Below are 68,888 nucleotides of genomic sequence, written 5' to 3' on the forward strand. Positions count from 1 at the left end.
AGTGGGGATAACAGTAATGCCTGCCTGAAAGACTGGCGAGGGTAACTGAATTGATACAGATAGCACTTAGAACAGTCCCTGGCACGCTGTGAATGATGATATATCATATACGCTGATATATTATTATTGCTTAAGCTGGAGCCTGTGTGGATGACCTCACCAGCCACCTCAACGCCCTCATCAGCAAAACCCACCCTTGCACAAATCCCACAATCTTCCTTCACTAGGCTTAGAACCAGGCCTCTGCACCCCAGCAAGAAACGAAATAGAAGCCACAAAAATTCCACGATCCTGTAGGTTGGTGCCACTAGACATTCCTGCCCTTCAGCCTCCACTGGGCTCCAGGCTCACTTGAAAATCCTTGACCTGTCCTTAGCCTGACCCCTCTTCTCTATCTGCAGTGACCATTCCACATTCTTTACCACATTCCCCGAGTACATGCTGTGAAGTTCAAAAGGTACAAACGGCGAACATTTGATTGTGGTAAGCTGATAAACGTGGCCACGATATTTTGTAACTGTTCCCCCTGGCATGTGATGATCCCTCATCTCCCACGCTCTGATTCTCCTAACCCTGCACATTCCCTGCTCTGTTCCCATCTCCTAAAACCCTTCCCCTGGTCCCTCTAGAGCTCACTGCTCCCCATCAGCAAGCTCCCTCTGGACATAGCCCCTGTGAAGGGTCCCTCTGCCCTGCCACCTCTCCCTGAGGACACTGCTCTCTCTCCTTCAGCTCATGTGTCACCAGGCCAAAAGGTCGGCAGGTGTCTTCCTTGCTCTTCAGTGCTGCTTTCAGACCCTAAAGTCCCTCAGCTTTGAATCTCCTCTCGACAGACTATACCACCTGCTATGCCTCCCTTTTCTACTCATCTACACTCCCTGGGTTATTTCCTCTCATTTCTTGAAGGCTTTGGCTCCTGGCTCGCGGTCATCCCCTCTGATCCTAATTCTGTCCTAATGCTTAGAGATTTCAGTGTCCACATAGAGAGTTCCATGATCTCTTCTCCTCCAATGACCTGGCCCGACCCTATCTGAATTACCCACTCCGTGGTCATTTTCTGGTCTTCGTCATTACCGGTGACTGCTACCCCTCTGTATTAGTGTCCCAGGGCTGCTGTAACAAAGTACCACCGACTGGGTGGCTTGAAAAGCAGAAGTGTATTGCCTCACAGTTCTGGAGGCTGGAAGTCTGAGATCAAGGTGCCCTCAGGCTTTGGTTTCTTCTTCTTCTTCTTCTTCTTTTTTTAAAGCTTAAACTTTTTTTTCTTATGTTTATTTATTTTTGACAGATACAGGGACAGAGCATGAGTGGGGGAGGGGCAGAGAGAGAGGGAGACACAGAATCTGAAACAGGCTCCAGGCTCTGAGCTGTCAGCACAGAGCCCGACGCGGGGCTCGAACTCACGGACCGCGAGATCATGACCTGAGCCAAAGTTGGACACTCAACTGACTGAGCCACCCAGGCACCCCTTGGTTTCTCCTTGAGGACTGTGAGGGAGCATCTGTTCCCTTCAGACCCCTCTCCTAACTTCTGGTGGTTTGCTGCCAGTCTCTGGCCTTCCTTGGCCTGTGGGTGCACCATCATGACCTCTGCCTGCATCTTCACATGGCCTCTCCCCGTGTGCTACCTGTCCTTGTGTCTGACTTTCCACTTTTTATAAGGACACCAGTCATATTGGATTAGGGGTCACCCAAATGACTTCAATTTAACTTGATTATCTCTGTAAAGTCTCTATCTCCAAGTAAGGTCACATTCTGAGGTACCAAGGGTTAGGACGTCAACATTTTTTGAGGGGGTCACAATTCAACCCATAACAACTCCTATCATCTCAATCTCATGCTTTCCACCCTCTGATCATCACCTCATTTCTTCCCAACTCATTCCTCTAGTGCCCTATCTCCAAAATTCCCGTGGTCTCGGCAAGACCAGCAATCTACTGATTGCATCTCCACCAAGCCTCTCTCCTTTATCATTCCCTCTCCCCTCTTTCACCCATGTAAAGCCCACAACCAACTAGTAGAATCACTCCCTTGCATACACCTTCAGTCCCCTGGCCTCTCTCTTTCCTATTTTGTACTCATTTGGTGAATTGGCCGCCCTGGCTGATCCTGCCTATTCTGCACTTGATCTTAGCCAAAAGGACGAGAAACGATAATCCTGCCTATTCTGTACCTAACATGGCAGGAGAAAGACCCCCACACGTTTGTGTTAATAAGTCTCACTTTACATTCCTAGTCACCTCAAGTGGACCCTTCATGCTGCTCGATACCCCTACTGTGTTCCCTAGAGTATTCACTCTTGACCTTCCACGTGGCTACTCATACTATGTCTTCTCTTCTCAAATCTCCAGCACTTCTTTTCCCATCCTTCCTCTTAACTGATGACCTTGATTATTTTCTTGAGAAAATAAAAGCCATTAGAAGACTCCTTTTTTTTTTTTTTACATTTTTAAATGTTTATTTAATTTTGAGAGAGAGAAAAAGAGACAGCATGAGTGGAGGAGGGGCAGAGAGAGAGAGGGAGACACAGAATCAGGAGCAGTCTCCAGGCTCTGAGCTGTCAACACAGAGCCCGAGGCAGGGCTCAAACTCACGAACAGCGAGATTGTAACCTGAGCTGAAGTTGAACTCTTAGCTAACGGAGCCACCCAAGCACCCCAGAAGAGTACTTCTATAAAATAGACCCTCATACATCCAAATGCTTCTGTGTCTTCCTCCCTCCTGTACCTGTGGATGCTGCTTAGGGCCACTCATGCTCTAGAGCCCAATTCCCTTTTCTCTCTTGCGCGATCATCAAATTTTCTCTATTTTATCTTTCCCATAAGTATAAGAAAATGCTTTAATTTCTTCTATCTTTAAGAATTCCTCTCGGGGCGCCTGGGTGGCGCAGTCGGTTAAGCGTCCGACTTCAGCCAGGTCACGATCTCGCGGTCCGTGAGTTCGAGCCCCGCGTCAGGCTCTGGGCTGATGGCTCAGAGCCTGGAGCCTGTTTCCGATTCTGTGTCTCCCTCTCTCTCTGCCCCTCCCCCGTTCATGCTCTGTCTCTCTCTGTCCCAAAAATAAATAAACGTTGAAAAAAAAAAATTGCTTAAAGAATTCCTCTCTTAGAGGTGCCTGGCTGGCTCAGTCAGGAGAGCATGGGACATGAGTTCAAGCCCCACGTTGGATGTAGCAATTACTTAAAATAAATAACCCCACTAAAAAGAAAGAAAGAGGGGCCCCTGGGTGGCTCAGTCGGTTAAGCGTCCGACTTCGACCCAGGTCATGATCTCATGGTTCGTGGGTCCAAGCCCCGCATCAGGCTCTGTGCTGACAGCTCACAGCCTGGAGCCTGTTTCAGATTCTGTGTCTCCCTCTCTCTGCCCCTCCCCCACTCGCACTCTGTCCCCCCCGTCTCAAAAATAAACATTAAAAAAAGAAAGAAAGAAAGAAAGACAAGAAAAGAAAAAAAAGAAATCCTTTCTTAGGGCCTAGGAGCTGCAACTCCCCAGTAGCAATGAGCATACCCAGCCTCCAGGTCTTGGTTTGGTTTGTTTGTTTGAAGTTTATTTATTTTGGGGGGAAAGAGGGAGAGGGAGAGAGAGAATCCCAAGCAGACTCTATACTGACAGTGCAGAGCCCAATGTGTGGCTCGAACTCGCAAACCATGAGGTCATGCCCTGAGCTGAAATAAGAATCGGACGCTTAACCGACTGAGCCACCCAGGTGCCCCTCCAGATCTTGGTTTCTAAATATCATTCCCCACCAAAAGAAACCAGGGTCCTTTGGAAAAATGGCTGGTTCCAAGGCTGGGTTGGGGAAAGTCCAAGATGAATCTCGAGCACATTGTGCCAGAAAGTACATCCTCAAAGAATGACGGGCCTTTGTCAAAGAAAAGAAAGCCAGCCTGAAGGGGCTCCTACTGGCCAAATCATGGACATTTTGAGCAGCAGAGTAAATGATGACAGTAATGGCTTACAAACCATTGAATAAAATAGGAAGTCATGAGTCCATACAGATATAAACAAATGAATAAAGAGACAGTTTGACGAAAATGAACCATTTACAGTTTCAAAGTACCTCCCCGCTAGATTCTTATTAAGTATATAGGGAAAAATTGTAAATGTACAGTGAAGAAGTCGGGCAAATACCAACTTAAGTAATGACCGTGAACATCCTTAGTAATGAGGTAAATGAAAATAATGGCCTGTAAAGTTTAAAAAAAAAAAGTCAGGTCCCAAGGTTAAGGACAGACTGAAGTTTGTTCCAGATTGAAGGACACTAAAGAAATATGACTGGGGCGCCTGGGTGACTCAGTTAAGCATCAGACTCTTGATTTCAGCTCAGGTCATGATCTCACAGTTTGTAAGATAGAGGCCTGTGTCCAGCTCTATGCTCACAGTGCAGAGCCTGCTTGGGATTCTCTCTTCTCTCTCTGCTTGTTCCCCACTCATTCTCTCTCTCTCTCTCTTTCAAAATAAACATTAAAAAAAAAAAGAATATGATTAAAAGCCATATGTGACAGTTGAACTGGGTATAAAAGACATTGGGACAACTGGTGAAACTCGGATGTGGTCTGGGGATTAGATTATCATATCTTAATTCCTGATTTTGATGATGGTACGAGGGTATATAAGAGAATGCCCTTGTTTGTAGGAAATCTATAGTCAAGTATTGGGTGATGAAGCATCAGATTGGTAACTTTCAAATAGTTTGGGAGAAGAGAGTTTTTTGTACTGTACTGGAAACATTTGTGTAAGTTTGAAATAGTTTCAAAAATAAGACTTAAAAAATTGCACTCTTGACTCCACTCTCCTCTCCCGTTCTCTTCACTACTTCTTACAAGAGTTGTCTATACTCCAATCCTTCCTTTCCCGTTTTTTCTTGAACTGCTCCAAGCAGCTTTCATTTCCACTAATGCTCTTGCTAAGGTCACCAGTGACTTCCATATTGCTAAATTGAAAAAAACAATTTTCTTTTTTTTTTTAAGTTTATTTATTTTGAGACAGTGTGCAGGATGGGGAGAGAGAGAGAGAGAGAGAGAGAGAGAGAGAATCCCAGGCAGGCTCTGCACCATCAGTGTGGAGCCCAATGCGGGGCTCCAACTCACAAACCATGAGATCATGACCTGAGTCAGAACCAAGAGTTGGACGCTTAACTGACTGAGCCACCAGGCACCCCGAAAAAACAATTTTCAATCCTCATCTTGGTGTGTCAGCAGAATTTGACACTGATTAATCTTTCTTGAAACATTTTCTTTTCTTTTTTTTTTTAATTTTCTTTAATGTTTATTTCTGAGAGAAAGAGACAGAGCATGAGGGGGAAGGAGCAGAGAGAAAGGGAGACAGAATCTGAAGCAGGATCTAGGCTCTGAGCTATCAGCACAGAGCCCGACGTGGGTTCGAACTCATGAACCGTGAAATCATGACCTGAGCTGAAGTCGGACGCTTAACTAACTGAGCCACCCAGGTGCCCCTTGAAACATTTGCTTCACTGGTATTCCAGAACCCCACATTTTCTTGGTACTACTGTCTTTACTGCCTCTTGTGTGATCTCTCCTCATTCCCATTGACCTCTAAAGAAATGAAATATCCCAGGATTTAGGACTCAGACCTTTCCTCTTCTTACTCCCTTGTTGATCTCATCCAGTCCCCTGGCTTTAAATAACATCCATATGTTTATGACTTACTAATTTATATCTCTAGCCCAAGCTTCTTTTCTAAACTCTGGACTTGTATAACCAATTGCTTACTCCACATTTTCCATTGGATGTTGTCCAATAGACATCTCAAATTTAACATGGCCAATACTTAACTCCTGATCTTCCCTCCCTGAAGTCTGCTCTATTTACCCTCCCCCTTATCAGTTAGTGACAATTTCTTCCTACCAATTGCTCCAAAAACCTTGGAGTTACCCTTGGCTCTTCTCCTTTCTTCACATCAATTACATTAGCAGGTTTTATTATCTACAGTGCCGCCACCCTGGAACAGGTCACCACCATCTATCATTGGAGTTACCCAAGAGGCCCCTTACTGGTCTGCTTCCATACGTGCCCTCTATAGTTTATTCTTTATCACCCTCTAATGGCTCCCCATTTCACCCTGAGTAGAAGTCAAAGTCCCTAACATTGGGCTACAAGACTGTCTACATGATCGCTTACTCTGACCAGATTGGCTAAGAATAAAAAGTGTGCTAATACTGAATCATGTAGAAGATAGTCCCACTTATACATTGTTAGAGAAATGCAATTTGTTAATATCTATGAAAAATTTAAATTAAGCCTATGCTATGACCTAGCAATTCCGTTTGTGAGAATTTATCTTATGAAAACACACAAATGGCCAAAGACACAGATGCAATATTCACTGCAGCACTGCTTGTCATGGGAACACAAATTAACAAGGCACTTCCATACAATGGAAGGCCATGTATGGTAACGGAGATTCATGGGCTTTGGAAAGATCTCCAAGGCATATTACTAAATGCTAAAAGAAGCAGATCAGTCACGATACAATAATCTCATTGTCTAATAAAAGGTCAACACAAACACACTCTATATATGAAGGTGTGTGCACACATCTAAAATATGATTTGCAGAGTGCCTGGGTGGTTCAGTTGGTTAAGCGTCCAACTTCAGCTCAGGTCATGATTTCACGGTTTGTGAGTTCAAGCCCCCACAAGTGGCTCTGCATACTGACAGTATGGAGCCTGCTTGGGATTCTCTCTCTCTCCCTCTCTCTGCCCCTCCCCAGCTTGTACTCGTGCTCTCTCTCTCTCTCTCTCTTTCTCTCTCGAAATAAATAAATAAACATTTTTAAAAAACACACAAAAATTATTTTAAAAGATTACCAATCAACCTGGGTTCTGTCTGGGGAGTGAGGTTGGGATTGGAGTATGAAAGAGACGTTTCTTCCTTGTATATAACATTCTATTCAACTTCAATTCCTTTAAAAAGAAAAAAAGAAAAAAGTGTGAACATGCACTTTTATAATTTGTATGTCTTTAATAATTATAAAAAAAGATTTAAACTTTTTTTAATGTTTATTTATTTTTGAGAGAGAGACAGCATGAGCAGGGGAGGGGCAGAGAGAGAGGGAGACACAGAATCTGAAGCAGGCTCCAGGCTCTGAGCTGTTAGCACAGAACCGAATGCAGGGCTTGAACTCATAAACCGTGAGATCATGACCTGAGCCAAAGTCAAACACTCTCTATAGTTTATTCTTTATCACTCTCTGAGTGATAAATCCAGGTGCCCCTATAAAAAAGATTTTTAAAAGTTCTTCCCCACCCCAAGGTCATAGAAATGCTCACCTATATTTACTTCAAATTCACTTGTCTTAAAAAAAAATTCTATATTTGATTTAACTCACACAGGATTACAGAATGGGTGTGTATATCTAGAGTTTGCTGCGGAGCGTGACTGTTTCTTTTTTAAAACTTTTTTTTTGATGAAGAAAACAAAACACACCATTTGTAGAAAAGCTAGCAATAGAAACTCTTGGCAACCCAGAGAAAACCTGTTAACATTTTAGGACATTTCCTGTAAAAGGCAGGGTGCCCAGAGAGGTGGAACCTGAAACCTTATCAGTCTTTTGCTGATGCTCTGGTGCCATTTGGGGGGATAAGGGGGGGCCTGGCAGTTTTGGCTTCCTCTGTTTGGGAAATTCAGCAGAGAGGGTCACACACAATGGTAAGACAAACATTCACCCATTGTTCACGGAGAAAATAGTGAGGTCACCTTAATCCTGCAAGCAGATGTTGCAAACCGAGATATGAAGTGTTCCCCCATAGTGAAGATCGAGTCGTCTTTTAGCCAAACCCTTTTCTTGAAGTACAAGGAGAAACTGATTCCCCAGGACTGTCTTTAACTCACTTGCATGTCCCCTTCCACAGAATTACTTGAGATAGACTATTTTGGTCTCTATGGAGGGCACACATGGTTATGTGGGCTATGAGATGGCTCATAGGGGCCTAGCACTCCTTAGCAGCACCCTGGAGCGGGGGGGGGGGGGGGCTTAGAAATGAGAGCTGCTCACCTTGGAACAGTCAGTAGGGCTGGGCTGGTTCCAAAGAACCAGGTGTGGCTGATGTTGCTTGGCCCACGCTGCCCCGGGGGCCACGGTGACACCTTGCATTTGCAAACACTGCGGAACAGAGCCTGGCTGCCCACTGACCAGACCCTGGTGACAGAAACATGGATGGACCCTTTGGTATCAGCTTGCGAGAGGTGGAGGCCAGAGTCAAACCCACCGCGCCAAACTCTTTCCCGGAAAGGAAATAGGATAAATATCCCGCAGGCAAACAATTCTGTTCTAACAAGGAAATGAGGTCATACATCAGGTTCAAACAGAGAAAGGGGCTTGAAAACCCCAGAAATAAAAAGTTAGAAGGATGTAGGACTTTTATAAGCCCTCCCGGCAAGAGGCAGATTAGCAGCATGGCAATATCATACTTAAGCCCATAGAAGTAGAAGGGACAGTGGGATAGGACTTGTAAGTAGAAGGTGGAAGTAAGAAAACCCAAGATCTCTGATTGACCCTTCTAGAAATCTTAATTTCTTTGACAACATCAACCAAGGGAAACAAGAGGGAGAGAGGCCAGACTGAGGGAGGCATAGGAAGACTAGAGAGCTAAGGGCGGAGATGGTCTGACCCAACCTCCTAATCTTCCATAGGGAAGGAAAACCAAAGCCCAGAGAAAGGATAGAACTTTCCCACAAAACCAGACTCCATGGCTAACACTCTTGACTTCTAGTCTAGTGCTCTCAAGCCCTGTCCATTAGGACTGATCCATCGGCCAAAAAGGGAGGAGGGGATTAAAGTCCTGCCAGAAGAAAGGAAAGCTTCATACTCAGAAGCGAACCACTCCCATCAGGCTCCATCACTTCTCAGCCTTGGAAAAACCATTGAACATCTCAGAGCCTTGGCATCTTCATCTCTGACATGAGGCTTGGTGGGGGGAGGTGGTTAGGGACCAGGAGGCTGGTGGCATGGTAGGTGTTTATTTTAATGGAGGGAGTTCTACCACTCTCTGGAGCATTCAGGGGCTGGAGACACTGGTGGAAGGAGCTAGTATAAAGGGAGGCCCTGACATCCTCCCCACCCTAAACTTCCTTGGGTCGGCCAGAGCACAGGAAGGAACCAGTGGTTTAACCAACTTGTGAATGGGCCCAGCTCTACTCCCTGCCAGACACCCCTGTGACCTTGGCTCTGCAAGCCTGTGGTGCAGACCATGTGTTCACCACAGGGGCCCCACCCCCAAGATGAACTGTTCAGAATCCCAGTCACAAGGCCCGGGGTGCTGACGGTGCGTGCTGCCAGGTGGTCTTCAGACTGTATTTCGTGGGGAGAGGGGAAGTGTAGGCTAGGTCAGGTGGGCACTCTAGACAAGTCACCCCAGGTCTTACAAGCTAGGCAAGAAGGAGGCCTTCCTGGGCCCAACTTGGCTGGCCAATGTGATGGTCTGGCTGCCACCTGCCTCACCCTCAGGTAACGCCCAGCTCCACGTCCAACAGGAAATCTAAAGGCTAGGGGGCCACAGCCACCCCATGGCCTTTTCATGCCATGTGGAGAGTACAAAATAACTCCCTGAAGCCTAGGCCCTTCCACACAGCCTCATTCCCGGCTTTCCCTTCCCATATGGAGAATTTCAGAGTGAGGGGAACCTGAGGTGGAAATCTGAGGTAGAAATAGGGGCAAGAAGATTGGCGGGGGGGTGGGGAGTGGTGGGGGCGGGGGGTAAAGCCCAATGTCTGAGGAGAGATAAGGTGGCAACAGTTGGAGAACCAGCTGTGCTTCACTTCCTGGCAACAGAAGGCTATAGACACTTAACCCCGTCGACACCTCGGCCCCCGAAGCTCAGTTTGTACGTCCTATCCCACCCAGTATGTACAGGAGTTTGAGTGCATGCCCACAGCCTCCCTCGCCACAAGCTGCCCAGCCTTCTGCCCGACCCAAGGAATCCCCCTGACCCCAGGGACCACTCTAGGCCTGTGGGGGGTGGGGGGGGGCTGCCTCACAGGAGCACCTGAGGGAAAGTCTACGTCCTGGGGTCCCTCATCCTGCTGCCCATGCAGTCTCCACCCACCTGTCCATCCCCGAGTCCTCCCACAGAAAAAGCAGAGTCCAGGGCAGGGAGGGGCCTCCACATTTTATTAGGAATAGGGCAGAAGCAGAGGCTGGAAGCAGAGCAGCCGAGTTCTTAACGACAGATAAATTAACCGCAGTGCGGGGATGGGGGATGGGGACCGGGCCAGGCGCTTTAATATAAAAAAACAACAAAAAGACAGACAGACGGACCCCAGAGACATGGGGCGGGGGAGGGCAGCACCATCCAGACAGCAGGGAGGACCAGGGCAGACAGAGAGAGAAGGCAACTTGACCCTTCGCCCCCAAACTCCACCAGCACGGGGACTCTGGGCTGGCCCCGCAGGGCTCCAGGGCAGGGAGCAGCCAGGTTGGGCAGAGACGGCACAGCTGGCGGGCAGGAAGCCCAGCACCACAAGATGGCTCAGCCTGAAGGGGGAGCTGGGGGCTGGGACACAGCCACCTTGAAGCCCCGGTCCCTCAGGGAAGAGCCTTACTCCAGGTGAGAGAAGGGACCAAGGGTGGGGTCTCTCCCTGAGCTGAGAGCGGTCATCCCCTCCACAGCAGCAGTGGGCAGTGGGGTGTGTCAGGGACCCCCTTCATCTTCTTTTCCATCTGCCTCCTTGGTCCCTGCAGGGAGGGGCCCCACTGGCCCCGAGGGATGGGGCGCCAGGAGAGCTGGTCCAGTTGGTGGTCTCCAACTCCAGAGAGGGACCGTAGTGCGGTGCAGCCCCTCAGCCCTGACTCCCACAGGAGGAGAGCGAGTCGTAGAGGGAGTCACTGAGAGACTCTGAGGTCTCCAGACCTGGGGGGCCCCCACTGGCCACTCTCCCTTCCTCGCCCATGTCCGATGTGCTGGGCGTGCGGCTACCTCCAAACGTCGGGCCCTGGGGTGCAGGGGCTGGACGGCTGGGCTCCAGGTTCTGCTTCCGGTCCATGGGCAGGGCCTGGGAAAGGAAGGGAAGCTCAGGAGGAAGTCCCTCTGCCTCCTGGTCCAGTCCAAGGGGTGCTGGGCTCTGCCCACTGATGGGGTGCTGCAGGTGGGGCTCACCGTGGTGGGGCACACTTCAGAGGATGCGGGCTACAGGCACCACTGAGCGTGGTCTGCCAAGGTTCTGGGGAGGGAAATGAACCCTTTCTCCAAGAAGGGTGTGAGAAGGGGCAGGTGGGTGGGCTGCCCAGAGGGGCATCCAACGCGGCTGACCCTTCATCTGCTTCCAAGACAGGGCTGTGCCTCGTTGCAGGGACTGGTCTCCCCACATCATCCCTCCTGCCCTCCAGGCCCGTCCCCCTTTTCCTTTTGGCCATGCTTACCATGGGGGTCCTGGGCAGCCCCTCCAATTGTCGGGATGGGCACAGGAAAGGGTCAGTGGAGCTGCCGGCTGCCCTCGCATTGGGGAAGGTCCAGTTCTTAGCCAGCTGGACAGGAGGGGGAGGGCCTGGGTCCTCACACGGATCTGCATGGGAACAAAGGGAAGGTGGATGGTGGCGCGTAAAGCTCCAGGGATGGCCCACCCTTCTACCCAGACACTCACCGTCAGGACAGGCCTGATGGCCCCGGTGGCCCGGAGCAGCAGTGAGCAGAGCGGGGAAGGCTGGCATGCTAGGGTGCCGCCCGCTCACCAGCAGTTCCTCTATGCCCGGCACCTCACGCTCCAGCGTGTGGGCGCGGCGGGGGACTTTGGTAAGGGGCGGGGGCCGAGCTGGGGGGACTCCGGGTGGGGGATCCAGCCGTGGTGGCTTTGTCTTGGGAAGATTCTTGCTGGGGGTCCCATTGCTGCCATGGTCTGGGGGTGGAAAGGTCCCAATGCCACTGTCCAGGGTTCGAGTCAAGGAGCCACAGGCTGGGGAGGGGAGGGTAAGTCAAGGACGTGAGGCTGTGGGCTCAGCCCCTCTGCCTTCTTCTGGCGTCCTGCCCCAGCCCAGGCTCCCCACCTGGTCAGGGCCCCTCCTGGCCCGACAGGCCGTCATCCCTGCCAGCCCTCCCCCCACCTCCCCTGTGCTTGGAGAAACACATGTGGATGGCAGGCCGGGTACCCCAAGGGCAGGGAGGGGTTTAGTTCTGCGCAGCCCCGGTGCCTATCTGGTGCTTGGCACCACGACAGCACTCCGGGCCTGGCATCTGCTACAGTGACAGGACAGGAGTAAAGTGGGCAGGGGGCGAGGAAGAGGTCCCATCCTTGGCCCCTGACCCTGCTGACCTGTGAAGTGTGAGGTGGGCACTGGCTCAGCCAGGCTGTCCTCGGAGGGCATCTCTTCCCGCCTTCCCGGCTCGCTGCTTGGCTGTGTGCGGTACAGGAGACCTCAGAACCCAGTCCTCCCACCCTCACCCACAGCCCTCCCCAAGTTCTGCCGTTGGGACCCCTGAACTGTGGGTCCTAGTGTCTGCAGTCCACCAGCATGCAGCGACCATGAGTACATCCAGCAGCTTCCAGGCCCCAGGGACGGGGAACCCTCCAGGCCCAATACCTAGCCCCTCTCCCAAGAACCTACCTTTCCAGGAGGTTTTCCGCAGCCCTGAAGAGGCCCCACCAGGCCATTTCGGGGCCCACAGGCTGGCCAGGGGTTCTTGGGGTCAGAGGACACTGGCTGGAAATCGCCATACTCTGGTTTGGGCTCCCGCCAGTTCTTGGGGGGCAGCTCCTTGCCATCCACCCTACAGGCAGCAGTGCAGACGGAGATAAAGGGAAGCTTGGGTCTACCCAGACATGCTGACCTCACTCCCTCCAATGATGCCGGGCCTAGTGAAATACCCACTGACCCCTGCCCCTGGGATTGGGGACATATCCCTGGTGGTTGCCTCCATCAACTCCTCCTGATGCTGGGCACAGGCGGAGACCCTGGGGAAAACCTCAGAGAAACAGCAGGGGCAGGGGACATGAGACGACTTCCCCAAAGTTACACAAGGCCAAGCCTAGAGACCTCTGGACACTGTTTGCTAATAGATGGCAGACTGGTCACTTCCTGGTCCACACAGGACACATCTTGCCAGCCCCAGCTGAACTTGAGCACACTTGCTGTCCAAACTGCACCCCACCTGGCACCCAACCCCTATGGACATTCTGCCTCATCTGGCCCAGACGGAGCAATCCCAAGATGGGGTGGCCCCTTCTCTGAACCACAGCTCCTGCTGCTGAGTCTGTGGCAGGTGCCGATGGGCAAGATGGGAAGGGGACCCTCCTTGTTCTATAGGATAGAAAATCCCAGAGTAAGACCTTTATCAGCCCACGGTTAGGAACTAGCAGCCCCTTTAACTACCACACGCAGGCAGCATTGGAGACAAATCTAGGGAAATGTGGACTGTGAACCCCTCTTAAACGGGTCCAGCGTGTCCCACATCAGACAGCCAGAGAGAAGGGGAGTGGGGGCACAAACCCCAGGCTTCTGATTCAAGACCCCATCTTTCCTCTGGGCCAGACCATGAACTCCCAGACACTTCGGCCCTCCCATTTTACTTGACCTCCTACCCTTTTTGCTCTCAGGAAAAGCAGTCGCAACCCCAGGTGTGCCCATGGAAAAGCGCCCCCAGCCACTGAGCACCTGCTGACTGGTCCCAGGCCCTCACCTGTTGAGCAGCTGCTGCATGAAGGTGTCTGCGCCCTGGTACATGCCAGCCAGCTGGCCCTGCACCTGCCCCAGCCCCGTACTTGGTCCTGGCGCTGGCCCTCCGGCCCGGGGCCGGGCCCTGCTGCTCAGGTAGGCCTTCTCCTCCTCCAGTGCCCGGCGTAGGTCTTCCGCCTTAGCCATCAACTTGGAGATGTTGAGACTCTCCGCCTCCAGCTTCCGGGCTTCCATCTTGACTTCCTTCCGGAGTGGGGAGCCCCCACTGGCCCCCTCCTTGCTCTTGGCGGTCTCTGTGCGGCGGTTCAGCGCTGGCAGCTTGCTCTTCTTAAGGCCAAACCAGCTGGCGATGCTGCTGGTGTTGCGGTGCTTGGCCTCAGCGCCTGGCGCCCGCTCCTGGCCCTGGAGCCGCAGCACATTCTCCTCGATGCCCTTCATTACCTTCTCCTCGATGGCGGAGTGTGGGGCCCGCCCCTCAGGGCCTTGGCTTGGGTCAGCAGGGCTGGGCGCGGGGGAAGTAGGCTGGGCGGTAGTGCTGCCACACTCTGCCCAAGGTGGGCCCTTGCTCTTGTCAGGCTTGGGGGGCTCCTTGGTAGTTGGTGGGGCCAGAGGTCGGGGTACCACCTTGGTGGGTGACTTGGAAGGCAGCTTTGTAGGGCTGCCATGGGGGCTCTTATTGGGCTTGCCAAGGCTGGGGGCTGAGGTTGGCACTTTGGCAGGGGCACGGGGTACCTGGGGGCACAGGGCCCCTGCCAGCCGGCTCTTGGCCAACTCCACTTTGGTGAGGCAGCTCCTTGGTGAGACAGGCTCCAGGTCCACCCGGGCCCCCATGGAGTGGGAGGAGTAGACTCGGGCCCCGGGGTCTCCCAGGAGCCCAGGTTCTTGCTGCTTCAGGCTGTTTGTGCCTAAGGCCAGTGCCCCCCGCAAGGCCCCCTTGGCGTCTGGCCCCTCGGGAGGCCTGGGGGCGGGGGGTGCCATGTCTCCAGCGCTCTCCCCTGACCTCCCTGCTCCCCGGGACTTCTCAGTGCCAGGCCTGGCTGGCACCCCGTTTTTCTCTGGCCCCTCAGGGCCAGTCTTCAGTTTCCCTAGGGCTGCCAGTCTGTCCCGCAGAGGTGTGTAGCCAGGATCCCCAGGTCGCCGCCCTGCCCCCTGGCTGGGCTTCTTGGATGAGCTGCCTGGGGTCCTGCGGCCAGGATGGGGAGACTCTGAGCCTGCTTTGTCCAAACTCTTCTCCTGGGCACTCCCATAGGAGCAGGATTCTGGGAGGCAAGGGCTGGGAGGAGCTCCAGGACTTCTGAGGACCTCAGGGGCCCGTGGCACCTCTAGAGTTAATTGTGGGTAGGTGGGTACCTGCAGTGGGGAAGGAGGTGGCTCTGGGGAAGGTCCCCTAAAGGTGCTCCGGGAAAGGTCTAGGATGTTCTCATAGCAGGGGGATACCACAGGTCCCGGGGACAGCGTGGTGGACAAGGCTGGCTGGGGAGGTCTCAACTGTGCAGAGTCCAGGGCCGTGGAGCAGGGTGAAGGACTGGTAGGCAGGGCCTGTGCCCCCTCCGGGGACAGCTCTCCTCCACCCAGACCCCTGCGGGCCAGCAATGGGGAGGGGCTGCCATCTGAGCCGCTGTTTCGACAAGGAATTCGGGAGTTCCGGGGAAGCTGGGGGCTGAGCTGGGGGCCTCCTGGGCTGGGCACCTTCTCTGAGGCTGGAGGCAACTTTAGAAACTTGAGACCTCTGGCTGGAGAGGGCAGAAGGGGTCCCTGGGCTTCCCCAGGAGAAGGGGGGCCAATTTGGAGCTTGCTTTTCACCTGAGATGAGGAGTAGGGGTGGCCAGGCCGAGAGCCCAGGGGGGCATCACCTGCACCCATGAACATGCTGAGGAAGGGGAGGGGCCCCTGGCCCTCTGAGGTAGCACCAAAGCCCGGCCTGTGGGCCTCTGGGGTACCCCCACCCCAAGCTGACTTGGGGAGGCCTTTGGACTTGGACAGCTGTGGGGGCCCCTGGTCTGGGGAAGATGGCTGCCCAGGACCTGGTTGGTCCCCACTGAGTGGGCCTGCAGCCCCGGCCAAGAAGGCCTGTAGGTAAGACTCTGTGTCCTCAAGGAGCTGGCCCAAGTTCAGCTGTTTGCGGGCTAAGGCTCCAAGCAGGGTGTCAGGGCTGGGTGCCTCGTTGGGGTCACCTGCCTCATCAGAGGAGGAAGAGGAACTGCTGCCTGGGGCACAGGGAGGCCCAGAGCCAGTGCCTTGGGCCTGGGAGGAGACTCTACTAGGGCCCCAGGGCCGCCCAGCACCCTCTTCCTCCCCTGGGCCCCCCAAGAGGCGCTCCCAGTGTAGCAGGCCTCCCAGGCTACCAGGGCCTAGTAGCAAGTAGGGGGCCCAGGATGAGGGTTCAGGCTGGGGTGGGCCACACAGCTCGCCGTTGATGGGCTCTGGGGAGCCAGGACCCTCGCTTGGAGGCCGCCAGGGAGTGGCAGGTGAGCAAAGAAGCAAGGGGTCCGTCTCTTCCAGGGCTCTCAGCACCTCCAGGATCTGGGCTTTCTTTCGAAGGAAAGGGGACAGGGCATCCAGCGCTGGGGGCGGGGCGGCTGGGGGTCCTGGGCCTCCTGGCCGCAGCTGCTGCTCCCAACACACCTTCGGGGAGAAACGGCATGATGAGGAGGCCATGTGCAGGCCCAGGACCTGAGCTGGGAGTAACTGACTATGTCAGGGACAGAGCCGGCCTGGTTTTGTCTGAGTCGCAAAAGGAATTACTAGCTTCTCGGATGGGACAGCTCGGCTTCCTCCAGAGTCACTGAGCCCCGGTTACCCCAACTCTTCTTCCTGGTGTCCTTGGGGTTGGGTGGGTACCCCACCTCCCTTCCTGGTGATCCCAGCACCCCCCTCCTCCACCACTTCCCACCGCTGTTGGGGTCAGCAGGGCTGACACCCCTACAACCCTGATTATCTAGGTTTGCCCCAGGGGAGGGAGGCCTGTTTTGCAGGCTCCAGAAAGAACACAGAAACTATAGAAGGGGATGTGTTGGGGCCGAGTCCTCAGTCAGTAACTGCAGGCAAGCCCAGGCCTTCTCAGGTCAGACAGCTGACCTGATCCCTGTGGAGAAGGCAACTGGGATAACTCTACTGCAAGCCCTTCCCTGTTTCTGCCCGGCTCCTTCTTGGACCCTGTCCACCTGGTGTCATGGTTAACTAGATAAGGCTCTGGAGCCAGACTGTGTAGGTTCAGGTCCCAGGTCTGCTGCTTCACTAGTCATATGAACTTCAGCAAGTTTCTTAACTTCTAAGCTTCACTGCATCACCTATGAAAGGGGATGGTCGCTATGATTAACCTTATAAAATAAATGAGACCAGGGATGCAAAAGAATAAGTCCATAATAGTTCTAGACTTGAATAAATATGTATACAATTATAAATGTATGCCAAGGGGCACCTAGATGACTCAGCTGGTTCAGCATCTGACTTCAGCTCAGGTTATGACCTTGTGGTTCACAAGTTCGAGCCCTGCGTCAGGTTCTGTGCTGACAGCTCAGAGCCCGGAACCTGCTTCAGATTCTGTGTCTCCCTCGCTCTCTGCCCCTCCCCCACTCACGTTCTGTTTCTATCTCAAAAATGAATAAACATTAAAAAAATTATAAACGTATGCCAAAAATTATTAAAAAAAAAAGATAAATGACATCCAGGTGTTCAGCACAGTGCCTGGCATAGGGTAAAAGCTCAGGAAATGTTAACTATAAGTCTTACTAACACCTAACTAACTTTGCTTGCAAGGCTAGCAACTGGCAGTGGGATTTTGTTCTTAGTATAAGGCTGACTGCCGAGGGCTCATATCTGTGCCCCAGGAAGCAGCCCTTCCCCTGGAACTCCTTAGGAAACAGCAATGGAGTACCCACTGAAGAGTCTGCAGCCAGCGAAGCCCTCGACCACTGTGCCCGGATCTCCTACCTCTCTCTGTCCAGTACAGTGCCCCAGAGGCAGCGAGGTGGTCGGTCCCTCGACAGAGCTCAAGGAGGGAGAGGCTGGTGGCTCTGATGGAGGCTGGAGTGGGGTAAGTGGGATCTGCAGGGAGAGGCAGAGTTAGCATAGGGCCTTGTCTGTCCCAGGTCCTTACCCCCTCACGAAGTTAGGACTTCCCATCCAGGGTAGGAGAACATTCTTCCAAGTCTGCTCCTTCAGGGATGTCTCTTGACCTACAGTGTGGCTTTCACCACTGTCCCTATCACTTGGTCAGAGGAGCCTTGGGAGACGATGCACAGATAGAATGAAGAAGTGTGAGGCCCGGTGGCAGGGAGACGGGACTACTCGGGCTGTGGAGAAACCACAGGCAGTGGCAATGGCAATGGCAGGCCTAACCTCTGTGCCCATGGCGGCCCCAGGACCACTCTGCTTTTCTGCAGGACCTCCTCCCTGATTACAGAGAGGGCCAGCCTCGAAGCCCCTTTCCTGTTCTGACTGCCTGTGACCCTAGCATCACAGGGATGGCTAAGACTAATGGAAAAGCATTTGTCACTGGGTCCTAGAAAAGAGATGGCAGGAGTTAGCATCTCTGTCCCCACCGACTGGTCTCTGAGGAGGACAAAGGTACTACTTAATCACAGGTTACTTCTCTCTCAGTCCCTGAAAATGTCATTTCCATCCCCTAGGCATCTCCATTAGACATGAGGCAGCTTAAAACTCCCGCTTCTGTGGCGTCTCTGCTTCCCCTCTGGCCGGCCGGCTCCGGCCCAGATCCTTACTGCTGTGGCCTGGATGCTGCTTAGCATTTGTCTCCCTGACCCGGTTTGGTACCTTTACAAATCTCTGACACACGAGGTAGCCTACAGTATTTTCTTCTTTTTCATCCAAAGCATCTTTGTGCTCAAAGCCTCCGATTCCTGCCCACTGCCTAAGAAGACGAGTCTGGACTCCTCTGCCGGCATCCTGGGCCCGGCCTGCAGGACCTTCCCCGATGCCACCTCTGGTTCTCACTCGCTGCTCCTTCGTACAGCCTTTGTTCCGGCCCAGCTGAACAGCTGCTGCTGCCTAGGCTTCCCTGTGCTTCCTTCCACAGGGTATCCCTTCTCTCAACCCCAACTGTGCTTTTTTTTAAATCTCCTGTCCAGCAAGGCCCGGGTCCCATGTTACCTCCTTGAGGTCCCTTCTCTGCTGGCCTCTCTCCCCTCTGGGCTCCTGGACAGTACTGTCACACTCTGCTCTGTACTAAGGCTGTCTGTAAGCAGTCCCAGCCTTCAGGGTTTATGTGCTCTGCACAGGCCACACCCCTGTCCAGTTCCATTCATGTGTCGGCAAAGGAGCTGCTCACAGCAAGAGCTTAATTAACATCTGCTCAGTGGAGCTTTCATGCTAGCAAAGCACAACTTGAGAGTGACACTGATAATGAAAAAGAGCTGCTGATTATTGACTACCACTATGGGCCAAACGCTATATATTACCTTATTTCATCCTTACGACGACGTGCAGTGTGGGTATCTCAAACCTCATTTATAAGACAAAAACTGGGGTTCGGAAAGTTAAGTAATTTGCCCAGGGTCACATAACTAAGAATTAGCTAAGTCAGGGACCCAATCCAAGTGTTTCTGAGGCCAAGGTTCATGCTCTTTCCATTATGTCATGTTACCGCTGGGGGAGATAGATCTATTGCCCCAAACCCCAAGAGGTCCCAGATTTCATTTAAGGAATCAAGTGACTTAAGGATGACCTACACCTCTGTTATCACTGGTCACCGAGAAAGGTGTGGACAGGGTGAGCTTGGCCAGTGTGGTTTGGATTCTAGGATCCCAGGGTGGACTCTAGAGCAGGGACAGAGGCTCCTAAAAGACCATGGTGATGAAAAGCCTCTGCCAGGGACCAGGCTTCTCAAGGAGCCGTGGGGTATCGTGCTCAGGGTGTGGGGGGCAAGGGCTGCCCGGTGTGCATCAGACAGATACACACAGAAGGTGCTTCTCTCCTTGTCAAGGTTGGGGGTAGGCTAGAGGTGTGCTGGCTGACCTCACACCTGATGCTCACCTCGGGTCCCTGGAGCTGCTCCTGATCTTCCCAGTCCCACGTCCCACCCCGGCCTTGGGGCTACTGACAGACCGACCCCGAGGGACATCTTAACTGAGTTCAGGATTCACCCCTAGTAGCCTTCTGCTTTTCCCGGGTAAGCCAGGTGCCAGGGCTAGAATCAGGGACTAACAGTTGAGGACATGCCTGTGTGTCAGCGGGCGAGCACTCACAACTAGGCATGCGCACAGAATGACCCGGCTGAAGTGCCTTTCCTGACCTCTCTGTGACACTAAGCACGGGGCGCCTTACACCCAGCCCCACCCCTGCCCCTGGCCAAGAAGCAGCAAAGCAGTGGCCAAAGGGGCCCCCTGGGAGCTTGAAATCATTGCATTTTCAGCCTCCACCCATCTCCCCACATAGGGCAGGAACAAGCAAGAACCTTGTCTGTCAATAAGAAAGGATGCCATCCAATTGGGCGAGGAGCACCCAGGAGGCTGGGGAAAGCCAAGCATGAAGGGACTCAGGGAGTCTCCCCATGTCCCCATCTAAGGCTCAGATCTATCAGGCCAGATGGGCCTTTCCCAGACGGCCACAGCCCCCAGAATGGAGGGGAATGGCTGTGGCCTGCTTCTTCAGGTGCTGGGAGAAAAGAAGGTGATGATGGTAGGGCTGGGAGAGGCAGGAGCTGAGGTAGGAGGAGGGAAGGAGAATTGCTTGTGCCCACCTGGGGGAGGGAGCCTGTCGTCAGCTGGAGCTTCTGCTGGAACAGGGCGCTGAGCATCTGGTTCTGCCGTTCCAGGTCAAACACCCTCTTCTTCAGCTTGATGCACTCCTCCCGCAGGTCCTGCCACCGCCCAAGGAGGCCAGGGGAGGGTGGTGGGGAGAGGGCGAGTGGTATGAGCTCAGTCTCCTTCATCAGAGTGGCAGCACTCCTGCTGGGCATGCCCTGCCCCCATGGCCCCCTTCTATGGAGATCTGAGCCTGCCTGCCTATGTGTATAGCTGTCACATTGTCTGGGGATGGTAAACTCCCTAAAGTTTACCACCCTTGGTGGGAGGTAAATCCTATTCCCTTTGGCATCCTTCCCATCCCTGGAGCCAACCCCCTGCCTCTTAGAAACCACACATCAAAGAAAGGCCCATATAAGGCAGAGGAAGACCTGGGGGTCAGAGTGGCTCATAAGTCAAGAAGTTCCCACAGTACTTGAGTAAATATTTAGGTGACACCTTGTGCTCACAATATTAACACTGCTGTCAGGGCCATCACAATCTGGAGAAAACAGCTCGGGCCAGGATAAGGGAAAGAGTCAAGCCCAAATCAAAGTTACCATAGCTCAGAGACCTGGCCTTACCTAGCCCTCCTCTGCCTCCAGGTAGAACAGTATGGACCTGTCTGAGGTGGGGAGAGGGGGCTTTGTTGGAGGGTCAATAGGCCATTTCCACCAAGCTCCCTCCTCTAGCCCCTATCTGAGTAGGCTCAGGGGTCCCCAGGAAGGACTTCCCCTGCTGAACCCAGGGTCTCTCCCCAGGGCGTCTGGGCTTAGGGGTAAGAATGTCTCCCATGGCTGCTTACCTTTTGGTTTAGCAGCGCCTGTACCACGTGGTTGGCAACCTGGGGACAGAAAGCCCAATGCAGAGCCATCAGCCCATGAACCTCTGCCTGGAGCATTGACAACCCGTGCTCCCCCCGCCTCCCAATATCCCCCAGCATCAGTCCCAATGGAGACACGACAGACCTCATCTAGACAGCGCTCATAGGTCTCCCGCTGGTTTTCATTGGCCTGGGCAAGCGCCGAGTTCTCTGCCTATGGGAGGAAGAGGGCAAAAAAGGGCTATGGGATCATTTGTCTGCCAGGGAAAATTCCTTTTGGAGGAAAGAGAGACATGGAGACTACTAGCTACACCCTTGCCCCAGTTCTTGGCTCTGACTGGATTCTACCATGGGGAGGCCTACAGAGACAGACCATAGGCATCAGGAAGGCAGAGCTAAGATGGCTGGGTTTCTGTAAACCCCAACCTCAGTCAGTGAGGTTGGAGGGGCCAGGGAGATACAGTGGCCAGGAGGACTTAAGCTGGGAGGTGTCAAAAGTAATACTTGGGGCGCCTGGGTGGCTCAGTTGGTTGAGCGTCTGACTCTTGATTTTGGCTCAGGTCATGATCTCATGGTTCACGGAGTTTGAGCCCCACGTTGGGTTTTGCACTTATAGCATGGAGCCTGCTTGGAATTCTCCCTCTCCCTCTCTCTCTGCCTCTCTCCTGCTTGCGTGCTCTTTCTCTCTCTGAAAATAAATGAACTTAAAAAAAAAAAAAGGCAATCCTTATTTCCCTGGGGAGAGGGCAGAGGAGGCTGGAGAGAGGAGGGCAGGTTCTTAAGAATATGGCAAAGAGGGGTGCCTGGGGTGGCTCAGTCAGTTGAGCGTCTGACTTCAGTTTGTGAGCTGGAGTCCTGCCTCAGGCTCGCTGCTGTCAGCGAGAAGCCCATTTCCCATCTTCTGTTCCCCTCTCTCTCTGCCCCTCCTCTGCTCACGCTCTCTCTCTCAAAAATAAATAAACATTAAAAAAAAAAAAAAGAAAAAAGAATTGGCAAAAAGCCTAGTTTAGGGATCCGTGTCCTTGTCGTTCAACTCCTGAGCCCTAGGTCATCTAAATCCTTCTTCCTGTGGGCTCTGTGACCATGCCTTTCCGAGATCAGCACGGGCATAAAAGTGGGGAAGAAAGGGGTAAAGACGAGAGACGTGTGGGGGTTGGGATAGGCCCACCCCTGTGCATGCCTCCTGTTCCAAGCTGGCCCCAGGTTGGAGAGTTCAGAGCAAAGAAAGGGCTTCTCAGAGGAGCTCTGCTCCAGCCTGGCGAGGCAGGCTGAGAGGAAGGGCCACCACATCCACAAAGCCCACCCAAGCTCCCCAGGGTCCTGGCCAGCACCGCCGCCCCCATGCCGCCCGGTGCCCCACCTCCAGCTCCCGCAGCCGGTGCAGGAGCTCCTGGCAGGTGCCCGTCTCTGTGCCGCCGTCACCACCCTCTCCCGGCCTTGGCTTTCCAGGACTCGTGGCTGGCTGCTCCATGGCCTCCGACATCGGGCCCTGGGAACAAGTGAAGGAGGCCCTGGCGGCTCCTCCAGGGCACAGGGAGGAGGTGAGTGGAGGAGGAGGACAAAGACAAAACTTGTCAGTATTCTTGGAGTTTAGTGCAACTGATGTGCCACGGATACTGTAACAACTCAGGGTCTGACGGACGCACAGACACACTCTTCCCATTTTAAGAACAGGGACCACTGTTTTATAACCCCTGCAACTGCACTCAGCTCAGCCTACCACAGGTCACACAGATGTTGGCCAACTGCCAAGAGACCGGGATTCTCGGCTGAGATGGGCCTCGAACTGTATCTTCCTGGGCACGGTGGTGGGAGGTGGCCTGCAAGCCTCACAAGCTCCCTGCTCCCCGCGAGGCCCCACTGCGCATGCCCTTCCCTCTGCAGGGTCTCCTGACCCCTCCCTGCTTTCCACTTGGCCAGCTCCTTTCTACTCATACTTCAGGGCCCCCACTCCAAGGCCGGGCCGGGCACCCTTCCTACACAGTTCTGTAACCGCCTCCCCGAGACTGTCAACCCCGTGAGGGCAGGGGCTCTACATTCACTTTACTGCCCAGGCCCCCACTTGTTGGTGTGAAAGCTGGCATGTAAGAGACAGAATGATGACTACACAGATGAGTTTGTCACTGCCTGAACACAATACAGCCAGGGTTCTGTCCCGTGTCGTGTTATGTGCCTCACCCACTCCCAGCTACTGCCATGGTTACTGGCTTTAGCTGATGAGTCTTCATCTGCCCTTTGAGTTTCAATTTCTCTGCTAGAGGAAAGTACTCATTTCTTTCTTTTGCACCCATATTGTAGAAATTTCCAGTAGATGGGAAACCCTTCCTAAAAGTGTGGGGGCCCCCAGTCCACCACTGACTACTGGCCTCTTTGACCCCCCTGCAGAGCTGAGTTTAGCACTTTCAGCCCAAGGAAGAGAGGAAGGAGTCCTCTAACAGCTCACCAACCCCACATCTGATTGGTCCCCCCCCCATCCTCGGCTGTAGGGCACTGGGGATGCCTCTCCCGCCCCCCATCTTCCTCCTCCAGTCCCCCCAGCAGCATGCACAGGTTCAAAGCCCCTCACCTGTCTCTGCCTCCTCACCCAGGCTGGCACACACTCTAGAAGCCAAAGTAGTCACCTCGGCTGTTGAGAAAGAGGGAGACGATGTTAGCCATGCAAGCCACAAGCATTTATTTGGCTCCTGCTGTGTACCAGGCACTGGGCCATAGGGGTGAACAAGCCAGAGAGAGCTCTGCCTTTATGAAGCTTCCATTCCACTAGGAGAGGCACATAATATACAGATAAACCAATGAACGCACATCGGGTCCCAACAAGGCACTGACAGGTGACACCGAAGCAGAGACCTCAGTGGAGTCCAGAGGAAACCCTGGAATGGGAAGAGCATTCCAGACACAGAAAAGAGTCAGCGCGAAGGTCCCCGGCTTTCAGCCAGAAATCACTCAGATGAGAAATAGGAGTGAACAGCATGACGCTTTGGGGCCCTTCCACAACACACATCGTCTTCTTTAATCCCCACAGCCACAAAAGGAATTGAATGTTACTGTCAACACCTGTATTCAAGCTAAGGAAACCAAAGGGCAGGAGTTACGCTCACATACACCACATGTACCCTGTGTGCTGAGCAGTGTGTTGGCACTTTCTCATGCACTCCTACATCTGATTCTCCTAACAACTTTATGGGGAGCGGGGGTACCGGCCTGGGTTGAGGAAGCAGTTACTGGAGGCAAAGGATGCTTCCCAAGACATACACGCCGGTTCACAACGCACACTGGACAGGCCTCCTTTTCCTCCTTCCCATGAGGCCTCTCTGTACACACACAAGTTGTACCGTAAGCTCCTTGTATTCTGTAAGCTCCATACAGTCCCAGGGCTCCTGGAGCTTTGCATGTGGACGGATCCGGGTTAAAATCCTGACTCTACAAACTCTGTTTCCTCACCTATAAAATGGGCGTAAGAATACTTAGCCCACGTGGTTGTTGGAGGATGAAATGAGATCATGTATAACGAGTATCTTGCATGAACTCGGTAAATGGAGGATTTTCATGATCACATCCTGACAGAGACACGATGCAAAGTCCTGCCTCATAGCCTGCTGCTACTGTCTGTTCACCTGTAAGGGACTCTGAGTCCCAGGCTCCTCCCTGTGGGGTCGGGGCAGTAGGGGCATCCACAGATCTGAGAGTGCAGCCCCAAACTGGCTGCACTCAGGGCCCTCTTCCTCCCCAACCCCTCCCCACCCTAGAGGGAGAAAGGGGCAACTGCAAAAGGAGAGAACCATTTCTTTGCAAGTAAGAGACAGTGTGTGCCCGTGTTTATGTGACACTGGGAAAGGGGGCTTCTGGAAACTGCAGGAAAAGGAAAAACTTGTAACACTTATTTTTAAACATTCCACAACAATCTAAAGTCCTTTGTTATTTTAACATCATAAAAAATGTATCAAGTAGAACTTCATTCGCCTCATGACATTATCGTGTTTGATATTTTTAGAAATGGACAGGCTTAGAAAAAAATGAAAAAAATTCAGGAAATATCCTCCCCTTCCCACATACATAAATAGGGGTTAAAACCAAAAAAGGCCTCAGGTTACCTCCGCCATTCGAGTTCCACCCTTCCCCCAGCACGGCTCCGATCCTTTGAGTCAGAGGCTCCCACTGTCCCCACGGTTTCCTCGCCTTCCCTCAATCCCCTCACCATTTCTTCCCTGCAGACGCTCCCCGGGAATAGTGGGGTTGGGGTTGCAGAAGGAGTGCTGAGGGATGGGAGAGACAAAGTTGGGAGGGCGAAGGAAAGGAGTGGGGTGAACAGGTCGGTGTCCAGGGGCCAGAAAGGGAGAGAGTTAAAGCTGAGAAGAGCTGGAGTCTTTGTGCTCCCAACACAACAGCAAAAACCAAACTCAGGGTGAAAACGGTTTAGGAGAATCTCTCTTCCTAAAACAACAAAAGTAAAAACACATCCATGAGGCCCAGATCGTGGGGACTGGCAGTGGATTATGTATGTGGTTTTATGTGTGCTGAGGAGGGTGGGGACCCAAACACACCACAGAGCTGACCGCTGCCACTCTCTCAAGCTGAGCCTCTGTGGATCCCAGGGCAGGGAGGCCTGAGTCCCACCGTGACCTCGAGGAGACCCTCCAAGTGATGAGCCACCCAAAAGCAACAGCTCTGTCACGCGCGTCTGTCTCTGGATCCCCAGCTGGGCTTAGGAGAGGCTCCGGAAATGAAGGCAGACCGTGACTCAACCTCGCTTTGGGGAGAAGTTTTCTGCCCTCAGTCGAGGTGGTCTGGCCAACTCAGGCCCAGAGGCCTTCTCTTCATCTGCAGGGCCACAAGCAGAGGGCAGGAAGCTGTCAGCTCGGATTGCTATCGAGTCACAGGGAAGAGGTCGACACTTAAACTTGGCGCCAGGAGCAGAGTGTGCTGTGAGCAGGACCCCAGTTTAAGTTCAAGATTCCTATGGTGAAAAGAAAACTTCCTGCAGCCTCACTCTCCTCTAGGGAATCGAGAGAGTACCATCTCCAGCTCCCAATCTGAGCCTAATTAGGAATCTGGCCCTTCAGAGTCTGGGTTTTCAGCCTCAATCTCATGGGAAGAAAACCAACCCAGACTGGCTCCCCAGTAGCTCCCCCTGCTGGGTGTCAGTGGGGGCCCCTCTCCCAGGGGCTGCACCCCCACCCCCTCCCCATCCTCCCTCAGGCCCCACAACTCCTACTCACAGCTTCTGTGCTCAGCTCTACCCCCCGGCCTGGAAAACCCCCAATCTGGGTGCTTCAGGGTGGCCCTGGTTTCAAACATTCCTCCGGTGGTCCCACGACACGCCTGGATGTTGGATGTTGGGTCTGGAACACATGAGGCCGGCCATGCTGGGTAGAGATGGAGCTGCAGGAGGTGGGAGCTCCAACTCGAACTGGAGGCTTCTCCCGCCAGAACTGCCAACGGGTGGCCCCGCCCCCCACAAAGGCCTGATTCAGAGGGAGGTGACCTCAGTGCCGCTGAGGGGAGGGAGGAAGGGGAAGGGAGGAAGACCAGAGCTGGGGCAGTAAGCAGCAGCCAGGGACAGGGAGGGGGAGCAGCTGCTCAAGGGGGTCTGGGTAACCTGGGGACACAGCTGGTTCAGCCCAATCACTGATCAAATCTGGGTGACACGATCTCTTTGGCCTAGTCACAGAGCCCAGAAGAGAGCTGACTGTCCCGGCCTTTCAATCAGACAGATCAAAGGAGTAAGGATTGCAGTGCCCACCCTCTCCCCAGCCTCCAAGGCCCACCCCTCCCTGCCCTCCAAGGCCAGGCCTGGGAGGAAGAGACTAGAGAGGTGGCAGCAAGCCTGACTTCCATGCTCCCTCACCCTGGCCCTTAGCCAAGGGCTTTGGGCCCCAGTGAGCCCCTCACTCACCAGCTGTTCCCCCCAGAGTCCTTTAGGGAGAGAAGCCAGGGACCAGGGGGTGGGGGAGAGGGGGCAGCTGTGGGAAGGCAGAGATGGAGAAGCTCACTTTAATAACAGAATCATCCGTAACAACAACCGTTTCCCCCCTGCTCCCCCCCATCCCCCAGCTGCTTTCTGGAATCCCCGTCACACCCAAGAGTCCACTTGTAAACAGCAACTTCTGCACCCACAGCAAACACTCCTTTCCAGACAGTATCAGCCCTGGGTCCGGGAGGGATAGAGGGACTGAGGCCCCAGGGCATTCCTGGCCTGAAAGCAGCCACCTTAATCCCTGCCTAAAGCATCTTTCAGCCCTAAGAATTCCAACTGGTCTCCTCCCCCCTCATGGAAAGAGGACAGACAAGAATTTCCTTCCCTCCTCCCGACAACTGGCCCCAAGACACAATAGTCCTACTGAGAGGCTTGTGTCCATGGGGAAGGGGCCCCCAGCATCTCCTTCCAACTTCCTCTTCACAAGAGGACTTTGGATGCAAGAGCTTCCATCCCATGGTGTGGGTTCTTTCTTCCTTCCTTTCTTTCTTAAGTTCATTTATTTATTTTGAGAGAGAGAGAAAGCACGAGCAGAGGAGGGGCAGAGAGAGGAGACAGCAAGAATCCCAAGCAGGCTCCGCACTGCCAGCGCAGATTCTGACACAGGGCTCGAACTCATGACCCTAAAGATCATGACCTGAGCTGAAGTCAGACGCTTAACCAACCGAGCCACCCAGGCGCCCGTGGGTTCTTTCTAACCTCAGTCCTCTGCCCTCCAGGCAGGCCGGAGGAAGGGCAGTTGAGCCCCAAAGTCTTAGACTTCAACACCCCTTACCTCTCTTCTCCTAGTTCCTTCATGCTCCCTGCCCACAGCATAACCCAACAACAACAAAAAGCAGCTGCTGGGGGTAGGCAGAGGAAAGGGGCTCAGACACAGACACAAAGTGTTTATTTATAGGGCCACATGGCCAGGGGCTCTGTGGCCCAGAAGCCTAGTCCCCACTCCCGAAAGCCCAGCTGGACCCATCTTAGCCAAAAGGCAGAAGATTTAGAGTCTAGTCCCAGCACTGCAATTTACTTGCTGTGTGACTTTAGGCAAATCACTTTAGCCTCTCACAAGTTCCTTTACGCCAAGTGGAAGCTGTTCTAGAACCATGTTCTCAAAATGCGGTCCAGGGGCCCTGACGTTCTTCCAAGGAATCCACGGAATCAAAACTATTTTCATAATACTACTAAGACACTATTCTACATCACTCTCATGTAGATATTATACTAATGTACATTAATGTAGATACTACACTAACTCTCATTCTCTGAGTATACAGTGGCATTTTCCAGAGACTATGTGTTATGTGATATCACAACAGACTGAATACGGAAGCAGATATGAGAATCCAGCTGCCTTTTATTGTCAGACGTGACAGATATGCCAGAATGAAGAACAATGCCATTCTTTTCACTATTTTTTTGCTTTGGAAAATATACAGTTACTTAAAATATGTCAACATGTAATGGGTTTATTATTATTATTTTAACTTAATTAGATGTTGAAAACTCTCAGTTCTAATTTACATGACAGTAAATATCAATAGGTATAACCTATATAAACCAAAGCTCTTTGGGGGTCCTCACATTTTTAGAGGTTGGAGGGGTCCTCAGGTCAAAACAGCCTGAGAGTCACTTTTCTTTTTTGTTTTTAATTTTTTTTTTAATGTTTATTTTTGAGAGAGACAGAGCACGAGCAGGGGAGGGGGAGAGAGGGAGGGAGACACAGAATCCGAAGCAAGTTTCAGGCTCTGAGCTGTCAGCACAGAGCCCGACGCGGGGCTCAAACTCACGAACCGTGAGATCATGACCTGAGCCGAAGACGGATGCTTAACCGACTGAGCCACCCAGGTGCCCCAAGAATCACTTTTCTGGAAGTGTTTTCCGATAGAACTTTCTGTGATGATGAAATGTTTACTCTGTACTGTCCAATATGGTAGCCACTGGCTGTATGTAGCTATTGGGCACCCGACATGTAGCTAGTTCAATTGAGTAACTGCATTTTACATTTGAATTACCACATGCAGCTACTTTACGGGATGGTCGAGTTCTAGAAGATCGCCAGGATTCCCTGACTTGAGCCTTCTGGGCCAATGCTTTCTTTCCACACAGAGTCTAGAGGATGGGGTAGGACAGGACTTGACCCTCACTCCTGTCCCCAGGCTTTTGCTTACGTTATTTCTCATTCTCTCCTCACCAAAGGAAACCCGTCCCAGCCAGATCACCGCCAGTCCTGCCTGGCACTCCTACCCCAGTTCCCTGTTAGATCTGCAGTATATAGGGCTTCACGCCTACTCCACTCCCTCAGTCGCCTGCCCTATCACCTGCCCTGGTTTCCCCAGAGAGTCAAAATCAGCAGAGGGAAAACCCCTCAGATCTCTTCCCACCTCCTCATCTCCTCCTGTTGACAGCAGAGGGGATGTCATCTTCCCAGGGAAGGTCAGGCCTTCCTGCCCCGGGCCCATCCCCATTTAGGTCTTGAGTATTTACCTCCTGAAGAGACCTTTCCCGCCCGCCTTTAAAACTTCTCAGGCTGTCTTTCATTTGAAAAACAATCTTTCCCCTGACATTTCTACAGACGCTGCCCTCTTCTGCCTTCCACAACCAAACTTCTCAAAACAAAAATAAAAACAAAAACAAAACTCTCCTCACGTCTTACTCCTTCCTCAGCCTGGTCCAATGTCAGCAGTAACTGCCACACTGCTAAATCCATACAATATTTTCCCATCCCCGTTGCCTTCTCAGGCACAAGTGCCTCTAGTGGCCACTTCCTCATAGACTTTTTTTTTTTAAGGTTAAAAAAAATGTTTATTTTGAGAGAGAGACAGAGAGAGAGAGTATGTGCAAGTGGGGGAGGGGCAGAGGGAGAGAGAGAATCCCAAGCAGGCTCCATGCTGTCAGCACAGAGACTAACCCAGGGCTTGATCTCATGAACTGGGAGATCATGACCTGAGCCGATATCAGGAGTTGGATGCTTAACTGACCAAGCCACCCAGGCGCCCTTTTTTCAAACAAATTTTTTTTTAATGTTTATTTCTGAGACAGAGCACGAGTGGGGGAGGGGCAGAGAGCAAGGGAGACACAGAATCCGAAGCAGGCTCCAGGCTCCGAGCTGTCAGCACAGAGCCCGACGCAGGGCTCGAACTCACAGACCGCGAGATGGTGACCTGAGCCGAAGTCAGAAGCTCAACCGACTGAGCCACCCAGGCGCCCCACCAGGTGCCCCTTTTTAAGTTGTGAGACATAGTTCACATCCCCTATGACTCACCTATTTAAAGTGTGCAATTAATGGGTCATAGTGTAATCACAGATATATGCAACTGTGACAACTTCAGAATGTTTTCATTACCCTTTAATTAGCATCCCCTCACCCTCAACCCTAGGCAACCAGTAATCTATTTTCTGTCTCTATAGATCACCCTATTCTGGACATTTCATATGAATGGAATCGTAGTAGGGGTCGTCTTTGTGAACGGCTTCTTTCACTTAGCACGTTTTCAAGGTTCATCCATGTCGAAGCACATATTGGTACTACACTCCTTTTTCATGGCCAAATAATATTCCATTGTATGGCTACGCTATCAGTTGTTCATCCATTCATCTGTTGATGGACGTTTGGGCTGTTTCCACTTTTTGGCTGTCCCGAATAATGCTGCTATGAGCATCTATGTGCAAGTTTTCATGTGGATTTATGTTTTCATTTCCCTTGGGTATATACCTAGGAGTGGACCTGCTGGATCTTATGGTAACTTTAGGTTTACCTTTTGGAGGAACTACCAAGCTGTTTTCCAAACTGAATGCACCATTTTACAGTCCGGCCAACAGTGTACAAGCGTTTCTCCGTTGCTCCATGTCCTCACCGCTTGTTATTGTCTGATTTCCTGGTTTTAGTCACCCTAGCAAATGTGATACGATATCTCATTCTGGTTTTGATTTTTAGTTCCCCAGTTAGTGATGTTGAGCATCTTTTCATGTGCTTATTGGCCATCTGTGTATCTTCCCTGGAAGAATGTCCATTCAGATCCTTGTTCGTTCTTAATTAGATTATATGGGGTTTTTAAATTTATTATTATTATTATCATTTTAAATGTTTATTTATTTTGAGAGACAGAAAGAGAGCTGGGGAGGGGCAGAGAGAGAGAGAACCCCAAGCAGGCTCTGCACTGTCAGTGCAGAGCCTGATGCAGGGCTCGAATTTATGTACCCGTGAGATGGTGACCTGAGCCAAAATCAAGAGTTGGACACTTAACCGACTGAGCCACCCAGGTGCCCCAATTATGTTTTTTTTTTAATTGAGTTGTATTCAAAATATATATAAAAAATCTTCACAAGTCTCTTATATATTATTTGCAAGTATTTTCTCCCATTCTATAGTTTGTCTTTGATGGTGACCACTTTCTCCTGGATGACTTTTCCCTTTTTTACGATGCTCCTCCCTGCCCTTGCCCCAGCCATCTTGCACTTCTACTTCTGTGTGTATTTTAAAACTTAGCATGGTTTTGTAGGGTTGTGTACACACACACACACACTTAAAAAAAAAATAGACATAGCACCATGTTCTTTTCACTGTTCTATAACTTTCTTTAGAAAAACAATTAAAAAAACAAACACCCAAACCACAGACTTTATTTGGCTTTTACCAGTTTTTCCACTGATGTTTTCTAATCCAACATCTAATCTAGGATCCCACACTGTATTTAATCACCAAATCTCCTTATTCTCCTATGATTCATGATAGTTCCTCAGTCTTTGTCTTTCATGACCTTGGCATTTTGGAAGGGAAGGGAATGGATCAGGTCAGTATTTTAGAGAACGTTCCCTTACTGGGGTTTGTTTGATGTTTTCTCCAGTTAGACTGAGGTTCTGAATTTTTAGAAGGAATACCATAGAGGGTGCCCTTCTCAGTGCATTATATCAGGGGTATAATGTTGCGACGCCTTATGACTGGTGAGGTTAACCTTGACCACCTGGTTAGATGGTATCTGCTAGTGGGTTTATCCACTGTAAAGTTACTATTTTTCCTTTTGTAATTAGTAACCAGTTTGGGGGGCAATACTTATTGACCATGCAAACACCCTGTTTCTTCTTAAATTCTCACCCACTAATTTTAGGATTCATCAGTGGATCTTGCTCACAGCAATTACTGTAGCATTCTAATAATAATTTTTGATTGCCTTCATTCCTTACACATTTATTAATGAGAAGTTTTCTATAAGGAAAAGCCGTCCCTTCACTGCCACTGATTTACCTAATTACATATTTATATTAGCACAAACTCATGGATATTTTATTCTTTGGATTATAATCCAATAGTATCATCATTGACTTCATTGCTTAAATTCCAGCCTTGATCATGGAGAACTCTTTCAGGCTGGCTCCTGTATCCTTTCAACATGTCCCCATATAAAGAAAATGTATTTACTTAAAAAAAAAATTTTTTTTTAACATTTATTCATTTTTGAGAGAAAGAAAGAGAGAGCGTGAGTGAGGGAAGGGCAGAAAGAGAGGGAGACAGACAGAATCCGAAGCAGGCTCCAGGCTCTGAGCTGTCAGCATAGAGCCCGATGTGGAGCTCAAACACATGAACCGTGGGATCATGGCCTGAGCTGAAGTCGGACACTCAACTGACTGAGCCATCCAGGCGCCCCGAAAATGTATTTACTTTTTAACATCTGCTTACTTTCTGGCACCATAAAATGTTCCAGACTTATCTTATATTTTCCCTGCCACAATCACTTTTCCAAGAAGCTCCACCAGAGCAATCATCTTTCTAAAACTGTAAGTCTAATTGTGTCCCTCCTGCCTCAAATCTTCCCATGACCTCTGAGTGCCTCGGGGACAGACCAAAGCCCTCAGCACAGTCCTGGAAGCCCTGCCCTGGCCCCAGAGCAATTCTCCTGAAAAGCTGTCCTGAACTGATGCTGCCCACATTGATCTGTCTTCTTGACGTGCCTCCTGCAGGACCAACTGTACTGTGTCCTGTTCTCTAGTCCTCCCCTATGAGGAAGACGGGACTTCCCGGGCTATCAGAAGGGGAGCTCCCCGAGGGGGAGCCCTGCCTGCATAATTGTACCCCCACTTGCTGCCAGTGCACTGCTTCTATCCACGAGGCCCTGAACCTGGTGATCTCCTTTCATTCCAGACAGAATAAGACCAGAAAGAAGAGATGGTGGGCTCATCAGGGTCTCTTCAAGACCCCCAACTGCACCCCCCCCCAAATGGCTCTGAGGGCCCATATGACAAACCATGCTGAGAGGTGAGGAAGGGATGGTTTCTTTCAGATTTGTCCCTATCCGAGCCCTCAACCCACTCCCAGGCCTCAGTGGTTCCCTCTGGCAAATGGGACTAATCTATTTATTTTGAGGATATTTCCAAACAGATCACTCAGTGGGAGTCACAACACTGGGTACTGGGGGGCCACTCAGAGACGGATCAGTTCTTCTCACCTCTTGGGGCTTGCAGTCTGTTGGGGGACATAAGACATGTAGGTGATAGCTGTACTGTGAAGGAAGTCCCACGAGAGAATTTTTTTTTTGAGAACTTTAAAAACCAGGAGAGAAATATTGAGCTGCAGTTGAAACAGTTTTTTCAGAACTCAAGGCATCAAGTGAAGTGGGACTTTATAGACCCGTAGGGTTTAGGGACACGGGAACGGCAAGGGGGTCATTCTAGGCAAAAGGCAGGCATAAACAGAAGAAGGCAGAAATCTGTGGGTGTGTACGGAAACAGAATGACTCAGTGCAGCTGGACTGAAGGGCATTTGAAGGTGAGTGTTTCCTGGTCCCCTGGCCCATGCCAGTTACTAACTCCTCTCCTATCTCCTGACCCAACAGCAGAGTCAGCATATTTTCAACACCCTGGGTGTAACCAGAGACACGTGCTGGGTCCCACAGGAAGAGCTGAGGCAGAGAGGCTCCTGGAGGCAGCAGTAGAGGCGACTGCTGAGTTGACTACTGGTACATCAGCGATCCGCTCTCAGGTCCAAGAGGAAAAGGGCCTGGGAGGCTGCATAGCCTGATGGCTCTCAGGCTGCACCTGCAGGCCCTACCCTCCCAGCCCCCAGGGAGCCTCTTTCTTGGCCTCTTTCTTCAAAGGGAACAGGCTTTGGCCAGCCAAATGCCTTCCACGTCCAGGCGGCTTCAGTGTTGACTTCGTGGTTGCCATTTGGCCAGAGCGCGGAGGTGACCTCCTAAGCTACCAGCTCTGGCAAGAAGAAAGCAGCCTTCCCTGGGAACAAAAGTAGCTCTGGCACACTCACAAACCCTCACTTTCTGCTCTTATTTGTGCCCACAAATGGGAGTGAGACTTCCTGGATTCCGGTTCTGGCTCAGCCACACCGAATGACCCTGGGTGAAGCCTAGAACCCTTCTGGGACTCAGTTTTTCCTATCTGTAAAATGGGATGAATTCTCTGACTTCTCTCCTCCTGCAGGACATAGAAGGATGAGATCATGTCTGGAAAGGGATGGCAGCTGAGAAGACAGGTCCCCTCATGTGGGGTAAGGGGGTTGAAGGTGAAGAGCTTGGCAGGGCTTTTAGGAGAAGCCCTTGGCTTTGATTCTGCCTTCCTCCCACAGGGCCCACAGGCTTCTCAGGAAAGCAGGGGGTGGGGGGCGGGGAGTGGGGAGAGGAAGGGACAGCAAAGCCAAGAGCTTTAGCCTTCTTCCAGTCCCAGGGACAGGAAGTGAGGTGCCGTCTAGAGAGGAAGTGAGAAGCAAACACCCCCCAACTTCCCCTCAGCCTGCAGTGGAAAGGAAGGTTCCAGCTTCAGCAGCCTGCAGGCCCAGAGCTGGGGATAGAAGGCGGTGGGGTGGGGGTGGGGAGGAGGCCTTATCCATACCATCTGACAGAGAAAGGGGTTTCTTGTTTTGGACATAATAAAAGTCAAGGGGCCCAGGACATCCCGCAGACTGGGAAAGAGGTCAAGCTGAAAAACCCAGCCTTCCAGGTCACGTGGCACCACATCGCAGTCCTGGGCCCAGACCCTTGCTCCCAGCTTCATACTGTGCCATACCATGTGCCCCGCCCCCCTCGGCAACACATGCACACTCCCACACACACCAAGGTGGACCAGGTCCTCTGATTACTGGTTCTTCCAATATATGCCCTTTCCTTAGCACAACACTAGCACATAGTAACTGCTGGACAGAGCTTGAGAATTCCTCAGAGGCTGGTTTTGGCCTAAACCTTGGCATCTGAATGAAGTTTAGTATACGAAGCTGAACAAACCCTGCTTATGGCCTGGGGCCAACTGGGGGGCCCTGGGTGGGTGGTAAAGATTGGAAACCAGAGACCTGACAGAGATGGAAGGAAAAAATCCATGCACACCCAGATATTGCCAACAGGTACCAGATGAAGACGATATATGCTATCTGCTATCATTTGGGTAAGGGAAGAAACCTAAGAATACGCATTACATTCGTTTTGTGTATTCTTTTTTTTTTTAAGTTTAATTTTTACTTATTTTGAGAGAGAGAGAGAGAGAGAGAGAGAGAATGAGCAAGGGAGAGAATGAGCAGGGGAGGGAGAGAACAAGAGAGAGGGAGAGAGAGAGAATTCCAAAAAACTCTATGCTGAGCATGACATGGGGCTCAATCCCACAACCATGAGATCACGACCTGAGCTGAAAGTAAGAGTCAGTGGCTTAACCAAATGAGCCACCCAGGTGTCCCTGCGTAAAGACATTCTTGAGGGCTATGTAAAAAATAAGTGATTATCTGTAGAGGAAAAGAGGGTGGAGGTGGGAGCACAATTTCTCAACGTATACCTTTTTGTACCATTTTGATTTTTGGACTATGTTAAAAAAATGTCTAATGAAAAACTGCAATACGAAACTTAAAAAAAAAAGAAGGTATAACCACTTTCCCAAGTGATTTCTTTTTTTTTTTTTAATTTTTTTAATGTTTATTTATTTTTGAGAGAGAGAGAGAGTGTGAGCAGGGGAGGGGCAGAGAAAGAGGGGGATACAGAATTGGAAACAGGCTCCAGGCTCTGAGCTGTCAGCACAGAGCCCGACACGGGGCTGGAACTCATGAACCATGAGATCACGATCTGAGCCGAAGTTGGATGCTTAACCAACTGAGCTACCTACGTGCCCCTCCCAGGTGATTTCTAAAGCTCATCCCAGCTGGGGATATTAGATTGGGGAATATGGGGATATTCCCATATTAGAAGTAGGGACCAGGTCCCTGGGACAAGGGAGTGGTGAGGAGATCTGGCTAGATGAGGCCAAAGGACACCAGTCTTCACTCCCTTTCTTCCCGTAATGCTCTCACTGAGCTAGGAGACAGGCCCTTTCACACCCAGGCTGTGGTGCAGCATGGTAGCACCAAACTATTCAGAAGGTGGTCAGGGCCGCTTCCTCCTGGGTTCATTCTAGATCGCACAGGGCAGAGGCAAAGGTGGGAGGTTGGGCAAGGGGAGAGTTTGGGGCAGATGGGAGTACATTGGGGTAAATGACACCCGGGAGTACCTACGGCTGCTGCGGACAGGTTCTGGGGGTGTCTCAACAGGTCTTAATATCTATCTAAAAGGACCATAAAAGAACAACCTGCAGCCCCCACATCAAGCCAGCTAGGGGTAAAATGAATCAGGCCACAGAAGTGTGACTGCTGAGAATCCTAGGGCCACACCCCAGGAGTTCTGGGGCCCCTCACAGTCTCATCTAGGAACAAGCTCATCATTCTACCCAGGGAGGGACAATTTCAAGCCCTTCATGACAGTGAGAACTGTAGACGAGTGCCCCAAGCAGCACCCAACACCACTCAAGCCTTGCAGGCATCAGCATGAGAAGCAGAATGGGGTCCTCTCTCTTTTTAAAATATCTATCTATAGGGACCCCTGGGTGGCTCAGGAGGTTAAGCATCCATCCGATTCTTGATTTTAGCTCAGGTTATGATCTCACAATTCAGGAGTTCAAGCCCCACATCAGGCTCCATGCTGATAGTGTGGAGCCTGCTTGAGATGCTCTCTCTGCTGCTCTTTCTTGCTCAAACATAAATAAACTTTAAAAAATTTTTTTAAATAAAAGAAAAAATAGGGGCGCCTGGGTGGCTTGGTCGGTTAAGCGTCTGACTTCGGCTCAGGTCATGATCTCACGGTCCGTGAGTTCGAGCCCCGCGTCGGGCTCTGTGCTGACTGCTCGGAGCCTGGAGCCTGTTTCAGATTCTGTGTCTCCCTCTCTATCTGCCCCTCCCCTGTTCATGCTCTGTCTCTCTCTGTCTCAAAGATAAATAAACCTTAAAAAAAATAAATAAATAAAAAATACCTACCTATATGCATATAGATATTTTTTAAATTTTTTTACATTTTATTTATTTTTGATAGAGAGAGACAGAGCACAAGTGGGGGAGGGGCAGAGAGAGACAGAGACACAGAATCCGAAGTAGGCTCCAGGCTCCAAGCTGTCAGCACAGAGCCCGACGTGGGGCTCGAACTCACAAACCACGAGATCATGACCTGAGCCGAAGTCGGACGCTTAACCGACTGAGCCACCCAGGCGCCCGTAGATAGATATTTTTTAAAAGCTTGGTGAATACTGGAGAAATCCCAGAGCCCAAGGACAGCTATAAGGCCCAGGTATTGTGCCTGGCTGTGCTCTTCTCAGTGGCTGCTGGATTTGTAGAAATCAGTAATAATAGCAACGATAATTCACCTTAATAACAGCCTGGCCTCCTCAGGCTTCTTTCATCTGTGTTAACTCCCAGAGCTGGGAAAATGGTAATTATTGAGCAAGTGCCACACCCCAGCTATGATGTGTTATTAATCCATCAGCACAGGCTGGGAAACTGAGGCCCAGGGAGGCTTTCCCCTCACACAGAACTAAGAATACAGGAGCTGAGGGCCACTGGGTAGTGAGGAACTGAAGGTGCTGGTTCCGTTCCTGCTACGTTTTGGGCCAGGGCCTCTGATCTTGAATGTGTGTGGACACTCACTCTGCCAAAGTACTGCAAAGCAGATCAACAGCTGCTTTGAGCACCTCTGGATCTCCGCAACGCACACAGGCACTGCAGGGTAAGTGAGCGCTCAGCCCTCTCAACAGCCCCCCACCGCGGGCACCATCTGCAAAGTGGGAACAAGGGGCATCTTGCAGCTGGGAGGGTGGATCAGATCAGAAATACGTCTAGAAGTGGGGAGACTACTTCTCAGGGAGTCAAGCCCATCTCTGCAACCCCCTTCCAACTTTGGCACTGATTTCAAAATAACGAGACCCTTCTTATAGCAAGGTGGCATGGTCTGTCACTGTTGTAGAAACCTGCAGAGGAGGTCCAGCTGGCCTGTGCCCTCCAGAAGGGCAGGGGAAGGTAGGCAAAGAGTCACAGACGACTAAAGATCTTTTCCCATCATGGCCATGGAGGGAAGCAGCAGAGGCTCAAATGAGGATGGGAGGGTCAACACAGAGGCACTGCCTGTGCGGAGCCATCCACAGCCTATGTGCCTGGTACTGTGAGAGATGCTGGGAACAGACACAATCTCAGCTCTGGGGAAACCGCAAGGGCAAGCCAGGAGCAACCAATGACCTTGTCCTCCAACCTTCCAGGGCAGGGCCTGGGGAAAAACATTAAGGGTGGTGCTCTAGGGGATTGGAAGTTATTTTTCTTCAGCATGTTAGAGCTGACCAGAGCCCCTGAGATAGCACTCTGACCCTCCAAAAGTCCAGCTCTCCACAATCTCAGGTTCAAGAAATGCCCTCTCTGCTTTAAGTTTGGCCAGGCCCCTCATGCATGAGAAATTAAGGCAGGCTGGAACCATGTAAAACACTAGACCAGAGTCAGGAGCCCTGCCTCTGACACTCATCATTGCATGAATCACTTCCCCCTCTGGACTTCACAGTTTCCCCATTTTTAACACGAGGGCGTTGGACTAGATGTCTCTAGGATTCCTTCCAGCCTATGACTATGTTGTTTTGATGTGGTGGCAGATCCCAGGTTGATTTACATAAATTTGCATGTTCAATCAGAAATCCCAAACTCCAAGTATAGAAAATCCAATCAGTCCATTAGTGCAGCCAGACTAGGGCTGGAGGAGCCTGCCAGGTTCGGGTGAGGATTGTCAAAGCAGACTGTGGTAGTGGTGGTGAATTGGGGGAGGAGCCGGGGGAAGCAGGGCGAGAAGTGGCATTTGTTCTAAGGGATGCAGTTCTGGTGAGCCAGAGCTGACGGGGCCAGGGTCCCCTCTTCAGCTATCAGGCAAGGGTCCTTTCTCCTCCTGCTTCTAACGGGGCCTCTGGCTGGCCAGCCTCGGAGCCACACCCCAAGAGGAAACAGCAGCCTCTGCCTAGCAACAGCCGCATCCTTCATTCTGACAGGGACTCCACCATTAACCACTTTCTGGGAAACTGACCTCCCTGGGAGCTTCCATTCTCCAATCCAGGGACTCCTCGCAGTGAGGAAGGTTTCCTTGGGGTCTAACCTAAATACCTCCTGTTGTAGCTTCAATCCATGGGCAGCAGGGCCCAGGGAAGAGGGCTCCCCAGGCCCAGGAGAGCTAGCAATGCAGGAGAATGCGTCCCATGTCTAACCAATCCCACAGCCTCTCTAACTACCACCTCCTCTAACATCCCCCTTGGCACCTGGGAGATCAAGGATGAAAACAAACAAGGAAAACGTGAAGGCTTTGGCTCTTGGGCTAGAGAGCAAGTCCCAACCTGGAGAACCTGACTCCTGAGAAACTGTACCCCCAGGAGGGAAGGAGGCTGGGAAAGGTGGGGCTGGGGCAGTTTCTCCCTGCTGCTTGGCTGCCATGGAAGGGCTTGGGAGGCTGGCTGGACTGGGTAAAGGCAGCAGGGAGGACTCCTTAAGCCCACTGCCTGGGGACTGGGTAGGGAAGAGGGGTGGGGGAGGGCACAGGTGAGGTGAGTAGGGCCAGGGAGTGAGATGGGCAACAGCAGCAGGGCTCTCGTCCTCTTCCCATAAGAGGGTGGATGAATGTGCTGTGCTCCCTGGCTCAGATCCTAAAACAAGTCCCAACAGCTGAGATGCAAACTGTCTCCTGGGAATCTGCTTACCCTACTGGCCCTTGGCTGCTGCCCCTTCTCGCAACTCCTCCCCAAAGGCCCAACTCAAAGACTGGCCTGCCAGGATGTCTCAGCAGAGGCCTTGATGGGTGGGCCAAACCCCAGCCAGCAAGAGTTCATACCCCAATCCACCAAGAGTAAGCAAGACAACGGCAGAAGAAGCGATTCTTCTTAGGCAGAATAAGGGAGTCTGCTCCTCTCCACCCAAGGTTCCAGTCCTAAGCAACTATGACTTAGAACCGTATCACCCAACATCTACCCCTTCCAACTTCAAAGGCACCCTGCCAGAGGACCTTTCTACCTTTCAGATTCACTTCTCAGTGGAACCACACAATGTCAAAAAGCGAAAGGGAATGTTAGAGCTCTCTAGTGCAATTGCTGAATTTTACAGATAGGAGAAAAAGAGCCCCAGAGAGGCAAGCTCTCTTGGCCAAAGTCACACAGCAAGCTGGGAAGAGAAGACACCAGTGCTTCTGACTCCCAGTCCACAGAGATAGCAGCCTGGTCCTCATATACATTGGTTTCTGCCTACTGTGGAACAGCCTTCTCTGCAGCCCAGGCCATCTGCCTCTCTAGGTTCCCACTCTGTTCCAAAGACCTAAACTGGAGAAAGATGCTGGAGTGCCTGAGCCACTTCATGCCGAGACCACAGACTTAGAAAACAAAGTTGAATTATGTGGGAATAGCTCCCCAGACAGGAATACACGTTTCTCTGAAGTAGGAAACCCACTAACCCTAGGCTGTTCACAGAAAGTTAGGGAACCAATACGAGAAGTGAATTTTTTGTCTCCCTTCTTGAAAGACCAGGGGTCTTGGAGTCAGCTGGCATAATGTCTTCCAAGAGAGGGTCTGCAACAAGACAACTAGGCTGGGTTCATTTTTTCCAACAGTACTGTCCATAGAATGGTTAGACACTGACTCCCTCTCTCCTGTCCCCCAGGACCACCCCTGTCCCAGGCATCTTCCTCCAGCCACTACCTCTGGCAGACAGTTGTGCTTAGGCAAGAGGACCCGTGGAGAGGGCGAGGGTGGTTGGGAGGGAATAAGAAGGGTTTGCCTTCACAGCCAGGAACCCATCCAGTGTAAGACCCCCCTGGTTCCTCAGAAAGGCGAGCATTTGCGAAGTAGCAGCTGGCAGGCTGGATGGATAGAGCTGAGAACCTGGAAAACCAGGCCTGCGGGAGGTGAGGGACCTTCGTGCCCTTGGGGCAGTGCCAGGACTGGAGACATGGGGCCTTGGGCCCAGAATAAGGAGAAGGGGGCTGGGGTTCGGTGAGCCGCTTTTCTAGTCGGCCTAGGCCAGGGGAGTGTCGGGCACAGATAAATTCTCTGCATTCTTCTGGCACCGCAGCCAGGACCCAGAGAGCCTTTTCTGCAGGCGCTGCCCTGGCCCCACACCCTGCCCAGCCCTTCTCCCTCCCTCAGTCTCTCTTTAGTGTTCAGCCTCCCGGCCCCCGCCTCCTTCCTTCCCGCAGCCCCTCAAAGCCACGGAAGGATTGTTCCTAGAGACCCTGATCTCTCCGCCTCTCCCCATCTTCCCCACGCCCTACCGCCCCAGGCCACGGGGACTGCAAGGAGGGCGAAGAGGAGCCCGGGGCTCGTCTCCGCGCCTGCGCTTTGGGGAGAGCCTCCCTCCCCCCTGCGCAACAACCCCGCACCGCTAAGCGGCACCCGGACAGTGGGATGCGGGTGGGGTGGGGTGCGCAGCTGGGGCAAGGTCAGTGCTTTCAAAGAGGGAGGGAGACCGGCCCCCGGAACATCCCCCTGTCCCGAAAGTTTCCCTTCCGGGGCCATGGAGTGTGCGCGAGGATGGCGCGGGGGGCGGTAGGGGGTGGGGTAGGGGTGGACAGAGTCGCAGCCGGACCCCCCACCCCCACCCCGGGACAGTGCGGCGGGAGGGAGGGGCAGGCAGCTAGGTCCGGGCAGGAAGGCGCGCCGCCCCCTCCGACCCAAGGCTGCCACGAGAGCCTTACCCTTCAAACCGCCCACCCCCAGCCCAGAGCTTACAGACCCTCCACTCGCCGCCTTTTAAATCCCAAGTAGGCCTGGAACTCACCGAAATGAGGTGCTGAACTGGGCCAGGGCAGGCCGGATCCGCCGGGTCCATGGCCGCGGCTCGGGGGCGGGGGGCAGAAGAAGGGGGGTGCTGGGGCCGCCTCTTGATGTCAAGGCTTTAAAGGGGCCAGTGAGCCCCGCCCCTCGCCGAGACCCCGCCTCCCTCCTTCCGCACAGCCAATCCACGTTCGCCCTGGATGCGCGCCCCTCCCAGCCCCCTCCAGATGTTCCCAGGACGAGAGCTAAGTCCGCCCGTCCGGAGAGCGCCGCTTCCGCCCCGGTGGGAAGGACCTCCCCTCCCCCTATAGAGAAACACTCTCTTCTGGCGCGGTGGGGTCCAGTTTGGTAAACCTTCCCGGTGCAGGGGGTAGAAGAAGCCGCGCTGGGCTGGGCGGGGGTGGAATGGGGGGCATCTATAGCACAGAAAACTAAGTAGGTACGCGCGGGGCCACGGGCATGCGCATCCGCTTCTGTGGGGCTGGGCGTGCACGTGTATGTGTGGTTGTGAGCCTTGGTGTTTGTAATTTGCCTTCCTGCTTACGTGTGGGGTGTAAATCTATGGGAAGACGCTCGAGTGCCTCCTTGGCCTTAAATGCTCCCTCTTTACTTTTCACTTTTCCTCCTCCGGATCGGTATCGGGTCCTCCCAGTAACATGGAAAACTGGGCGTTGGGAACGGGCTCCACTCTTTAGAGTAGCGCTGATTTCCTCACTGGAAGAGGTTAAGGCTGAGCAGAAAAAGGATATAACCTTGTTCTCAGCCACTTGCTATCTCGGTGGAGACAAGTAGAACTACCCTCAGGCTTAAAAGAAGAAAGCAGACACCCACCTAGGCCCCTGCAGGGCCTCAGAGCTCCCTTCAGTATCATTCTCATTGGTGCTGGATTAAACATCTATTTGCCCTTGTCTGGATACCGTATAATCTTCACAAACTGCATCATAGTGACTGGCCTGTTAATGCAAGTTCTGAATGGGGTTCTGCAGAGAAATACAAAGGGCTCCCTAGCCCATTTTATTAAAATTGCTTCTGTTGTGGGTATACACGTAAAGTAGTAATGCATTATATTAGCCCAATAAAGGGACATAAAAGCTGAGGGATCTTGGGGTGCTCACATTGTCTAGGATTAATTAAGAGTTCCTCTCTGAAGGAGAGAGGACTTGGGAATGGGATTTGAAGGGCAGAGAGAACTTGAGCAAATTCAGACAGGGTAAGGACACAAAGCGACCTAGGTAGGAAAGAGCAGATTAGTTGCATGGGACAGTGAGATCACTTGGTAGGGTGGGAAGTAGAAGTTAGCGGAGGAGGTTTTTGTACTGAGATCAGAATGAGGATATGGATTTGACAGGACAAGTGATAAAGAAGTCATTTTGGGTTCTTGAGCATAGAAATGAGTGCCTGAGGTCAATTATTGGAGCCTAAAAGATGTCATAATGGTTCTTCCCACCAACTCTCACCTTTGGTTTAAAACAAACTTTATTGATTGATTTATCCTTAACATACAATAAAATGCACAGATCTTAGGTGTTTTGTTTGGTGAATTTCAACAATAACATACACCGATGGAACACCCCGAACAAGAAACTGAACCATCACCCCAGAAAATTCCCTCATGCCCCTTTATATTTACAGTGAACTACCCTGCACCTACCACCACCCACCCCCTGCAACCTCCTGAATTCTATCACCATAGTTTTGTCTGTTCTTGGATTTCACATAAGTGCAAATAGTATGCACTTTCTTGTGTCTATATTCTTTTTTTTTTTTTTTACGTTTATTTATTTTTGACAGAGAGAAAGAGCATGAGTGGGGAAGGGGCAGAGAGAGGGAGACACAGAATCTGAAGCAGGCTCCAGACTCTGAGCTGTCAGCACAGAGCCCAATCCGGGGCTCAAACTCACCGATTGCGAGATCATGATCTGAGCCAAAGTTGGACGCTCAACCGACTGAGCCACCCAGGCGCCCCTGTGTCTATATTCTTTAGCTTAGTAATGTTTTTGACTAAAGTGAGTCTGTTCTTTTTATTGGAGAGCAATATTCCATTGTACAAATATATCACAATTTGTTTATCCATTCTCCAGTTGATGTATATTTGGGTGTTTCCAGTTTGGGGGCTATTATGAGTAAGGCTACTATAAACTTGTGCAAATCTTTTTATGAATATGTTTTCATTTCTAAGAAAGCTCACTTTATTTTTTTGAAGTATTATTAAAATACAATCATATTAATTTCAGGTGTACAACATAGTGATTCAACATTTATATACATTGCAAAATGATCACCATAAGTCTAGTTACCATCTGTCCCTAAAGTTCATACAATTTTATTGAGTTTATTTATTTTGAGAGGGAAAGAGAGAGAGCACAGCAGAGAAGGAACAAAGAGAGAGGGAGAGAAAGAGAATCCAAAGCAGGCCCCGAGCTGTCAGCGTGGAGACCCTTGTGGGACTCGAACTCACAAACCAGGTGAAATCACGACCCGAGCCGAAATCAAGAGTTGGATGCTTGATCGACTGAGCCACCCAGGCGTCCCAGTTCATACAATATTTTTGACTGTATTTCCCATGTCATACAATACATTCTCATGACTTATTTGCTCTATAACTGGCAACTTAAGCCTCTTGATCCCCTTCACTCATATTGCCCACCACCCCTACCCTCTTTTTTTTCTGGCAACTATCAGTCTGTTGTCTGCATCTATGTCTGGTTTTGTTTGTTTTGTTTTTCAGATTCTACATGTATGTGAAATCATGGGGGTATTTGTCTTTTTCTGACTTATTTCCCTTAGCATAATACCCTCAAGGTCCATGTATATTGTCCCACGTGGCAAGATTTCATTCATTTTATGGCTAATATTCCATTGTATGTATATGGGTATATGTATTGTATATATATGTACGTACACACACACACACACACACCCCACATCTTGTTTATCCACTCATTTATCGGTGGACACTTAGGTCGCTCCATATCTTGGCTATTGTAAATAGTGCTGCAGTGGACACAGTGGTGCATAGATCTCTTCAAGTTAGTGTTTTTGTTTTCTTGGATAAAAACTCCAGAGTGGAATTGCTGGATCATGTTAGTTCTATTTTTAATTTCTTTGCGTAAACCTTCATACTGTTTTCCACAGTAGCTGCACCAATTTACATTCTCACCAACGGTGTACAGGTGTTTGCTTTTTTCCACATCCTCATCAACACTTGTTATTTCTTGGTTTTTTGATAATAACCATTCTGACAGGTGTGGGGTAATATCTCATTGTGGTTTCCATGTGCATTTCCCTGATGATGAGTGATGTGGAGCATCTTTTCATGTGCTTGTTGGTCATCTGTAGGTCTTTGGAAAAATGTCCACTCAGACTGTCTGCCCACTTTATCTTAATTTTTTTTGCCCTGTTCCCCCTCTTCTGCCTATTTTAAATCAGATTTTTTTTTGTTTTTGTTTGCTGTTGAACTGTATGAATTCTTTATATATTTTAGACACTAGCCCCTTATCACACATAGGATTTGCAAACATTTTCTTCCATTAAGTTGCCTTTTCATTTTCTTCATAGTTTGCTTCACTGTGCAAAAGGTTTTTAGTTTGATGTAGTCCCGTTTGTTTATTTTTGCTTTTGTTGCCCTTGCCTGTGGAGTCAGGTGCAAAGAAATATTGCTAAGACTAATGTCAAGGGACTTACTATGCTTTCTTTGAGGATTTTTATGGTTTCAGGTCTTACATTTAAGTCTTTAATCCATTTTGAGTTGATTTTTGTGTATAGTGTTAAGATAGTGGTTCAGTTTTAATCTTTTGCATGTATTGCACAATTTTCCCAACACCATTCTTTGAAGAGATGGCCTTTTCCCTGTTATATATTCTTGCCTCCTTTGTCGTAGACTAATTGATCATATATGTGTGGATTTATTTCTCAGTTCTCAATTCTGTTCCATTGATCTTTGTGTCTGTTTTGTGCTAGTACCATTCGGTTTTGATTACTATAGCTTTGTAGTATAGTTTGAAGTCTGGGAACAGGGTCCACCTTTGTTCTTTTTCAAGGCTGCTTTGGCTATTTGGGGTCTTTTGTAGTTCCATACAAATTTTAGCATTATTCTATTTCTGTGAAAAATGTCATTGGTATTTTTATAGTTATTGCATTGAATCTGTAGATTGCTTTGGGTAGTCTGGACATTTTAACAATATTAATTCTTCCAATCCATGAGTGTGGTGTATCTTTCCTTTTATTTGTGTCTTCTTCAATTTCTTTCATCAGTCTCTTATAGTTTTCAGAGTACAGGTCTTTTACTTCCTCAAATTTATTTCTAGGTATTTTATTCTTTTTGATGTAATATGAATGGGATTGTTTTCTCAATTTCTCTTTCTCATAGTTTGTTATTAGGGTTATAGAAACACAACAGATTTCTGTATATTAATTGTGCATCCTGCAACTTCACTGAATTCATTTATTACTCATTTATTCTAATAGCTTTTTTAGTGGAGTCTTTAGGAAGCTCATCTTGTTGATATTTTTGGAATCTTTTGGCATTGATTCTTATTCATTCAATCATCCAATATTTCTTGAAAAGGAATCAGTGGGCTAGTCCTGGGCTTACAATAAAAATTAGACATGATCCTTTCCTCACAGGGCTTAAAAATCCAGGAAAACTCCACGTATCTATTACATTCCACAACCACAGGGTGGAAAAACCTTAATAGTATGCCAAGCATTTCTAACCATTTGGGGATGTTTCCAAATAACTAAATTTTTTTTTAATTTTTTTTTTCAACGTTTATTTATTTTTGCGACAGAGAGAGACAGAGCATGAACGGGGGAGGGGCAGAGGGAGAGGGAGACACAGAATCGGAAACAGGCTCCAGGCTCTGAGCCATCAGCCCAGAGCCCGACGCGGGGCTCGAACTCACGGACCGCGAGATCGTGACCTGGCTGAAGTCGGACGCTTAACCAACTGCGCCACCCAGGCGCCCCCCAAATAACTAAATTTTTGAAAATAAACAAACCATCTGAATTTTTTCCTTTTCATTCAGATGCTCACCCTCAAAAAAAAAAAATGAACATCTACACTTGTCACAGCATGTATCTTCTCTCCTTACTTAAAAGCTCTTGCACACTTGAAAGTTTAGGCATTCAGATTTTGGCATATTCTCTATGCTTCATAAACCTTCATCTTCACTGACAGGAGGTTAAATAAGTATAATTATTATTACCCCATGATCGCTTTCTGTCTTTGATAGTGCTTAAGACACTTTGATTTCTCAGTGGTATTATTCAATTAAATTATTACAAAATATACAGAAGTCCCATGGTTTGTTTTCCCACCCTTGTTATATACCACTCATCACACTGTTCTTTGAATTGTCTGTGTCATAAAACAAGCTAGTCTCTTGGCCTCTTTTTGCTACAAGCTGCTAGTAATAAACCAGTATGGTGGCATGGTCTAACTGTGCATATAGCACTAATGACTGACCAGTAGATCACTGCTCACATCAGTACTGTGAATGGTTTTAAGCAGGGGATTGGCATAATCAGAATTGCATTTTAGAAAGAATTCTGTGGTTGCAATGTGGGGAACAGATTAGAGAGAGCAAGAGTGAAGTCAAGGAGAACAGAGAGAAAGTATTTGTTGTAATTGAGGGGAAAGGTGAGAAAAGATGTGCTCTGGACTAGGAAAGTGATAGGGGTGATGGAGAGGAGATCACTTCAAGAAATAAAGTGTAGCAGAGTCAGCAGGTCTTGAGATTGGAAGGGGAGGAAAGCAGAGAACTAAGCCAAGACTTCCGGACTGAGTAACTTGCAGACCGGACTGAGTAACTTGCAGATGGCAGGACCACTCACTGAAATAGAAAACACTGGAGGAAGAGCAGTTTTGGGACATTATATGCTCACTTCCAAACATGTTAACCTTGAAATGCCTGGGGGATGTCCGAGTGGAAATGTCTATCCAAGAGGTAAGACCTCCCCAGCTGTTATGCCTCATGAAGAGGTTACAGGTGTGCTGCGTATTGATTTTCTCAACCCTCAAGGTAGCATGAACTCCCTCTGAAAGACAGCAGTCTTGGTAAGGTATGTTGCTATGAAAACACCATCATTCTCTATGTGTGCCATGATCTGGAAAAGGCCGGAAAGTATTAATGTGTAATGCTATTGGGTAAGTAATTCTGAAGCTCAGGAGAGAGATCTAGATTAGAGATAAGGGATTTATAGGCATGAGAACATCAGAACATAGGTGGTAACTGAAGCCATGAAGTGAAGATCATGTGAGGAGAAGAGGGACTGGAACAGAACCCTAAGGAATGGCAACATTAGAGAGGGGTCTCCAGAGAAGGAGGAAGACAGCTGGCTGAATGCTGTTACCAGATCCCCAAGGGTTTCAAAAAAAAAAAAAAAAAAGTTCCTGATAATTCTAATGTCAGGTTGGATCAGGACTGACACATATCTGCTGACTTTAGTCACATCATTGGGGACTTTGGCAAACCCAAATTTTGAAGGATTGAGAAAGATGTACTAAGTAAGGAATGGAGACAAGAAGTATTTAAAATTTTTTCAAGACTCTTAACTATACTGTGAGGGAAAAGTTAGACAGGTAGGCGGGGCAACAGGGGATGAGAATTATTTTAGAAAGCTATTTTTAGAAAGCTACTGCTTAATTTTATTTTAAAACGTATTTAAAATTCATTATTTTTAAAAAGCATTATGTGCATATGGTTAACAAATCAACACAGAAGCAATTATGTGCTCATTTCCCACCCCCAACAATGAGCCATTTTAACTTTCTGACTGATTCTTCATTATGACTAAATATGCTTATATGGCTATTCTTTGATTTTTCACTTTTACATGTTTTATTACTTTCTGTGTATATATTCTTTTTAAAAGGTACAAGAGTGGAATCTTACCATTCATATTGTTCTGCACTTTACTTCTTGCGCTTAAAATATCTGAGACCTTTCTATTTTAACATAGATAGAGCCACCTTGTTCTTTTTAAGAACTGCACAGTAATCTATTTATGGCTCTACCATATTGTTTTCTACCGATGAGCATTTAAGATGTTTCCAGCTTTTAATTTTTATCAGACAACTGTAATGGCTAATACTGTACATATATCTTTGCGTATTTTTTAAAAGTTTATTTATTTTTGAGAGTGACAGAGTGAGGAAAGGCAGAGAGAGAGAGAGAGAGAAAGAGAGAGAGAGAGAGAGAAAATCCCAAGGAGGCTCCACGTGGGGCTCGATGCAGGGCTCGATGCAGGGCTTGAAGCCATGAACCATGAGATCATGACCTGAGATGAAATCAAGAGTCAGCCACCTAACTGACTGAGCAATCCAGGCACCTCTATCCTTGCATATTTATGTGAGCATATCCACAGGACAGATTCCTAGCAGTGGAATTTGTGGGTATGTGTAGTTTATGTTTTGATAAATATTGACAAATTGCTTTCCATATGGTCATGTTGATTTACCACTCCCACTAACAGGGTGGAAGAATACCTGTCTTCCCAGATTCTCACCATCACTGTTTAAAGTTTATTTATTTATTTTGAGGGGGGAGGGGCGGAGAGAGAGGGAGAGAATCCCAAGTAGGCTCCACAGTGTCAGTGCAGAGCCCAATGTGGGACTCGATCTCACAAACTGGGAGATCATGACCTAAGCCGAAATCAAGAGTTGGATGCCCAACTGACTGAGCCACCCAGGGCCCCCCCCCCCCCGCCACTTCTTAGTTTATTTATTCACCATCATTGTTTAAAAATTTTGTGAATAATGGGGCGCCTGGGTGGCGCAGTCGGTTAAGCGTCCGACTTCAGCCAGGTCACGATCTCGCGGTCCGGGAGTTCGAGCCCCGCGTCAGGCTCTGGGCTGATGGCTCGGAGCCTGGAGCCTGTTTCCGATTCTGTGTCTCCCTCTCTCTCTGCCCCTCGCCCGTTCATGCTCTGTCTCTCTCTGTCCCAAAAATAAATAAATGTTGAAAAAAAAAATTTAAAAAAAATAAAAATTTTGTGAATATTGTTGTGACAAAATATTCTTTCATTGTTTTTATTTGCATGAATTAATAAGATTAAACAAGTTTTCAGGTGTTTATCTGCCACTATCATTTTCTGTGAATGTCTTTTCTGATAGATGTATAAGAGTTGTTTGGATTATAATGAAATTCACCTTTTATCTGTCACTTGTATTGCATAATGTTTTCCTCATTGGTAGTTTCTCTTGTGACCTTTTGGATTTTTTTCTTTGCCTTAGGTAGTCAAATTGGTCTTTTCCTTGATGTCTGTTAGGCGTTTTATATTTAGAAAGTATTTTTTAAAAATCTTTTTTCTCAGGGCACCTGGGTGGCTCAGTCAGTTGAGCAACCGACTTCAGACCAGGTCATGATCTCATGGTTTGTGAGTTCGAGCCCCGCATCGGGCTCTGTGCTGACAGCTCAGAGCCTGGAGCCTGTTTCCCATTCTGTGTCTCCCTCTCTCTCTGCCCCTCCCCCACTCATGCTCTGTCTCTCTCTGTCTCAGAAATAAATAAACATTTAAAAAATCTTAAAAAAAATCTTTTCTCTAGTACATTTATGGGTTTTCTTTTTACTTTAAATATTTCATCCAGAATCTACTTAAATGGCAAAGACCACTGTTATTTCTCAGTACTGCTCAGAATGACATCTCCATTATAGACCATTTAGTCCTATCTGTTCTCAACGTACACAGCACCTGTTCCTTTGTACCTTTGCTGAAAGGTTCCTTTCTCCTGGCTCACAGGTCATGCTCCTTTCTCTCTTGTCCAACACTGCAAAAGCTATATTCCTTTCAAGAACAGTTCAAATCCCATATCCTCTAGAAAGTCTTCCATGCCCACTGTAGCCTGCAAAGACTTTCCCTTTGCTGAAGCTCAAATGATCACATGCTTCCTTGTTTGAGCCTCTTCTTTTCTCAACTTTAACATAGTCGCTAAGCAAATCAAATCTAATTTTTGTTTAATCTACTTTTTCCTACTACCCAAAGCAGCTAAAAGCACACTGAGTATATAGAATTTGATAAAACACTTCTTGATTTGCCACAAAAGTATATGCATTAGCCACATGTATGTAGCTAATGAGCATCTGAAATATGGCTGATCCAAAATGAGATGAGCTGTAAGTTAAAATACACATTGGAGGGGTGGCTCAGTTGGTTGAGTATCCGACTTCGGTTCAGGTCATGATCTCACGGTTTGTGGGTTTGAGCCCCACATTGGGCTCTGTGCTGACAGCCCAGAGCCTGGAGCCCACTTTAGATTCTTCCTCTCTCTGCCTCTCCCCTGCTTGTGCTGTCTCTCTCTCAAACATAAACAATAAAAAAATGTTTAAATACTCATTGGATTTTGAAGATGGTATAAAAAATAATGTAACATGTCTCATTAATAATAATATTGACTGCATGTTGAAATGATAATTTTTGGAAATATTGATTATATATCTATGTCTATATCTATATCATCTATATCTATATCTGTATCTATATCTATTTGTTTTTGTTTTTAAGTTAAAGTATACCCAGGACCATTCTCTATTCTTGTCCCTCAAGGAGGCTCATCATGCTTGGTGTTGGCTCCTAAATGAGGCTGGTTTGAGGATAAATAAGATCTTTTCTAGGAGCCAAAGGCTCTCATAGGCCAGTATGCAATCATTATCTTCATAGTATCAGGGCCTAATCTTTATGAACACTACACATCTTCTTTGAAATTAACTGCTACAGACTTGAAATACAACACTTCCTTTCATCAGGTAGGGTTAAGTGCTCAGCCAAATGTTAGTAGGGAAAAGGTCAGGTTCAGATGCTGAAGCATCTCCCAAAGGTTTTAATGACTGAAGATTCCTCAATGAACCGAACCAAGTAGATGGAGCCCCTGACTATCCCTTTGGTCACTGGGGCCATTTTCTGCTGTCAAGGAGTTATTTGGCACAGGTGCCACTTGGCTCATAGCCTAGTCTCATTGTAGTCAGGATCCCTGTGTTAGTTTCCTGTTCCTGTTGTAACAAATCATCACAAATTTATTGCTTTTAAACAACACATATTTGGAGCACTTGGGTGGCTCACTTGGTTGAACATCTGACTTCGGCTCTGGTCATGATCTTTTGGTCCGTGAGTTCCAGCCCCGCATCGGGCTCTGTGCTAACAGCTCAGAGCCTGGAACCTGCTTCTGTGTCTCCTCTCTCTCTGCCCCTCCCCTGCTCATGCTCGGTCTCTCTCTCTCCTTCTCAAAAGTAAATAAACATTAAAAAAAATAAAACCAAAATAAAATGACACAAATGTATTCTCTTATAGTGCTGGAGGCCAGAGTCTAAAATCAAAGGAGATTGGCAGAGCTGCATTCCTTCTGGAGGCTTCAGGGGAGAATCATTGTCTTGCCTTTTAGTTATTTATTTATTATCATTATTGTTTAAATGTTTTATTTTTGAGAGAAAATGTGCATGCAGGCAGGGGAGGGGCAGATAGAGTCGGGTGGGCTCTGCACTGACTGCAGAGAGCCCGACTCAGGACTCCAACTCATGAACTGCGAGATCATGACCTGAGCGAAAGCTGGATGCTTAACCGACTGGGGCACCCAGGCGCTCAATTATTATTATTTTTTAAATGTTTTTATTTATTTTTGAGAGAGAGAGAGAGAGCACGCATGTGTGAGCAAGTGGGAGGGGGCAGAAAGAGAGGGAGACAGTATCTGAAGCAGGCTCTGTGCTGACAGCAGAGAGCCCAATGGGGGGGCTCGAACTCAGGAACCATGAGATCATGACCTGAGTTGAAATCAGATGCTTAACCGACTGAGCCATCCAGGTGCCCTCCTTGCCTTTTCTAACTGCATTTCTTGGCTCACAACCCTTCCTTACATCACTCCAACCTCTTGCTTCTATCCTTCTATTTCTTGCTGCGGTCAAATCTCCCTTTGCCTCCCTCTTATAAGGACACTTGTGATTACATTTACTGATATTCCATATTAATCTTTCAATTTCAAAATCTTTCATCCTTAACCAAGATTTTTAATCTATACATCTACACATTTGTACACATCTACAAAATCCCCTTTGCTATCTAAGGTAGCAAGTTCCAGGGATTAGGATGTGAACATCTTGGGGGAACCATTATTTAGCCTGCCACAGCCTTACATTCATTTCTCTGCATTACTTTGGTGGAGGGAGAGAGCACCAGTGAAGTCACGAGATTTCAAAGTATTCCGGAGATTTACAGAGAAGTAGGTAAATTCATATCTGTAACCACTGTGATCCACCAAGACTATCCTAAACTGGCCTCGTTTCCATTAGCAATGATCACTCCCTCCCAGCATTGCTTCCTTTAAAATGCTCTGTAGTGCTGAAGCTGAACTCATTACTTCCTTGTCCTAAAAAACAAATTATCAGAGATAGTAAGACGTATGTTTTCTAGAGATGAGATGTTTTTTTCATAAGCGTTTAATTTAACAAGCATAGTTGTGGTCTGTGGAATGCTTAGAGTGTAACAGCACCTTGTTTTTAATATTCTATATTCTGCAAAATACCTTTACATCCTCTAGTTCATTAGGGCATAGTTACTTTAGTTGTACCAATGAATGAGGTTCAGAGAGGTTGACTTGAACAGGGTGGTCATGCAATGAGTTACTGACAGATCTCGATTCCAAACCTGATGTTCTTTCCACTGCACTGTTCCTGGGCCAAACTTGATCTCATGGGGCTAAGAAGGATTTGAGCTCAGGATCTTAATACATCCTGGAATTGGCCTCAGAATCCCTACCTCCTAAGCATGAAACAGAATGAAACCCACTTTGGGGAGGTCTTACTTTGGGGTCAAAGTTAGGGATAGATTGGAATTTCAGGAATTCAGGGGAAGGTTAAGGTAGCTGGCAAGTCAGAGATACAGTGAGAAGGTAAATAGGACTGAGGGAGATTTAAGAGTGTCTATGTCTGCTCTACGTACCTGCCAACTGCTTCTAAAACACTCAGGAGAGGGGCTCCTGGGTGGCTCAGTCAGTTAAGCATCCGACTTTGGCTCAGGTCATGGTCTCACACAGCTCGTGAGTTCAAGCCCTGAGTCCGGTTCTGTGCTGACAGCTCAGAGCCTGGAGCCTGCTTCCGATTCTGTGTCTCCCTCTCTCTCTGCCCCTCCCCCACTCGTACTCTGCCTTTCTCTCCCTCAAAAGTAAATAAACATTAAAAAAAAAAAAAAAAGTAGCCATTCTGAAATGGGCCAGGGCTACTGCTTTAAAAAAATAAAAAAATAAAAAAAAATAAAACACTCAGAAGGGCCAAGCCTGTTTAACTGGTAGGCAGTGGCAGGAGTGCTCCTCGGATACTCAACCTAGAATTAGGTCTGACTTCTGTGAGGGGATTTCTGTGAGAATCTGGAAGAGCCAAGAGTGGCCTGGCTGGGTCTCTCATTCTCCAGTGTGAACACATAATTTGAGGAAGCACAGCAACTCTAAAGCCCATGCTCTCTTGCACTGGCTTTCTGGAGTCTCTTCCCAGCCTTAGATTTCTCTGACGTCTCAAGGAATGGTAGCCAAGGCTGACTCTGCCACCTCACCGCCTAGGTTCAAGTCCTAGCTCTGCTTTGGCTTTGTTATGTTGTCTGGCACATGGTGCTATATGTCTTTTCCCCCCTTTTTCCTATTTCTTTCTTTCTTTTTTTTAATGTTTATTTCTATTTGAGAGAGAGAGAGAGAGAGAGAGAGAGAGAGAGAGACAGTGTGTGAGTGGGGGGAGGGGTAGAGAGAAGACAGAATCCGAAGCAGGCTCCAGGCCCTGAGCTGTCAACAGAGCCCGGCTCAGGGCTTGAACTCACAAGCTGTGAGATCATGACCTGAGCCAAAGTTGGATGCTTAACTGACTGATCCACCTGGGCGCACCACCCCGCCCCCCCCCCTTTTTCCTATTTCTCACCAGACCTCTTTTGGTTCCTCTTTTCCCCCTTACTCAGTAACTATTGGCAGCCCTCAGACCTAGGACCTCTCATCATATCCATGTGTTTTTGGAATTTACTACTCATTAAATCCCGATTACTCTATATGAATGACTTCCAGATTTCATATCTAGTCTTGATCTGCTGTCCTCTCCCAAACCATCAATAGCCATGGCCTTGGAATGGGCATCTTATTGCAAAGGTATGTTTGAGAAAACATACCTCAAACTTCCATGCCAAAGACTAGGCTTATCCCTCTCCCAACTTTTTTTTCTTTTTTAAGTAGACTCCACAGCTGGCGTGGAGCCCAATGCAGAGCTTGAAATCATGACCCTGAGATCAAGACCTGAGCGGAGATCAAGAGTCGCATTCTTAATTGACTGAGCCACTGAGGGGCCCCACTTTCTTAACTTTTTAATTTCTTCCCATTTTCAGTTTCCTGGGCAGTCTTCTGCCCAATCATAGATGCCCTTTTCTTCTCAATACTTGAATTCAGATACATTTCTTTTGTTCATTCATATATTAATTCAACAAGTACTTCTCAGCTGCCCGCCATGTGTCAGTCATTGTGCTAGGCCTCAAAGTACAAAGATAAGTTGGGCTTGAGGAGATCAGTCTTATGGTGGTGGCACACAGGCATAGAAAGATTATAATATGATAGGGTAAATACTGTAATAGAAGCTTCCACGCAAAGGCCCCACTAGAATACAGTAACAAATGCAAAGTGCTATAGGAGTTGGGGGAAGATTTCTGACAAAATGTAACATCTTAACTGTCTTTTAGGACAAACAGTTCAGTCAGGTTGCAAGGTGGGAGAGCTGGGGGAGAGAGAACGAAAATAGAGGGAGTTTGTGCTAAGTCTCAGAGGTATGAAAGGACACGGCATGTAGGATATGGTGGTAGGTGAGAAGTTCAAGTGTGACTAGGGTGTGTGGAGGAAAAGCATGAAGGCCAGCGCTCTCCAACACAACTTTCTGCAGTGATGGAAATGGTCTAAATCTGTGCTGTCCAATAAAGTAGCCACTAATCACAAATGGCTATTGAACACCTGTAACATGGCTAGTAAGACTGAGGAGCTGAATTTTAAATTTTATTTCATTTTATTCAATTTACATTTAAATAGCAAGCAGCTACCTTACTGAACAACATTGGTTTAGGCACTGGATAAAGGACAGGACTCTAGCTCTAGAAAACACTGAAGGTTTAAAAAAAATTTTTTAATGTTTATTTTTGAGAGAGAGACACACAGAGTGCAAGTGGGAAAGGGTCAGAGAGAGAGGGAGACACAAAATCTGAAGCGAGCTCCAGGTTCTGAGCTGTCAGCACAGAGCCTGATGCAGGTCTCGAACTCACAAATGGTGAGATCGGAACTGAGCTGAAGCCAGACGCTTAACCAAGCCACCCAGGTGCCCCAAAACACTGAAGGTTTTTAAGCATAATACTAGCATAACTAGGAATCTGAGGAAGGGAACACTGGCAGCAGGGATTACATAAGGATAGATGGCTTAACACAGAAATGCCTGGTAGGGACCAGCCACATGGATAGAATAAATGGGACTTACGTGTTATTGGACATGTAAGAATTTACTGGACTTTGTGACTATTTCAGTGTGGGGAGACTCACGTAAGCAAGGAGACTCATCTGAAGTTTGTAGCTTGAGCAATGGGTGGATGGCAACAACTGAGATAGGATTAGGTTTAGAATGAGGGTAATGAGTTTGCTTCTGGAATATGTTGAATCTGAGGTGCCTAAGAACTATCTAAGAGGATATGATTACAAAACAGGAAAAATACTAATCTGCAACTGTGGAAGTGAGGCCACCAATATATTTGGGGGTTATGAGCATATAGGTAGTTGCTAAACGCATGGGAGTGAAGGAACTCACTCCATGAAAAATATGTAGAAGAGGACTGGATGGACCCTAAGAGGTCCTAAGCAATCAAAATGTGGTCTATTTTGCATCAGAGGCACCTGGGGTGGTTGTTAAAAACAGGTTCCTCGGGGCGCCTGGGTGGCGCAGTCGGTTAAGCGTCCGACTTCAGCCAGGTCACGATCTCGCGGTCCGTGAGTTCGAGCCCCGCGTCAGGCTCTGGGCTGATGGCTCGGAGCCTGGAGCCTGTTTCCGATTCTGTGTCTCCCTCTCTCTCTGCCCCTCCCCCGTTCATGCTCTGTCTCTGTCCCAAAAATAAATAAACGTTGAAAAAAAAAAAATTTAAAAAAAAAAAACAGGTTCCTCCTTGTGGATGTATTTAACCATGGAATTATACACTTTAAAATAGTTAAAATGGTAAATTTTGTTACATACATTTTACCATGATAAAAAAATGCAACAAACAAATAAACCCAAACAAACAACAAACCCTCCCACAAATCTAATCAAACCAAACCAAACCAACCCTCAAGCCCCATTCTTAACCTGAATCACTGTTTCTGGAGATGAATCCAGGACTCTCCAGGTAACGTGTTCAATTAAAATTTGAACTAACTGCTTAAAGAGTACATAAAAACTAAGAGATAGGAAGAGAATAAAGGGAGAAGGGTATGGTGAAGAAACCAGGGAGAGCAGTTCAAAGGGATCAATAGTGCTGAATAGTCCCATGACCCAGGAGGAAGACTGAACAAGAGGCCTCAGAATTTGGCATTCAGAAGGTCATTGATGAATGGGAAATAGACTGTGGAGTCTATTCTTTCAAGGGCTTTGCTCACATTTGGTGGTGAAGAGATGGAGAGACTGAATAAACTTGAAGAGAGATCGGATACAGGAAAAGTTGGTGGTTTTAGAGAGAGAATTGAGCACATTGGCAGGTGGACAGGAAGGGGTTAATGAAGCCAAGGAGACATCAAAGGGATCCTCAATAAAGCAGTTTGGGAGAAGTAGTAGAGGTTGGGATCAGGAACTCAGGCAGAGGTTATCTGGGTAAAAGTTCATTGGGTAAGTTCAGAAGTGAAAAGGTGGAAAGATGAAGGGGTTTAGGACTGAAGGCAACTGTCCCTGGATGGCTCAGTTAAGAGTCTTACGCTCAGGTCACGATCTCACTGTTTGCGAGTTCAACCCCACATCAGGATCTCTGCTGTCAGCTTGGAGCCTGCTTGGATCCTCTGTCTCCCTCTCTGCCCCTCCCAAGTTCACGCTGTCAAAAAAAACAGTAATAATAAAACAAAAATTAAAAAAAATAAAAAGACTGAGAGCAAGAAAAGACTTCCTGATACAGCAAACAAGAATGGTGCTGGTTGGTGGTTAGGTCATCTGCTTAGACTAGTGGTACAGGGATATAGAGTCAAGAACCTGCAGAAGGGTAAAAGTCCACAAGAGTCACTAGGATGAAAGTGATCAGGAGCAGGAATATAAAAAGATTGAAAAGTAGTACTGGAGTCTGAGATTGGAAATGACACCAACCACATAATTATCCTGCACAAAATAGAAAAACCGGTTTTCCTAAATGAAGGTTTTGGTTCCACTCTCCTATCGTTTGGGGAATGTACTAGCTTTTGCTCTCTATGCATAGAGTTCAAATTCCCTAGCAGGAACTTTTACTACCTTCTCCACCAATAGGTCCAAAGTTTAATTGGTGGTTCAGACACTCTTATCCCCCAGCCTTCCTTCTATAACTTCAGAAAATAATAGGATCTTAAGGATTTTGAAGCTCATCAATCCAGTCGCCCTTCTTAGCTAGGTATATTTTGTTTTCCTATCTTCTCTCCACCAAATCCTTCTCCATCTCCCACTTTCCCTTGGACTCAACTCATGGGTGTCAAAACCTGACAGATATCAGTGACGCCTATCCCACAGCATTTATGCTATAGTCATTCAATTGTAGACTGCATTTTATGCCTGTTTCCCTGCACACATTCCCACTGCCATACTGATGTGTACCCCCCACCCCCATGTTGGTGTGCTTTGGCAGAGGACGCTGACAAAAAAAAGTCCTAAATTAACTTACTCTCTGGTATGTTTTCTGTTCTGAGCTTGGGTGAGGTTCTTTTTCTTGAGCTGAAAACTCCCTGGATAGAGTGGTTAAAAGCAGAGGTTTCCTACCTACCCCAGAGTCACAGGACATTCTCAATCATACTCAAGTCACTTTTATTATATATAACTATACAGTCCCACTTCATTCATTGTATTTGTATCAGCTGGATATTGGGTCATAATTTAAATCTTTTAAACATCTTATAAATGCTAGCCAGCGCATTTTGGCTAGTATCTGTTACATGCTGTGCTGAGCCTGGGCATGTTGGATACATGACCTGCTCTGGAAAGATAAGATGTTTTTCATACTAATTCTCTCCTTTAGCCAAGCCAGTGACTCTTCATTCCAGATTGTATTGTGAGGTGCTGCCTGAAGGCAGGATAAGGAAGTCCAGCAAAAGCCTGAAGAAGCCAGATCAGATTCAAGTTGCCCATGGAACAGATACATTCTAAGGCTAGCCTGGGCTAAGTCTCTAACCACTAGAAGCAGCCCCCTCCATATCCTAGAACCAAGATCACTCTTTCTATGCCATTTCAATCCGGAGAGCCCAGCTCATTGCTCCACAGATACAGTCTCTTCTTCCAGAATCAACTCAAACAGTGGGGAATAGATACTGATTCTTTCAATTGCATGTCTTGGACATTTTGCCAAAAGTTTCTGCCAGGTTTTGAGGCTGCCTTACAATCATGAATTAAGGACAGTGAACTTAATTCTTTGTATAACACTCTTTCAATATCTCTTCCCTGGCCTTCCCACCCTCCCATTTCACTGTCTCCAGGATCTTAATCTGTTCTTTTCTTTCCCTTCGTCTACCAGTGATTCAGGAATTGGATGAGTCTCTGTGGCTTGTTTTGCCCTGAAGAGCAGAAGGCTTCGGTCCCAGCTGGTGTTGCCAAAGCAGCATACTAATTCCATGCCATGGTCCTGGGTCAAGATCTGCACAATCTGATTGGCCATATCACCTCGGATGGCAAGGGAACGGAAGTGGTCAAAGTCATGGAGGCCCAGCTTCCGGAGACGCCTTGCAGCTGCCCGGTAACACTTCCAGGGCTGAGGCTCCACAAGGAGGTAGCGGCAGAGGGAGGAAAGGTGGGCTAGGAACTCCCACAGACCACGGTCCCCATGGTTCAGATGAATCCACATGGTTACTGACATGCAGAAGCCAATGTCAAAAACTGACCGTCCAAACTGGTTTAAGAAAGAGCTCAAGAGAACTTTCCGGGTTCTTTGATTCATAAAGTCCAGGGTGATAAAGGTCAGGGCATCAGGAAAAGGACATTCTTTTTCAGCTCGTTCCACCAGGACTGGATCTATGTCGCAGCAGAGTAGATGGAGTTCTCCTGAGGCATCTGAGCAGGTCTCCCCATCACGTAAGGAAAGGAAGTGTTTGTATAGAGCCACACTCAGATCCTAGAGAAATCCAAAAGAGCTTTGTCATTGCAGCTCTCAACCAGTGAATGGAAGAAAGACCTCTATCTCTTATCATCTCATTGGACTGCCACTTAGTCTTTGCTTTATAAGATATGAAGCTCCTAGACTAAGAAGGTTGCCCAAAAAGTTTTCCACAGAGCAGGTTCTCAGTGCCCTCCACGGGTCTCAGGCAATAATGTGTCATCTCTATACTTCCCTGACATTGATGGTAGGTTGGGCTGTATGGCTGAAAGTTACAGCCAAATGGATGCAGCAAAGGAGCTGAGAGCAGTCTTGTCCAGCTTGAGTAATATGCTGGTAAACTCACTTTTTTCAGGTATCTCAGATCTCAGGGAGAAAGAAAGGATTCCAAGTGCATAGCCAGCATTCCTTACCAGGAAGGTGAGGAACCAGAACAAGCACCATCTTATAAACATCTGCTTCTCAGACTTGTGATTGGGAAAAGTCTGGATTCCAAAAGTCCTCGCTTAGCCTTCATTCTACAGCCTCAATTTTACTGTCTGCCTTATGCTTCACCACCCCCTTTTGAGATTTATTCTACTTCTGCATCTATCACTTCCCAAAGTCATTGCTGACTTCCTTCTAGCCAAGTCTAATGATCTGTGATTTTCACCACCTCAGCACTTTGACTCCTAAACAAGTCACTATCTCCTTTGTCTAACATTGACTTCTATAACCATTACAACTAGTTCAAATTTGTGTTGCTCTAATCCATTTTTCAAGGCATTTTTCTATGCACCACTTGTTTTGCTCTGTGCAACAATCCTGTAAGGAAAATGCTTATGCTCTTTGTACAGGTGAAGAAAGTGTGGCTGGAAACAACCCAGATGTCCAACAATAGTAGCATGGATGAAGAAATGTGGTATATTCATTAAGATGGAATACTAAATAGCAGTTAAAAATGAAGGAATTCAGCTCAGTGCATCAACATGGATGACTCTTACAAATATACAATGTTCAGCAAAAAAGCAAGACACACGCAAAAAATACATGGCAAGCTTCCATTTATATGAATTTCAAAAATGGGTAAGATTAGATTACATTGTTTAGGGATACAAAAATAGTGAGCTATAAAGAAAATCAAGGAAATAAGCATAAGTCAGGCTAGTTGTTCCCTCTGGGTGGAGGGGGGCGGTTTAGGAACAGAGAAAGTTAAGGGACTTTTGGGGTTCTGACAATGTTTTATTCTTGATCTGGACAATGGTCATAAAGGTGTCTGCTTTATAACAGTTCATAAAGTGTAAATTTATGTCTTATGCACTTTTCTGTATGTGTGGCATAGTTCACAAAAAATTCTTTTAAAAAGTCATGCCGGTGTTGTAGATCAAGGACCATATTTAGAGTAGGAAGGTCCTATACTATGCTGCTTAATTTTCTCCCCATTTCTATACTTATTTCTTTGCTGACTCCCTCTTCCTGTCTGATCTTGGGTGTGCCAGTTTCACTAGTCATTTGTCACTTCATCCTTCCTCTACCACATCTCTTCACCTTCTCCAACCTCAATTCCCCAATCCCAGAATACCCTGGAAGCTTGAAAAATAAAATATAGACTCAAGGGCTCAATCACTCAAGATCCTGATTCCGTAGGGCTACAGTGGGGCCTGGGAGTTTTAAAAATGTAAATAAAGCACCCTATAAATTATGGTACATGCATACAATTTTGAAGCTGCTAAAAAGAATGTCATGACATGAGTGATCTCCAAATTATTAAGTGAAAAGCAAGGTGCCAAATAGTGTGCTATTATTTGCAAAGGTAAAAGAGGTGATATTTATACATACATAAATGCCTACATACACACAGGATACATACCCAAGAAATTATAAACAGCGGTTGCCAATGTGTAGGGGGGGAAGGAGAATTTAGGGTCAGGAATAGAGACTTACTTTTTGTTACATGCCTGTGATTTGCAATCATAGGGTCAGAATATCTGCTCCTGTAGGATATGGTAGTAGTTACAGATAGGTGTCGATATTTTGAATGTAATTTCACTATAATCACTCTACGCCTAAGAATACTTTGAGGTAAGAAGACGTGGCAATGCCTTCCTCCGCCAAGGAGCTGTATCCTCCCTCTCAACCCTCTCCACTGTACTCAGTCAACTCACTGCTTTTAAATAAATATCTACTTGGCTCCAGGATGCATCCTACACCGTAAGGCACACGAATCTTAATTCCAGGCGTGATTCCGTCACCCCTGGCTCTTCTCTCCCAGTAACCCAATCCCAACCCTACGCTCCCAAAGGCGTGTGTCCGGACGCCCCCTCTCTGCAGCCAGGTCGCCAGCCACGCTGTACAGGAGGCAAGCGCCGGAAGCCCCAAAACGGTGGCCCTTCCCATCCGAGGTTTGGCCGTGAGGCGGCGAACGCACAAGCGGGGACGCAGGAATTCGGAACGGAGTTTAAACTCATTTGGGGAAAGTGGTGATGGGTGTGATGCCACGCCCAAACCACAGCCCCAGCGAACGCAGAGGAAGCCAACCGCTCGGCTCCCCGACCTCCGACCCCGCCCCCGTCACTCACCCCAGAGTTACACCCTACGTCGAGCCCCAGGATCGGCCTCGATTCGGGACTCTGAGGGAAAAGCCGGCGAAGCAGCTCCGGGGGCAAGAGGCGGAGCCGCTGTTCAGGAGGATGGAAGCGGGAATACTGAGGGAAATTTCCAAACGGGGCGGCCCCGGGTTCCAGAATTCGCGGTTCCTCTTCCGCCGCGGCCTCTTCAACGCCCCCGGTGGCCTGTTTCGTGGACGCCGCCATTTGTCAGCCTGGCTTCTGGGTGCCGGCGGAACCGGAAATCGGATCCCGGCGCGGGGAGGGGACGGGACGCCAGCGCGCGTGCGTTAAATGGCAAAGAAGGGTGGGTCTGAAGGCTGACGTCCCCTCAGGGAGCGCGGACAGCCGGGGCTTGTGTTGCTTTGTTGCACCCTCACCACCACCTGGGGGGTGGTTAGTTCCATTATCCGGTTTTGTAGGCGAGGAAACAAACGCAGAGAGGTTCCGTGCCTTGCCCAAGCCGATACAGTTTCAACTTGAGCTATACCCAGAACAAGGAGTTTGTGGGGATGTTGGAAATCAATTTTGGTCCAGCTTCCTTCCTTTCCATATGCATTGAGACTCAGGAAGTGGAAATTACCCAGAGTCACACAAGGAATCTGTGATACAGGAACTTGCACCTGGTTCATCCCATGGCTCCAGGAAAGGGTAGCCAGGAGCTGTGGGGCACTTGAAGTGTCAGAAGACCCAGGTAGTCCTGACTGCCAGGTGGGACAGGTGGATAGGGGCAACTGTGATTTGTGAGCTCTTTGAGAGGCAAGTACCATGGCTTATGAGCCTGCACTGAAGAGTGCTTATCGGGTGCCAGACCCTCTCTAAGACCTCTGCATATATTAATTCTATATTAATTCTTTAAAAAAATTTTTTTAATGTTTATTTATTTTTGAGAGAAAGACGGAGTGCAAGCAGGGGAGGGGCAGAGAGAGAGAGAGGGAGACACAGAATCTGAAGCAGGCTTCAGGCCCTGAGCGGTCAGCACAGAGCCCAACGTGGGGCTCAAACTCGTGAACTGCGAAATCATGACCTGAGGCAAAGTCGGACATTCAACCGACTGAGCCACCCAGACACCCCTCTATATTAATCCTTTTAATCCTCACATCAATCCTGTGAGGCAAAGACCATAATTATCCGTTTTTTATATATGAGGACATTGGGGTACAACGAATTTGTAATTTGCCCAAGGTCATGTAGTTAGAAGTGATGGTACCAGGATTTGAACCCAGGCAGTTGGGCTCCAGAGGATGTGCTTGCAGCCTTGAATCCCCTTTTGCCTACCGTAATACCAGGCCCAAAGATGCTCAGTAAATATTTATTGAATGAAAACTCAATATCAACAAATCGTGCTGGGAAAACTGGATATTCATATGCAAAATAATGAAAGCGGGCCATTATCTTACGCAAAAATCAGCTCAAAATGGATTCAGAACTTACATGTAAGACCTAAAACTGCGTGACAGCTAGAAAAAAAAATAGAGGAAACACTGATCTTGGCAATGATGTCATAGCTATGACACCAAAAGCACAGACAACAAAAGAAAAAATAGACAAGTGGGACTACATCAAACTAAGAAATTTATCTACAGTAATGAAAACCATTGATAGACTAAAAAGGCAACTTACAGAATGGGAGAAAATATTTGCAAACCATATATAGTATCTGATAAGGATTAATTTCCAGAATATGTAAGGAACTTCTATAACTTAATAGCAAAAGAACTAGTAACATAACTAAAAAATGGGCAATGGACTTAAATAGACATTTCTCCAAAGGAAGGCATATAAACGGCCAAAAGGTATATAAACAGATGCTCAATGTAACTAATCATGCAAATGAAAACCACAATATCACCTCATACATGTTAGGATGGCTATTATGGAAGAACACAAACAAAAGACAACAAGTGTTGGCAAGGATGTGGAGAAAGTGGAACGCTCGTACGCTGTTGGTGAGAATGTTAAATGGTGCAGCCTCCATGGAAATTCTACAAAAAATTAAAACTAGAACTACTATATGACCCAGCAATCCTGTATGTGGGTATTTATCCAAAATCAAGATCTTGAAGACAGAGTAGTGCTCCCATGTTCGTTGTGATACTATTTGCAAGAGTCAAGATGTGGCAGCAACTTAAATTTGTTTAATGTTTTTTTATTTTTGAGAGAGAGAGGGAGACAGGATCCGAAGCGGACTCTGTGCTGACAGCAGAAAGCCCGATATAGGGCACAAACTCACAAACTGTGAGATCATGACCTGAGCCGAAGTTGGACAATTAACCGACTGAGCCACCCAGGCGCCCCAAGATGCGGAAACAACTTAGATGTCCACTGAACAGATGAATAGATAAAAATAAATGTGATATTACATACAGGGGAATACTACTCATCTTAAGAAAGAAGGAAATCCCGCCATATGTGACCACGTGGACAAATCTTGCAGACATTTTGCTAAGTGAAATAAGCCAGTCATGGAAAGACAAATACTGCATGATTCCACTTATGTAAGATATCTGAAGTAGTCAAATTCATAGAAGCAAAGAATATAATGGTAGTTGCTAGGGACTGGGGGGAAAGGGATAGGAAGAGCTGTTAATCAATGGCTATTAAGTTTTAGTTATGCAAGATGAATAAGGTCTACAGATCTGTTGTGCAACATCGTGCCGGTAGATAACAATCCTGTGTTGTACACTTAAAAATCTGTTAAGGGGCACCTGAGTAGCTCAGTCCATCGAGTGTCTGACTCTTGATCTCAGCTCAGGTCTTGATCTCAGGGTCGTGAGTTCAAGCCCCACATTGGGCTCTGCACTGGACATGATGTCTACTTAAGAGGGTTAAGAGGGTAGATCTCATATTAAGTGTACTTACCACATGAAATAAAATTTAGGAAAACAAAAACAAACTCAATAGAGGCTGCAAGTCGATGACTAAAGCCAAGTTTGCTTTGGGAAAGTTAGAATGGAAGGAAGAAAGGAACTGAACTGAAACAAAGTGGAATGGAGGTAGACAAAATATGGGCTGAGCCAGAAATGGGAAAAAAAAACAAAAAACAAAAAAACAAAAACCAGAGCTGGTAAGGAGAGAAACTGAGGGGTCAGCCCAGATAGCAGTTTCCAGTTAGAAGCCAGGATGGCCCAGAATACCCAACAGGTTCAGCCAGGGGTCAGCAGAGTTGTATTGACCTCTCCCCATTTTAAAGGGCCATTTTAAAGGGCCTCTTACTACATGAGGCCTGCGGTTTGCAGATAATGCTATCAGAGGTTAAAATGAGCCTTGTCTCTTTCCCTCCCAGTTTTTACTTCATACTTTCATCTCTGCCTGATCTGATCTATTTCGGGACATAAGTTAATGACCAAAAGTCACAGTGGAACTGAGTAAACCACAGTACTCTGAACAGCTTCCAGAAAAGGGTGGGGGTGGAACAGCAGCACTGGTACCATTTCTCTCCGCAGTATTTAACAGATTTTGGTGAGCCAGACTTACCTCTTTCTGTCACTAGATGGTGCTAGCACAAACACTTGACACCCTTCATTTTCAAGCAGCTGGAAATCACCTTGCTTTTGTGAACACCTTTTTGTTTGCGTATTTAAACACAGCATAGGGGCGCCTGGGTGGCTCATGTGGTTGAGCATCTGACTCTTGATTTCGCCTCAGGTCATGATCCCAGGGGTCGCTGGACTGAGCCCTTGTTGGGCTGCAAGCTGGGTGTGGAGCCTGCTTGGGATTCTCTGTCTCTCCCCCTCTACCCCCTCCCCTATTCGTGCTATCAATCAATCAATCAATCAATCTTAAAAAGACACACACAGTATGTATTTTTGCCAGTATTTAAGTGTTTAATTTCATTAAGGACATTGGTATGTTTTTGAGTTTTTGAAACACTCTTCGCCAGAGAAAAAAAATAGGGGCCAGGACTAGATGGTGAATGGCATGCCCCTCCTAATTCTGGGATCCTTGAGAAGCAAGATAGGGGTGGGTCTGGTAATGTTACTGGGGACCTAAAATATCTCAGAGATGAGCCCGTAAAGAGGCATTTTAGTTTGACTCACTGGTGACTTTTTGACCCTGTGCCCATTTGTCATATTTGAATGACCCAGATGACCCGACAATACTCAGCTCCTGGGTTTGGGGCCTTTTCACCAGCCTGAACACCTCAAATAGCTATAGCGATACCTAAGAGCATGTGCTACACTGAAGTTGGCCGGGTTTTGTGGATCCCAATGCATACACAATTGTGGGAGTGGGGATGCTTTAAAGAAAAAAAATTATAAAGACAGATGTAAAAGTGAATATTTATTTACAATGAGAAATCACACCAAATTACACATTTTTTTAAAAGCTCTGGAATTTTAGTTCCTACATGAAAGAAACTTGTTTAAGGTTTCCCCCCAGTTTGATAACAAACATTTACATGACATTGCCAATAACAAATTGTGAATCGGAAAGAGATGTTTTTTTAATTTTTAAGTGTTTATTTATATTTGAGAGAGACAGACAGAGACAGAGACAGACTGCAAGAGGGAGAGGGGCAGAGAGAGAGGGAGACAGAATCTGAAGCAGGCTCCAGACTCCGAGCTGTCAGCACAGAGCCTCACGTGGAGCTCGAACGGTGAGATTATGACCTGAGCCAAAGTCGGAAGTTTACCCGATTGAGCCACCCAGGCGCCCCTGAAACAGACTTTTCTAAACGATCAAATAATAAGGCAAATTTGATCTGCGATGCTAAAAAAAAAAAAGACTGAATTATGTTTCTTGTCCTCTCTAAAAAATGGTATTATTAAATCCTTGCCATATGAAGAAGCAACCAAAACGTATGCACCCAAAAATGTAAGAAAAAAGTAATATTCAAGCGTGGCTGGCATTTAATTCATCAAATTATTATGGGAGTTTTTTTTATGATATTTGTGGTGTTTGTCAGCTTTAAAAATTTTTCCTGTACAGGGATTAATCTTAGATATACTCTTCAAATTTACTACATTTACTAGCTGATTTGCCTTTGAAAACCTCAGTATAATTGGTGTATTATGAGTTTTTCCTTTTCTGCATTGATATTAGTCATTTGTGTCACCAAAAATATGTAAAGCTAGGAATTCTGAGAAATTGTATTTTGAACAGTTCCCATCAAAAAAGAAAAGAATGTATGGTACACTTAATGATATACTGTGTTATTGAGGATATTGCCAACAGGACAAAACTTGTTTTGACTGGATGTCAACATGGACAGAATCCTCTGCTTATATTTTTGCACAGCTGACAATCGGAAGAATTTTCTTCAGACTAGCTTCTGGCTTCATACACCTTCTAAGCTTTATTTTCCTCTACTCCTGCACACTTCTGGTGCCGGGTGCTAAATGTAGGACACGTTTAGATATTGATTTGAACTCCGGCCTTGCATCCACAGGTCATAACGTCATGTGAGTCAGCACATGGGTGGATAAGAGACTTCTGGAACTCTTCCTTCATCTGGGCAGCAGGTAAAAATTCAACAACAAATGACCTTGTAAACATGTTTCTAGGGCCTTAGCTATGTTCTACATGTGGAGGAGGACCCTAAAACCTGAGCTTCATTAGCTCCGTGGAAAATAAATCTCTGCTCTGCACGGAACATGTACCCAAGAACATCTAAAACGAAGAGGTATATATACAGAATTGGGAATATCCCAGGAAGGGACAGTTGACATGTATAATGATTTCTACAGCTTCCTAAGGAACCTTGTGCCGCTGATATCTTGGCCCATGGTCTAGCCCATCCTACCCTCCCATTCTTTCCCTCTCAAATCATGCCCTAGAGGCTCTGCTCAGTCCCTGCTGTTCCACCTCACTCACT

General features: G+C 48.3%; 2 protein-coding genes across 5 annotated transcripts; both read right to left on the minus strand.

The window, feature by feature from the left end:
- Positions 1–10,107: 10,107 nt before the first annotated feature.
- Positions 10,108–42,306, minus strand: NCKAP5L (NCK associated protein 5 like). 4 transcript variants are annotated; one of them, XM_030322553.1, is made up of 13 exons: positions 42,220–42,306; positions 23,757–23,816; positions 22,551–22,679; positions 21,336–21,404; positions 21,173–21,211; positions 20,325–20,444; positions 17,558–17,671; positions 13,629–16,249; positions 12,557–12,719; positions 12,265–12,346; positions 11,599–11,907; positions 11,378–11,520; positions 10,108–11,010 (listed from the first exon to the last, which is right to left on the minus strand). In XM_030322553.1, the coding sequence occupies exons 3-13, from the start codon at positions 22,671–22,673 to the stop codon at positions 10,798–10,800; spliced, it is 3,996 nt and encodes a 1,331-aa protein (XP_030178413.1). In that variant the 5' UTR covers positions 22,674–22,679; positions 23,757–23,816; positions 42,220–42,306; the 3' UTR covers positions 10,108–10,797. The 4 variants fall into 4 exon arrangements, with proteins under 4 accessions (XP_030178413.1, XP_030178412.1, XP_032449859.1 ...); XM_030322552.1 differs by having other exon boundaries at positions 22,551–22,711; XM_032593968.1 differs by lacking the exon at positions 42,220–42,306 and adding an exon at positions 26,407–26,514 and having other exon boundaries at positions 22,551–22,711.
- Positions 42,307–59,189: 16,883 nt separating this feature from the next.
- Positions 59,190–63,290, minus strand: BCDIN3D (BCDIN3 domain containing RNA methyltransferase). The gene is made up of 2 exons (XM_030322554.1): positions 63,044–63,290; positions 59,190–60,503 (listed from the first exon to the last, which is right to left on the minus strand). Exons 1-2 carry the CDS (start codon positions 63,275–63,277, stop codon positions 59,859–59,861), a joined length of 879 nt encoding a protein of 292 aa, XP_030178414.1. The 5' UTR covers positions 63,278–63,290; the 3' UTR covers positions 59,190–59,858.
- Positions 63,291–68,888: the final 5,598 nt, after the last annotated feature.

Source organism: Lynx canadensis, chromosome B4 (genome assembly GCF_007474595.2).
Source record: "Lynx canadensis isolate LIC74 chromosome B4, mLynCan4.pri.v2, whole genome shotgun sequence".
NCBI classification, from domain to species: Eukaryota; Metazoa; Chordata; class Mammalia; order Carnivora; family Felidae; genus Lynx; species Lynx canadensis.

Excerpts from the sequence above, each read along its gene's own strand:
- NCKAP5L (XM_030322549.1), bottom strand. The coding sequence starts at position 22,853 with ATGGGAAGAGTGTGTCTGTGCGTCCGTCAGACCCTGAGTTGTTACAGT. Across the intron at positions 17,672-20,324 it reads CGACAGGCTCCCTCCCCCAG|ATCCCACTTACCCCACTCCA; the intron begins GTGGGCACAAGC and ends CTCTCCCTGCAG. Across the intron at positions 12,347-12,556 it reads GCGGAAAACCTCCTGGAAAG|CCAAGCAGCGAGCCGGGAAG; the intron begins GTAGGTTCTTGG and ends TACCGCACACAG.
- BCDIN3D (XM_030322554.1), bottom strand. The coding sequence starts at position 63,277 with ATGGCGGCGTCCACGAAACAGGCCACCGGGGGCGTTGAAGAGGCCGCG. Across the intron at positions 60,504-63,043 it reads ACGTAGGGTGTAACTCTGGG|GATCTGAGTGTGGCTCTATA; the intron begins GTGAGTGACGGG and ends GGATTTCTCTAG.